At 52.7% G+C, this 69,685-nt stretch overlaps 3 protein-coding genes and 1 long non-coding RNA gene across 12 annotated transcripts in view; 3 read left to right on the top strand and 1 right to left on the bottom strand.

Moving 5' to 3' along the window:
- The window catches only part of LOC125635181 (N-acetyltransferase 8), a 13,153-nt gene extending 6,936 nt beyond the window's left edge, over positions 1–6,217 (top strand). For 2 of the 9 annotated variants that reach the window (XM_075128188.1, XM_075128186.1), the window contains exon 2: positions 3,795–6,217. In XM_075128188.1, the coding sequence (XP_074984289.1) occupies positions 4,413–5,285 (873 nt within the window). In that variant the 5' untranslated portion in view covers positions 3,795–4,412 and the 3' untranslated portion in view covers positions 5,286–6,217. Of the gene's footprint in view, positions 1–571; positions 732–825; positions 2,508–3,791 lie in introns of those variants that run through there. The other 7 variants (XM_075128187.1, XM_075128185.1, XM_048846519.2 and 4 more) reach the window with 6 other exon arrangements.
- A 12,341-nt stretch (positions 6,218–18,558) lies between these two features.
- On the top strand, positions 18,559–20,715 carry LOC142071798 (uncharacterized). The gene is made up of 2 exons (XM_075127348.1): positions 18,559–19,512; positions 20,095–20,715. Exons 1-2 carry the CDS (start codon positions 18,930–18,932, stop codon positions 20,634–20,636), a joined length of 1,125 nt encoding a protein of 374 aa, XP_074983449.1. The 5' UTR covers positions 18,559–18,929; the 3' UTR covers positions 20,637–20,715.
- Positions 20,716–23,360: 2,645 nt separating this feature from the next.
- Positions 23,361–25,502, top strand: LOC142068330 (uncharacterized). Its single transcript, XM_048846529.2, has 2 exons — positions 23,361–24,299; positions 24,882–25,502. Exons 1-2 carry the CDS (start codon positions 23,717–23,719, stop codon positions 25,421–25,423), a joined length of 1,125 nt encoding a protein of 374 aa, XP_048702486.2. The 5' UTR covers positions 23,361–23,716; the 3' UTR covers positions 25,424–25,502.
- Positions 25,503–34,418: 8,916 nt separating this feature from the next.
- On the bottom strand, positions 34,419–42,489 carry LOC142071967 (uncharacterized). The gene is made up of 2 exons (XR_012668257.1): positions 41,616–42,489; positions 34,419–36,905 (listed from the first exon to the last, which is right to left on the bottom strand). It is a non-coding gene; the product is annotated as an uncharacterized LOC142071967 (long non-coding RNA).
- Positions 42,490–69,685: the final 27,196 nt, after the last annotated feature.

Raw genomic sequence — 69,685 nt, 5'->3', positions numbered from 1 at the left:
AGGGGGACAGTCTCTGCCCCCAGCAGCTCCCAGTCCAGCGAGAAGCCCCAGGCAAAGGGGAAACATGCCCAGGCAGGGAAGGGACCGAGCCGACGTCCTGCAACAGGTCAAGGGCAGAGCTGGGGTAGCCCCGATCTCCTGCATGCTAGCCCACCACCCCAGCCACTAGCCCACGCTGCCTGGCTGCGGCTGTCTGCTGCTGCGTGAAATAGCCTAGGCCTGACCCCTAGGGAACGTGCTTCGCCAGGCCGCTGGCGGGGGGCGGGGGAGTCGTGGTGTGAGCCCCTTCCAGAGATGGGGGCTCGCAGCCACAGAGCAGCTCGTTATGCTGCCATGCATAGGCGACCCGACGCTGCTATAATCAGCCTCCACGCCCGGGAATCAGCCTGAGCCTCCGCCAGCAAGGACGGAAGCAGTTAGAGGGGTGGGCTCCGGAGTGGGGGGGGGCGAGCAGCTTATTGCTCGAGTGAGGCTGTCGGGGGGAAGCTGACCTGCTGCAAAGGCCCCGCACTGTCCCCCCCGGCAGAGCTGCCTGTGTCAGGCTCTCTCTAAAGCTTGCTTTCCCTTGAAGCAGCCGGGGCCCTGCCAGCTGGCTGGATTCCCGGGGCGGGCGTGGCTCCATCTTGGCTCTGTGCAGCTAGCAGTTGTATCCTGGTTGCTCTGGAGTGCTTGGCTGGAAGTGGGGGGCCTCCACGCCGGCTGGGAGGCGCCTGGCTGGGGTCTGTGCACAGGTGAGTCCTGCCCCTGGCCAAGCAGCTGGGAGGGGCTGGGGCACTGCGGGGTGTCGCTGCGCCCGGGGGTTTGACAGGCCGCCGAGCGGTGGCTGGCCTGTGCCATGGTGCTAAGTGGCTCTCGGGAGAGGAGCAGGCTTTGCTCCTGGCTGCAGCGGGGAGCGTTTCCTGCTCCGCTGCAAAAGCAGGAACTGAAACTGCCCCCAAGGCCGAGCTGGCCAGCCGCAGGCCCCACGCAGGGCATGGAGAGGGGACTGGCTGCCCAGGCTGCAGCTGCACGGAGCTTTGGAGCCCAGGGTGTTCAGAGAGCAGGGGAGAGAACCCAGGCGTCCTGCCCAGCCGGGCACAGAACAGGCGTGACCGGGTGAGCACTGACGGCTGCGCGCTCTCTCCTGCTGTGCAAAGAGCCTGGCCAGGCCTAACCGAGGGGATCCGGCCCCCGTCAGGCCCTCCCCTGTGCCGGTCTCGGAGCATTTCCCCTGGCGCTCAGCCCCGAGGGCAGCCGTCGAGCAGCAGGAGGGTCCTGTGGTTGGAGCCCGTGGCTGGGAGTCAGGCCATCCGGGGTCTCCCCAGGGAAGTGTTAGATCCACAGAGCTTCGCATCAAAGCGTGCAAGCCCCAGTGTGTAAAGGGAGGCACTGACCAACGTGCCCCCGTCGCCAGCAGTGCCAGGCTCCCGGATTAGTGCCAACCCACCAGCCTGCAGCTGCCTGCTGGCCTCCTCAGGGGGCTGGGGTTATGCCACGCACTCCGCCAATGAGGCTGGGGAGAATTTCCCGATTGTTAGTTGTGTAATCCTTCTGCCCGTCAGAGTTGGCAGCAACAAGGGTTCAGTATCTAGGGGATCTATTCCAAGAACACAATGCCAAACCGGCTTGAGCCCCCACCCAGTGACCTGGGACAAATATATACCACCCTCACTGGGCGCCTCCAAGAGGCAATACTTCCCTCTCGCAAGCACAGAGTCTGAGTGTAGCAAAAATTCTTTTAATAACAGAGGGAAACACCACCAACAGGATTCATAACACAACCCATGAGCAAAAATCCCACCCCAAGCAAATTGGGGCATGTCCTTTGCCTTTGGTTCTTGAGTCCAGCAACCCAAATCACCCAAAGTCCTACAACCCAAAAGTCTCCATCCCTGGTCAGGGCAGCCCCAGAGTTCAAAAGTTTATCTGCAGAGTTTTGGAACCCATGTCCCTTGCCTAGCGAGTGCTATTTAGTTGATGGCGAGTCCCTCCATCACAACAAAGGCCAAGTACAGTTCCACTGTCCTTGATTCCCATAATCAGGGTAATAACAATTTATTCTTCGTGCCCCAATAACAGAGACACTAGGGATCCCACAGCAGCCAAAGTGAGCATTTGGGGCAGCTATGGGCTCAGGCTAGGCGGGGTGGTGTGCCTATGCAAATGAGATCGGCCCCTGAAGTTCTTTTCTACAACTTGCCACACCTCACCACCAGATGTCAGGGTGGAGCTCAGCCTGGCTCTTACCGTTGTGATCACTGGCTGCGGGGAGACAAATCAAACCGCCAGACGCACACTGCGGGGGCCTGGTGAAGTGTCTGTGCAGAGGGTTTATGGCCGTTCGTGCCTTAAAATAATCCCCAAGTCGCCTGCCTGCCGTGGCGCACAGAGCTGGATGCCCTGCGGGCTGTTGGCCATGCCCAGGGAGGACGGGAGGCTGATAGTGGCAGGCAGGGTCAGCGAGTCCGGGCTCCAACCTCTTCCCTGCACAGACGATTCCACCCCTTCGTTCCTCTATGCACTATAAGGTGGGTAGAAAGTTGGCTAGATTGTCGGGCTCAATGGGTAGTGATCAATGGCTCCATGTCTAGTTGGCAGCCAGTGTCAAGTGGAGTGCCCCAGGGGTCGGTCCTGGGGCCGGTTTTGTTCAATATCTTCATAAATGATCTGAAGGATGGTGTGGATTGCACTCTCAGCAAATTTGCGGATGATACTAAACTGGGAGGAGTGGTAGATACGCTGGAGGGCAGGGATAGGATACAGAGGGACCTAGACAAATGGGAGGATTGGGCCAAAAGAAATCTGATGAGGTTCAATAAGGATAAGTGCAGAGTCCTGCACTTAGGACAAAAGAACCCAATGCACAGCTACAGACTAGGGACCGAATGGCTAGGCAGCAGTTCTGCGGAAAAGGACCTAGGGGTGACAGTGGACGAGAAGCTGGATATGAGTCAGCAGTGTGCCCTTGTTGCCAAGAAGGCCAATGGTATTTTGGCATGTATAAGTAGGGGCATAGCGAGCAGATCAAGGGACGTGATCGTTCCCCTCTATTTGACATTGGTGAGGCCTCATCTGGAGTACTGTGTCCAGTTTTGGGCCCCACACTACAAGATGGATGTGGATAAATTGGAGAGAGTCCAGCGAAGGGCAACAAAAATGATTAGGGGTCAGGAACACATGAGTTATGAGGAGAGGCTGAGGGAACTGGGATTGTTTAGTCTGCAGAAGAGAAGAATGAGGGGGGATTTGATAGCTGCTTTCAACTATCTGAGAGGTGGTTCCAGAGAGGATGGTTCTAGACTATTCTCAGTGGTAGAAGAGGACAGGACAAGGAGCAGTGGTCTCAAGTTGCAGTGGGGGAGGTTTAGATTGGATATTAGGAAAAACTTTTTCACTAGGAGGGTGGTGAAACACTGGAATGCGTTACCTAGGGAGGTGGTAAAATCTCCTTCCTTAGAGGTTTTTAAGGTCAGGCTTGACAAAGCCCTGGCTGGGATGATTTAATTGGGGATTGGTCCTGCTTTTGAGCAGGGGGTTGGACTAGATGACCTTCTGGGGTCCCTTCCAACCCTGATATTCTATGATTCTATGATTCTCTCTGTCCCGCTGACACCTGTCCCCTCTTCGGTCTCCCAACCCTTCCTGCTTCCCAGACTTCCCCTCCCAACCCAGGACTGGGCCCCCTGCCCTGCTCCTTGCCTGGGAAGGTGAAAGAGCAGAGGAGGAATAAGGAATCTGGGAAGTGCCCCATGGAGTCAAGGAGCTTCCTGTGGGTTTGGTTCCAGCTGACGGTTATTGTCCTTTGTCCCCAGCAGCGTGGGGCAAAGTCCCCGATGCAGAGCGGCTCTCTTCTCCCCAAGTCCAGGAAGCCTCTTCCGCTCCCAAGTGTGAAATCTCTGGGGACTCGGGATCCAGGGATCTGCTCCCAACACTCCTGCAAGGTCAGCAGGTCTTCCTGAGCAGAGTGAGCCCAAAGGGCCGGCTGTGACCCCGCAGCGCCGCAACCCCGCTGGGTAGGTACCGCTCTGGGCAAGGGGACCGCTGCAGCGCGAGCTGCTCTGGGTGTGGATCTGGGGGAGCGGGAGAGGCTGATCCACGGACACCTGCCGTCCCCTTCCAGGCGGGATCGCAGCCTGGTAGTCTGGGGAGCTGCTTGGAGCACGGGGCAGGGAACCTCCGTGGCCAGCCTGTCGTCAGCTAGGGCTGGCGTTTAAAGGGGCAGCGTCCGCCTAGTGAAGCCTCCTGCCCTGCCCCCCAGCCCCTCTGCCCTGAGCCCTGGGACAGATTGTCTCTCGCAGGGCAGGGCTGCGGGGAGGGGCTGATGGGTGGGTGCGGAGGCAGCTGGGAGGGGGATGGTGAGATGGCAGGGCTGTGGGTGGGTGTTTGCAAGGAGTCGGTGAGCAAGGGGGGAGCCCAGTGCACTTGGCTGGCGCATGAGGGAGCCTCATGCTCGTCCGAGCCCCTCGCTTTGTCCCTGGGCTGCTGCCACCTCCCCCCTCCTGGCTGGGATCTGTCAGGAGGAGCAGCGGGAAGCGGGGGGCACTGCGGGAAGTGGCCGGTGGATCAGCAAGGTCCCACCTGCTCCCCTGGCTTTAAACTCCGTCTGCCCTAGGGTGCCTGGGCTGTGCGGCCCCATGGCCCCGTACCGCATCCGGCAGTACGAGGACGGTGACTACGAGGCGGTGCGCGCCATGTTCGCCCGGGGGATTATGGAGCACGCACCTGCTGCGTACGTCCACACGCTGACCCGTCCCCAGGCCCAGCTGCTCTTCCTGGCCCTATTCCTGGTGGTGCTCGCGGCCTCTGGGTCCCTCCTGGTCTCCGTCGTGGCTGTCCTGCTGGCTCTCGCCGGGAGCTGGTTTTTCATCCGGTCTCTGTGGAACGGTTACATCCAGCAGTCTCTTCGCAGCGACCTCCTGGACATCCGAAGAAGCTACCTGGAGCCAGCAAACTCTTGTCTTTGGGTGGCAGAGGCTGAGGGGGCGGTGGTGGGCATGGTGGGGGCCATCCTGCCAGAGGACCCCTCGGAAAGGGGGTGCGCCCTGGAACTGAAGCGCATGTCCGTGGGGAGGGAGCACCGGGGCCGGGGCATCGCGAGGGCACTCTGCAGGACGGTCATCCGCTTCGCCCAGGAACGCGGGCACAGTGCGGTCGTGCTGTCCACCTCCATGGTTCAGGACTCGGCCCAGCAGCTGTATGAGAGCATGGGCTTCCGGAGGGTCTCAGAGAGGTCCCCATCCCGCCTCGCCAGCTTCCTGCACTTCTCCGTGTTTTATTACCGATACGAGATTCCTGGCTCTCGCTGAAGGCTCGGGGGTGGCTTGTTAATTAACTCCCAGCCAGTGGCTACTTTGTTACCTTTTTCGTTGAGAAATAAACTGAACTTGGAGGAAAAGTCTCACACACATGACATGGTTCTTGTGCTGTCTTCGGATTATTGTTCTCCCAAGGCCTCCCTCTTCGCCACAGCCACCTGGGTCCCGCTGGATCTGAGCTTCACCCCTGGAGCTGAGCCGGCCAGGATCAGCCTCACCCACATTTGCTCAGAGGTTCCTAGATGATCCCTGACCCCTAAAGAACCAGGTGACCCCAGCAAGGAAACCTCTGTGAAGGTTCATTTGAATTTTCACCCACTCTTCTTCGACAGGTTCATGTCTCATTCCCGTCATCCACAGAAATATCCAATCCTTGGATCTTGCCAATTCCTTGACCCCCCACGACATCCAGTAGCAGTGAGTTCCACAGACTGGCTGTGTGTTGTGTGGAAAAGGTAATTTCTTTGCTAGGTGTGAAAGTAGAGTGAATTATATTGAAAGTATAATTCATTAAAGAAATGCTACTTGAAGGGTTTGTTGAAATATAGTTGTCAGGAAGAGAAACATTAAGGAGTATGAGACAATGGGTCCTCAAATTAACTTAGAGCCCCTAATTAACATAGAGCTCCTACTGAGCTAGGAGATTGGTAAACGTTAGTATGCAAAAAGAAAAGGAGTACTTGTGGCACCTTAGAGACTAACCAATTTATTTGAGCATAAGCTTTCCTGAGTTACAGCTCACTTCATGTTAGTATGCAAATAAGATATGTATGTATATTTGTCAGTTTCTGCTTTCTTTTGTCTCTTATGTTAAATTGGCTTTGGCTTAGCTGTATAAATAAGTTATCTTGAGCCTCAGAGAGGGGCTCACATCTGGGTGCATTAGCAAAGCGCTTTGCTAATAAACAGAGTGGTCTGACAAATTATGTGAGTCCTGAATCTGACTTTGACATAGGTTTACAATGTCCCACTTTCCCTTTCGTTGGCTGTCCCCTTGATGGTGGATCCTGAGACAAGGGGAACAGAAGCGCGAGATCTTCCTTCTGTAGCCCATTCGTGCTTTTATTCCTGTGGAGCACGTCACCTTAGAAAGGAGATGGACAAGAGTGAACGAGCCCAGCTTCTTTGATCTCTTCATGGGAGAGTTTTTTCCCGGCCCTTGTTTGTCCCCGTTGCCCTCCTCTGAACCCACTAGTTCTGCGATGTCCTTTCGGAGACGGACCGTATCCGGATCGACCTCCTCTTTGGTGGCCCGTATAGGCCAGGCACTTGGCAGCCCTGGGTGCACATGCTCATTGCTCTTCCTCCTCGCAGCCCAGAGTCCTCGGCATCTCCCCGACACCCTCACCATTTCCAGGCAGCACGAGGTGTCTCGATTGCAGCAGCAGCCGTGGCAGGAGATGAGCGAGGGGTGAATGCCCCGCTTGGCCGGAGCACACAGCTCTGTCTGGGGGTTCGTGTCCTCGGCACTAAGAGGACAGCTGGGCGGCTGGTTCCCAGGGCAGTCGACCGAGATGTGCTGGCTCTGATTCGAGCTAGCAGGCTAAAAATAGGCATGTGGCTGCAGCCGCTCAGGCTAGCCAACTGGGTACGTAGCCAGGGGAGGGCACGTGAGACTGGACGTAGGTGGCTAGCCGGAGCTACGGGTCTCCCAGAGCGGCATGACCCCCATGAGGCCTGCGGCGCCCCCAGAGCCCGGCCCCACACCGCACGGGGCTGGGAGGTGCCAATCTGTTGGGGTCCTTGGCTGGGTGGTGCTGCCCAGGGGGAAAGCCCTGCACCCTTGTCACCAGCCAGCAGCCGGGATTCTGCAGCATCAGCTCCTCCCCGGCCATTCCCAGGGCAGGGACTCCTGCAACCGCTGAGCCAGACCCCAGGGGCTGATGGAGAGCAGGCCCCGCAGCGGGAGGAATGCCTGGTTTTAACCCTTCCCAGCACGAGGCTGGGCGGTGCAGTGGTTAGGGCTCTGGCTTTGGACTGGGGCAACACCAGTGCTATGCCCTACTGCACCCCAGCCTTCCTCGGTGCCCTCGGGCCAGTCACTTCGCCTCTCTGTGCCTCAGTCCCTGGCCTGGCTGGGGCGAGCGGCGGGGTGTGGGGACAGCTGTACTAAAGGGCGGGAGGTGCCCAGACCGCAGCCGAGGATCCTAGGCAGGGCCAGCCCCAAGCAAGCAGCACCACCGTGCCACAAGGGGCTGCCAAGGGAGGGCAAAGGCACTGGGATGGGGGTGGGGGCTGTGGTGGGAACAGCCCAACCCCACCCTGGCTTTGAACCCTGCTTGTGTTTAGGGGGCTGGGGCTGGGGGGGCCCATCCTGCGGAAGGAGGGGGGAGGGGCGCGTGCGCCAGCTCCCTATTTGCCCCCTGGTTTCAAGTCCCCCCTTCACTCCCCACTGAGCCAGCCGTGGCGGGCGTAGCCCCTTGAATCCTGCGCCCATAGCCAGCCCCCAGCCTCTCTCCAGAGCTGCCGTCACACCAGGGCATGTTTACAAAGGTTAAAGCGGTTGAGTGCCTAACTCCCATTGACAGCGATGGGACGCACTGGGGTAAAGCAGAGCCCCCCCCCCGGCCGCCTGTGCCCCGCTCATTGCTGTAGCAGCAGCCAGGGGCGCCCCTGCAGGTCCCTAGCCCCGCGCATGCTGCCAGGAGGCGGGTGAAGTGGCAGGACGTACCCTGCCCCCAGAGGCCCCCGGCCTTGTCTGATTCGGCCCGCAGCATCCAGTTCAATCCCCTCTTTCACTTACTTCACTTCACTTCACTTCGCACCCTTCACCTCAGCCCTGGTCTACACTAGGCCCTGGTCTACACTAGGACTTGAGGTCGAATTTAGCAGCGTTAAATCGATGTAAACCTGCACCCGTCCACACAATGAAGCCCTTTATTTCGACTTAAAGGGCTCTTAAAATCGATTTCCTTACTCCACCCCTGACAAGTGGATTAGCGCTTAAATCGACGTTGCCGGCTCGAATTTGGGGTAATGTGGACACAATTCGATGGTATTGGCCTCCGGGAGCTATCCCAGAGTGCTCCATTATGACCGCTCTGGACAGCACTCTCAACTCAGATGCACTGGCCAGGTAGACAGGAAAAGAACCGTGAACTTTTGAATCTCATTTCCTGTTTGGCCAGCGTGGCAAGCTGCAGGTGACCATGCAGAGCTCATCAGCACAGGTGACCATGATGGAGTCCCAGAATCACAAAAGAGCTCCAGCATGGACCGAACGGGAGGTACGGGATCTGATCGCTGTTTGGGGAGAGGAATCCGTGCTATCAGAACTCCGTTCCAGTTTTCGAAATGCCAAAACCTTTGTCAAAATCTCCCAGGGCATGAAGGACAGAGGCCATAACAGGGACCCGAAGCAGTGCCGCGTGAAACTGAAGGAGCTGAGGCAAACCTACCAGAAAACCAAAGAGGCGAACAGCCGCTCTGGGTCAGAGCCCCAAACATGCCGCTTCTATGATGAGCTGCATGCCATTTTAGGGGGTTCAGCCACCACTACCCCAGCCGTGTTGTTTGACTCCTTCAATGGAGATGGAGGCAATACGGAAGTAGGTTTTGGGGACGAAGAAGATGATGATGAGGAGGAGGTTGTAGATAGCTCACAGCAAGCAAGTGGAGAAACCGGTTTTCCCGACAGCCAGGAACTGTTTCTCACCCTAGACCTGGAGCCAGTACGCCCCGAACCCACCCAAGGCTGCCTCCTGGACCCAGCAGGCGGAGAAGGGACCTCTGGTGAGTGTACCTTTTAAAATGCTATACATGGTTTAAAAGCAAGCATGTGAAAGGATTACTTTGCCCTGGCATTTGCGGTTCTCCTAGATGTAGTCCTAAAGCCTTTGCAAAAGGTTTCTGGAGAGGGCAGCCTTATTTCGTCCTTCATGGTAGGACACTTTACCACTCCAGGCCAGTAACACGTACTGGGGAATCACTGTAGAACAAAGCATTGCAGTGTATGTTTGCTGGCATTCAACCAAAATCCGTTCTTTATCTCTCTGTGTTATCCTCAGGAGAGTGAGATATAATTCATGGTCACCTGGTTGAAATAGAGTGCTTTTCTTCAGGGGACACTCAGAGGAGCCCATTCCTGCTGGGCTGTTTGCCTGTGGCTAAACAGAAATGTTCCCCGCTGTTAGCCACAGGGAGGGGAGAAGGTTGAGGGGGTAGTCACGCGGTGGGAGGAGGCAAAATGCGACCTTGTAACGAAAGCACATGTGCTATGTATGTAATGTTAACAGCAAGGTTTACCCTGAAAGAGTGTAGCCACTGTTTTATAAAATGTGTCTTTTTAAATACCGCTGTCCCTTTTTTTTTCTCCACCAGCTGCATGTGTTTCAATGATCACAGGATCTTCTCCTTCCCAGAGGCTAGTGAAGCTTAGAAAGAAAAAAAAACGCACTCGCGATGAAATGTTCTCCGAGCTCATGCTGTCCTCCCACACTGACAGAGCACAGACGAATGCGTGGAGGCAAATAATGTCAGAGTGCAGGAAAGCACAAAATGACCGGGAGGAGAGGTGGCGGGCTGAAGAGAGTAAGTGGCGGGCTGAAGACAGGGCTGAAGCTCAAATGTGGCGGCAGCGTGATGAGAGGAGGCAGGATTCAATGCTGAGGCTGCTGCAGGACCAAACCAGTATGCTCCAGTGTATGGTTGAGCTGCAGCAAAGGCAGCTGGAGCACAGACTGCCACTGCTGCCCCTCTGTAACCAACCGCCCTCCTCCCCAAGTTCCATAGTCTCCACACCCAGACGCCCAAGAACGCGGTGGGGGGGCCTCCGGCCAACCAGCCACTCCACCACAGAGGATTGCCCAAAAAAAAGAAGGCTGTCATTCAATAAATTTTAAAGTTGTAAACTTTTAAAGTGCTGTGCTTAAAGTGCTGTGTGGCATTTTCCTTCCCTCCTCCACCACCCCTCCTGGGATACCTTGGTAGTCATCCCCCTATTTGTGTGATGAATGAATAACGAATGCATGACTGTGAAGCAGAAATGACTTTATTGCCTCTGCAAGCAATGATTAAAGGGAGGAGGGGCGGGTGGTTAGCTTACAGGGAAGTAGAGTGAACCAAGGGGCGGGGGGTTTCATCAAGGAGAAACAAACAGAACTTTCACACCGTAGCCTGGCCAGTCATGAAACTGGTTTTCAAAGCTTCTCTGATGCGTACCGCGCCCTCCTGTGCTCTTCTAACAGCCCTGGTGTCTGGCTGCGCGTAACCAGCAGCCAGGCGATTTGCCTCAACCTCCCACCCCGCCATAAACGTCTCCCCCTTACTCTCACAGATATTGTGGAGCACTCAGCAAGCAGTAATAACAGTGGGAATATTGGTTTCGCTGAGGTCTAAGCGAGTCAGTAAACTGCGCCAGCGCGCCTTTAAATGTCCAAATGCACATTCTACCACCATTCTGCACTTGCTCAGCCTGTAGTTGAACAGCTCCTGACTACTGTCCAGGCTGCCTGTGTACGGCTTCATGAGCCATGGCATTAAGGGGTAGGCTGGGTCCCCAAGGATACATATAGGCATTTCAACATCCCCAACAGTTATTTTCTGGTCAGGGAATAAAGTCCCTTCCTGCAGCTTTTGAAACAGACCAGAGTTCCTGAAGATGCAAGCATCATGCACCTTTCCCGGCCATCCCACGTTGATGTTGGTGAAACGTCCCTTGTGATCCACCAGTGCTTGCAGCACTATTGAAAAGTACCCCTTGCGGTTTATGTACTCGGCGGCTTGGTGCTCCGGTGCCAAGATAGGGATATGGGTTCGGTCTATGGCCCCACCACAGTTAGGGAATCCCATTGCAGCAAAGCCATCCACTATGACCTGCACATTTCCCAGGGTCACTACCCTTGATATCAGCAGATCTTTGATTGCGTGGGCTACTTGCATCACAGCAGCCCCCACAGTAGATTTGCCCACTCCAAATTGATTCCCAACTGACTGGTAGCTGTCTGGCGTTGCAAGCTTCCACAGGGCTATCACCACTCGCTTCTCAACTGTGAGGGCTGCTCTCATCTTGGTATTCATGCGCCTCAGGGCAGGGGAAAGCAAGTCACAAAGTTCCATGAAAGTGCCCTTACGCATGCGAAAGTTTCGTAGCCACTGGGAATCGTCCCAGACCTGCAACACTATGCGGTCCCACCAGTCTGTGCTTGTTTCCCGAGCCCAGAATCGGCGTTCCACAGCATGAACCTGCCCCATTAGCACCATGATGCATGCATTGTCAGGGCCCATGCTTTCAGAGAAATCTGTGTCCATGTCCTGATCACTCACGGGACCGCGCTGACGTCGCCTCCTCGACCGGTATCGCGTTGCCATGTTCTGGTGCTGCATATACTGCTGGATAATGTGTGTGGTGTTTAATGTGCTCCTAATTGCCAAAGTGAGCTGAGCGGCCTCCATGCTTGCCTTGGTATGGTGTCCGCACAGAAAAAAGGCGCGGAACGATTGTCTGCCGTTGCTCTGACGGAGGGAGGGGCGACTGACGACACGGCTTACAGGGTTGGCTTCAGGGAGCTAAAATCAACAAAGGGGGTGCCTGTACATCAAGGAGTATTTCAGGCAGGACTGCACGGAGGGTTCCAATAAGAAATGGTGCACCTAAGTTATCGTTGTTATTGGAACAAGGAGGTTAGCCTGGCCTCTGATTGATACATGGCTAGATTTACCTCGCTGCACCTTCTCTGTGAGTGACTGCAGTGTGACCTAGAGGAATGAGTCCCCTAGACAGGGGAGGAGGCAAATGAGTACAAAACAAATCTGGTCTATTTCTTGTTTTGATCCATTCCATCTATCTTTTACATCTTTGGCTGGCAGCAGACGGTGCAGAAGGACTGCATGCCATCCACATCTCATGGCTGCTCGGCAGAAGATGGTACAGTACGACTGCTAGCAGTCCGTATCGCCTGCCCGCTCACCATAAGATGGTTCAATAGGACTGACTGCAGGACTAAAGAGAATGACCTGGTCAAGTCACTCCAAATTTAGTCCCTGTGCCCATGTCTGCCCAGGCGCTCCTGATCGACCTCACAGAGGCGACCAGGAGCACCTCAGACATGACGAGGATGGCTACCAGTCGTACTGTACCGTCTGCTGCCACAAGGCAAGGGGTTGCTGCTACTGTGTAGCAATGCCGTACCGCGTCTGCCAGCACCCAGGAGACATAGGGTGACGGTTACCTGAGCGGGCTCCATGCTTGCCATGGTATGGCGTCTGCACAGGTAACTGAGGAAAAAAGGCGCGAAATGATTGTCTGCTCTTGCTTTCACGGAGAGAGGGAGGGAATGGGGGCCTGACGATACGTACCCAGAACCACCCGCGACAATGTTTTAGCCCCATCAGAGTGCTCCATTGTGACTGCTCTGGACAGCACTCTCAGATGCCCGATTGTTTGCCATTGCTCTGACGCTGGGAGGGGCGCTTACAGGGTTGGCTTCAGGGAGCTAAAATCAACAAAGGGGGTGCCTGTACATCAAGGAGTATTTCAGGCAGGACTTCACGGAGGGTTCCAATAAGAAATGGTGCACCTAAGTTATTGTCCTTATTGGAACAAGAAGGTTAGCCTGGCCTCTGATTGATACATGGCTAGATTTACCTCGCTGCACCTTCTCTGTAAGTGACTGCAGTGTGATCTAGAAGAATGAGTCCCCTAGACAGGGGAGGGGGGGAAGCAAATGAGTACAAAACAAATCTGGTCTATTTCTTGTTTTGATCCACTCCATCTATTTTTTACATCTTTGGCTGGCAGCAGACGGTGCAGAAGGACTGCATGCCATCCACATCTCATGGCTGCTCGGCAGAAGATGGTACAGTACGACTGCTAGCAGTCCGTATCGCCTGCCCGCTCACCATAAGATGGTTCAATAGGACTGACTGCAGGACTAAAGAGAATGACCTGGTCAAGTCACTCCAAATTTAGTCCCTGTGCCCATGTCTGCCCAGGCGCTCCTGATCGAGCTCACAGAGGCGACCAGGAGCACCTCAGACACGACGAGGACGGCTACCAGTCGTACTGTACCGTCTGCTGCCACAAGGCAAGGGGTTGCTGCTACTGTGTAGCAATGCCGTACCACGTCTCCCAGCACCCAGGAGACATAGGGTGACGGTTACCTGAGCGGGCTCCATGCTTGCCATGGTATGGCGTCTGCACAGGTAACTCAGGAAAAAAGGCGCGAAATGATTGTCTGCCCTTGCTTTCACGGTGGGAGGGAGGGAACGGGGGGCTGACGATATGTACCCAGAACCACCCGCGACAATGTTTTAGCCCCATCAGGCATTGGGATCTCAACCCAGAATTCCAATGGGCAGCGGAGACTGCGGGAACTGTGGGATAGCTACCCACAGTGCAACGCTCCGGAAGTCGACGCTTGCCTCGGTACTGTGGAAGTGCTCCGCCGAGTTAATGCACTTAATGCACTTAGAGCATTTTCTGTGGGGACACACACACTCGAATATATAAAACCGATTTCTAAAAAACCGACTTCTATAAATTCGACCTAATTTCGTAGTGTAGACATACCCTAGGACTTTAGGTCGAATTTAGCAGCGTTAAATCGATGTAAACCTGCACCCGTCCACACAATGAAGCCCTTTATTTCGACTTAAAGGGCTCTTAAAATCGATTTCCTTACTCCACCCCTGACAAGTGGATTAGCGCTTAAATCGACGTTGCCGGCTCGAATTTGGGGTACTGTGGACACAATTCGATGGTATTGGCCTCCGGGAGCTATCCCAGAGTGCTCCATTATGACCGCTCTGGACAGCACTCTCAACTCAGATGCACTGGCCAGGTAGACAGGAAAAGAACCGTGAACTTTTGAATCTCATTTCCTGTTTGGCCAGCGTGGCAAGCTGCAGGTGACCATGCAGAGCTCATCAGCACAGGTGACCATGATGGAGTCCCAGAATCGCAAAAGAGCTCCAGCATGGACCGAACGGGAGGTACGGGATCTGATCGCTGTTTGGGGAGAGGAATCCGTGCTATCAGAACTCTGTTCCAGTTTTCGAAATGCCAAAACCTTTGTCAAAATCTCCCAGGGCATGAAGGACAGAGGCAATAACAGGGACCCGAAGCAGTGCCGCGTGAAACTGAAGGAGCTGAGGCAAGCCTACCAGAAAACCAGAGAGGCGAACAGCCGCTCTGGGTCAGAGCCCCAAACATGCCGCTTCTATGATGAGCTGCATGCCATTTTAGGGGGTTCAGCCACCACTACCCCAGCCGTGTTGTTTGACTCCTTCAATGGAGATGGAGGCAATACGGAAGCAGGTTTTGGGGACGAAGAAGATGATGAGGAGGAGGAGGTTGTAGATAGCTCACAGCAAGCAAGCGGAGAAACCGGTTTTCCCGACAGCCAGGAACAGTTTCTCACCCTAGACCTGGAGCCAGTACCCCCCGAACCCACCCAAGGCTGCCTCCTAGACCCAGCAGGCGGAGAAGGGACCTCTGGTGAGTGTACCTTTTAAAATACTATACATGGTTTAAAAGCAAGCATGTGAAAGGATTACTTTGCCCTGGCATTTGCGGTTCTCCTAGTCCTAAAGCCTTTGCAAAAGGTTTCTGGAGAGGGCAGCCTTATTGCGTCCTTCATGGTAGGACACTTTACCACTCCAGGCCAGTAACACGTACTTGGGAATCATTGTAGAACAAAGCATTGCAGTGTATGTTTGCTGGCATTCAAACAACATCCGTTCTTTATCTCTCTGTGTTATCCTCAGGAGAGTGAGATATAATTCATGGTCACCTGGTTGAAATAGAGTGCTTTTCTTCAGGGGACACTCAGAGAAGCCCATTCCTGCTGGGCTGTTTGCCTGTGGCTAAACAGAAATGTTCCCCGCTGTTAGCCACAGGGAGGGGGGAAGGTTGAGGGGGTAGTCACGCGGTGGGAGAAGGCAAAATGCAACCTTGTAACGAAAGCACATGTGCTATGTATGTAATGTTAACAGCAAGGTTTACCCTGAAAGAGTGTAGCCACTGTTTTATAAAATGTGTCTTTTTAAATACCGCTGTCCCTTTTTTTTTCTCCACCAGCTGCATGTGTTTCAATGATCACAGGATCTTCTCCTTCCCAGAGGCTAGTGAAGCTTAGAAAGAAAAAAAAATGCACTCGCGATGAAATGTTCTCCGAGCTCATGCTGTCCTCCCACACTGACAGAGCACAGACGAATGCGTGGAGGCAAATAATGTCAGAGTGCAGGAAAGCACAAAATGACCGGGAGGAGAGGTGGCGGGCTGAAGAGAGTAAGTGGCGGGCTGAAGAGAGCAAGTGGCGGGCTGAAGACAGGGCTGAAGCTCAAATGTGGCGGCAGCGTGATGAGAGGAGGCAGGATTCAATGCTGAGGCTGCTGCAGGACCAAACCAGTATGCGCCAGTGTATGGTTGAGCTGCAGCAAAGGCAGCTGGAGCACAGACTGCCACTGCAGCCCCTCTGTAACCAACCGCCCTCCTCCCCAAGTTCCATAGCCTCCACACCCAGACGCCCAAGAACGCGGTGGGGGGGCCTCCGGCCAACCAGCCACTCCACCACAGAGGATTGCCCCAAAAAAAGAAGGCTGGCATTCAATAAATTTTAAAGTTGTAAACTTTTAAAGTGCTGTGCTTAAAGTGCTGTGTGGCATTTTCCTTCCCTCCTCCACCACCCCTCCTGGGATACCTTGGTAGTCATCCCCCTATTTGTGTGATGAATGAATAAAGAATGCATGAATGTGAAGCAACAATGACTTTATTGCCTCTGCAAGCGGTGATTGAAGGGAGGAGGGGCGGGTGGTTAGCTTACAGGGAAGTAGAGTGAACCAAGGGGTGGGGGGTTTCATCAAGGAGAAACAAACAGAACTTTCACACCGTAGCCTGGCCAGTCATGAAACTGGTTTTCAAAGCTTCTCTGATGCGTACCGCGCCCTCCTGTGCTCTCCTAACCGCCCTGGTGTCTGGCTGCGCGTAACCAGCAGCCAGGCGATTTGCCTCAATCTCCCACCCCGCCATAAATGTCTCCCCCTTACTCTCACAGAGATTGTGGAGCACACAGCAAGCAGTAATAACAGTGGGAATATTGGTTTCTCTGAGGTCTAAGCGAGTCAGTAAACTGCGCCAGCGCGCCTTTAAACGTCCAAATGCACATTCTACCACCATTCTGCACTTGCTCAGCCTGTAGTTGAACAGCTCCTGACTACTGTCCAGGCTGCCTGTGTACGGCTTCATGAGCCATGGCATTAAGGGGTAGGCTGGGTCCCCAAGGATACACATAGGCATTTCAACATCCCCAACAGTTATTTTCTGGTCTGGGAATAAAGTCCCTTCCTGCAGCTTTTGAAACAGACCAGAGTTCCTGAAGATGCGAGCATCATGCACCTTTCCCGGCCATCCCACGTTGATGTTGGTGAAACGTCCCTTGTGATCCACCAGAGCTTGCAGCACTATCGAAAAGTACCCCTTGCGGTTCATGTACTCGGCGGCTTGGTGCTCCGGTGCCAAGATAGGGATATGGGTTCCGTCTATGGCCCCACCACAGTTAGGGAATCCCATTGCAGCAAAGCCATCCACTATGACCTGCACGTTTCCCAGGGTCACTACCCTTGATATCAGCAGATCTTTGATTGCGTGGGCTACTTGCATCACAGCAGCCCCCACAGTAGATTTGCCCACTCCAAATTGATTCCCAACTGACCGGTAGCTGTCTGGCGTTGCAAGCTTCCACAGGGCTATCGCCACTCGCTTCTCAACTGTGAGGGCTGCTCTCATCTTGGAATTCATGCGCCTCAGGGCAGGGGAAAGCAAGTCACAAAGTTCCATGAAAGTGCCCTTACGCATGCGAAAGTTTCGCAGCCACTGGGAATCGTCCCAGACCTGCAACACTATGCAGTCCCACCAGTCTGTGCTTGTTTCCCGAGCCCAGAATCGGCGTTCCACAGCATGAACCTGCCCCATTAGCACCATGATGCATGCATTGGCAGGGCCCATGCTTTCAGAGAAATCTGTGTCCATGTCCTGATCACTCACGGGACCGCGCTGACGTCGCCTCCTCGCCCGGTATCGCTTTGCCAGGTTCTGGTGCTGCATATACTGCTGGATAATGCGTGTGGTGTTTAATGTGCTCCTAATTGCCAAAGTGAGCTGAGCGGCCTCCATGCTTGCCTTGGTATGGCGTCCGCACAGAAAAAAGGCGCGGAACGATTGTCTGCCGTTGCTCTGACGGAGGGAGGGGCGACTGACGACACGGCTTACAGGGTTGGCTTCAGGGAGCTAAAATCAACAAAGGGGGTGCCTGTACATCAAGGAGTATTTCAGGCAGGACTGCACGGAGGGTTCTAATAAGAAATGGTGCACCTAAGTTATCGTTGTTATTGGAACAAGGAGGTTAGCCTGGCCTCTGATTGATACATGGCTAGATTTACCTCGCTGCACCTTCTCTGTGAGTGACTGCAGTGTGACCTAGAGGAATGAGTCCCCTAGACAGGGGAGGAGGCAAATGAGTACAAAACAAATCTGGTCTATTTCTTGTTTTGATCCACTCCATCTATCTTTTACATCTTTGGCTGGCAGCAGACGGTGCAGAAGGACTGCATGCCATCCACATCTCATGGCTGCTCGGCAGAAGATGGTACAGTACGACTGCTAGCAGTCCGTATCGCCTGCCCGCTCACCATAAGACGGTTCAATAGGACTGACTGCAGGACTAAAGAGAATGACCTGGTCAAGTCACTCCAAATTTAGTCCCTGTGCCCATGTCTGCCCAGGCACTCCTGATCGACCTCACAGAGGCGACCAGGAGCACCTCAGACACGACGAGGACGGCTACCAGTCGTACTGTACCGTCTGCTGCCACAAGGCAAGGGGTTGCTGCTACTGTGTAGCAATGCCGTACCGCATCTGCCAGCACCCAGGAGACATAGGGTGACGGTTACCTGAGCGGGCTCCATACTTGCCATGGTATGGCATCTGCACAGGTAACTCAGGAAAAAAGGCGCGAAATGATTGTCTGCCCTTGCTTTCACGGGGGGAGGGAGGGAACGGGGGGCTGACGATATGTACCCAGAACCACCCGCGACAATGTTTTAGCCCCATCAGGCATTGGGATCTCAACCCAGAATTCCAATGGGCAGCGGAGACTGCGGGAACTGTGGGATAGCTACCCACTGTGCAACGCTCCGGAAGTCGACGCTTGCCTCGGTGAAGTGCTCCGCCGAGTTAATGCACTTAATGCACTTAGAGCATTTTCTGTGGGGACACACACACTCGAATATATAAAACCGATTTCTAAAAAACCGACTTCTATAAATTCGACCTAATTTCGTAGTGTAGACATACCCTAGGACTTTAGGTCGAATTTAGCAGCGTTAAATCGATGTAAACCTGCACCCGTCCACACAATGAAGCCCTTTATTTCGACTTAAAGGGCTCTTAAAATCGATTTCCTTACTCCACCCCTGACAAGTGGATTAGCGCTTAAATCGACGTTGCCGGCTCGAATTTGGGGTACTGTGGACACAATTCGATGGTATTGGCCTCCGGGAGCTATCCCAGAGTGCTCCATTATGACCGCTCTGGACAGCACTCTCAACTCAGATGCACTGGCCAGGTAGACAGGAAAAGAACCGTGAACTTTTGAATCTCATTTCCTGTTTGGCCAGCGTGGCAAGCTGCAGGTGACCATGCAGAGCTCATCAGCACAGGTGACCATGATGGAGTCCCAGAATCGCAAAAGAGCTCCAGCATGGACCGAACGGGAGGTACGGGATCTGATCGCTGTTTGGGGAGAGGAATCCGTGCTATCAGAACTCTGTTCCAGTTTTCGAAATGCCAAAACCTTTGTCAAAATCTCCCAGGGCATGAAGGACAGAGGCAATAACAGGGACCCGAAGCAGTGCCGCGTGAAACTGAAGGAGCTGAGGCAAGCCTACCAGAAAACCAGAGAGGCGAACAGCCGCTCTGGGTCAGAGCCCCAAACATGCCGCTTCTATGATGAGCTGCATGCCATTTTAGGGGGTTCAGCCACCACTACCCCAGCCGTGTTGTTTGACTCCTTCAATGGAGATGGAGGCAATACGGAAGCAGGTTTTGGGGACGAAGAAGATGATGAGGAGGAGGAGGTTGTAGATAGCTCACAGCAAGCAAGCGGAGAAACCGGTTTTCCCGACAGCCAGGAACAGTTTCTCACCCTAGACCTGGAGCCAGTACCCCCCGAACCCACCCAAGGCTGCCTCCTGGACCCAGCAGGCGGAGAAGGGACCTCTGGTGAGTGTACCTTTTAAAATACTATACATGGTTTAAAAGCAAGCATGTGAAAGGATTACTTTGCCCTGGCATTTGCGGTTCTCCTAGTCCTAAAGCCTTTGCAAAAGGTTTCTGGAGAGGGCAGCCTTATTGCGTCCTTCATGGTAGGACACTTTACCACTCCAGGCCAGTAACACGTACTCGGGAATCATTGTAGAACAAAGCATTGCAGTGTATGTTTGCTGGCATTCAAACAACATCCGTTCTTTATCTCTCTGTGTTATCCTCAGGAGAGTGAGATATAATTCATGGTCACCTGGTTGAAATAGAGTGCTTTTCTTCAGGGGACACTCAGAGAAGCCCATTCCTGCTGGGCTGTTTGCCTGTGGCTAAACAGAAATGTTCCCCGCTGTTAGCCACAGGGAGGGGGGAAGGTTGAGGGGGTAGTCACGCGGTGGGAGAAGGCAAAATGCAACCTTGTAACGAAAGCACATGTGCTATGTATGTAATGTTAACAGCAAGGTTTACCCTGAAAGAGTGTAGCCACTGTTTTATAAAATGTGTCTTTTTAAATACCGCTGTCCCTTTTTTTTTCTCCACCAGCTGCATGTGTTTCAATGATCACAGGATCTTCTCCTTCCCAGAGGCTAGTGAAGCTTAGAAAGAAAAAAAAACGCACTCGCGATGAAATGTTCTCCGAGCTCATGCTGTCCTCCCACACTGACAGAGCACAGACGAATGCGTGGAGGCAAATAATGTCAGAGTGCAGGAAAGCACAAAATGACCGGGAGGAGAGGTGGCGGGCTGAAGAGAGTAAGTGGCGGGCTGAAGAGAGCAAGTGGCGGGCTGAAGACAGGGCTGAAGCTCAAATGTGGCGGCAGCGTGATGAGAGGAGGCAGGATTCAATGCTGAGGCTGCTGCAGGACCAAACCAGTATGCGCCAGTGTATGGTTGAGCTGCAGCAAAGGCAGCTGGAGCACAGACTGCCACTGCAGCCCCTCTGTAACCAACCGCCCTCCTCCCCAAGTTCCATAGCCTCCACACCCAGACGCCCAAGAACGCGGTGGGGGGGCCTCCGGCCAACCAGCCACTCCACCACAGAGGATTGCCCCAAAAAAAGAAGGCTGGCATTCAATAAATTTTAAAGTTGTAAACTTTTAAAGTGCTGTGCTTAAAGTGCTGTGTGGCATTTTCCTTCCCTCCTCCACCACCCCTCCTGGGATACCTTGGTAGTCATCCCCCTATTTGTGTGATGAATGGATAAAGAATGCATGAATGTGAAGCAACAATGACTTTATTGCCTCTGCAAGCGGTGATTGAAGGGAGGAGGGGCGGGTGGTTAGCTTACAGGGAAGTAGAGTGAACCAAGGGGTGGGGGGTTTCATCAAGGAGAAACAAACAGAACTTTCACACCGTAGCCTGGCCAGTCATGAAACTGGTTTTCAAAGCTTCTCTGATGCGTACCGCGCCCTCCTGTGCTCTCCTAACCGCCCTGGTGTCTGGCTGCGCGTAACCAGCAGCCAGGCGATTTGCCTCAATCTCCCACCCCGCCATAAATGTCTCCCCCTTACTCTCACAGAGATTGTGAAGCACACAGCAAGCAGTAATAACAGTGGGAATATTGGTTTCGCTGAGGTCTAAGCGAGTCAGTAAACTGCGCCAGCGCGCCTTTAAACGTCCAGATGCACATTCTACCACCATTCTGCACTTGCTCAGCCTGTAGTTGAACAGCTCCTGACTACTGTCCAGGCTGCCTGTGTACGGCTTCATGAGCCATGGCATTAAGGGGTAGGCTGGGTCCCCAAGGATACATATAGGCATTTCAACATCCCCAACAGTTATTTTCTGGTCTGGGAATAAAGTCCCTTCCTGCAGCTTTTGAAACAGACCAGAGTTCCTGAAGATGCGAGCATCATGCACCTTTCCCGGCCATCCCACGTTGATGTTGGTGAAACGTCCCTTGTGATCCACCAGAGCTTGCAGCACTATCGAAAAGTACCCCTTGCGGTTTATGTACTCGGCGGCTTGGTGCTCTGGTGCCAAGATAGGGATATGGGTTCCGTCTATAGCCCCACCACAGTTAGGGAATCCCATTGCAGCAAAGCCATCCACTATGACCTGCACGTTTCCCAGGGTCACTACACTTGATATCAGCAGATCTTTGATTGCGTGGGCTACTTGCATCACAGCAGCCCCCACAGTAGATTTGCCCACTCCAAATTGATTCCCAACTGACCGGTAGCTGTCTGGCATTGCAAGCTTCCACAGGGCTATCGCCACTCGCTTCTCAACTGTGAGGGCTGCTCTCATCTTGGAATTCATGCGCCTCAGGGCAGGGGAAAGCAAGTCACAAAGTTCCATGAAAGTGCCCTTACGCATGCGAAAGTTTCGCAGCCACTGGGAATCGTCCCAGACCTGCAACACTATGCAGTCCCACCAGTCTGTGCTTGTTTCCCGAGCCCAGAATCGGCGTTCCACAGCATGAACCTGCCCCATTAGCACCATGATGCATGCATTGGCAGGGCCCATGCTTTCAGAGAAATCTGTGTCCATGTCCTGATCACTCACGGGACCGCGCTGACGTCGCCTCCTCGCCCGGTATCACTTTGCCAGGTTCTGGTGCTGCATATACTGCTGGATAATGCGTGTGGTGTTTAATGTGCTCCTAATTGCCAAAGTGAGCTGAGCGGCCTCCATGCTTGCCTTGGTATGGCGTCCGCACAGAAAAAAGGCGCGGAACGATTGTCTGCCGTTGCTCTGACGGAGGGAGGGGCGACTGACGACACGGCTTACAGGGTTGGCTTCAGGGAGCTAAAATCAACAAAGGGGGTGCCTGTACATCAAGGAGTATTTCAGGCAGGACTGCACGGAGGGTTCTAATAAGAAATGGTGCACCTAAGTTATCGTTGTTATTGGAACAAGGAGGTTAGCCTGGCCTCTGATTGATACATGGCTAGATTTACCTCGCTGCACCTTCTCTGTGAGTGACTGCAGTGTGACCTAGAGGAATGAGTCCCCTAGACAGGGGAGGGGGGGAAGCAAATGAGTACAAAACAAATCTGGTCTATTTCTTGTTTTGATCCACTCCATCTATCTTTTACATCTTTGGCTGGCAGCAGACGGTGCAGAAGGACTGCATGCCATCCACATCTCATGGCTGCTCGGCAGAAGATGGTACAGTACGACTGCTAGCAGTCCGTATCGCCTGCCTGCTCACCATAAGACGGTTCAATAGGACTGACTGCAGGACTAAAGAGAATGACCTGGTCAAGTCACTCCAAATTTAGTCCCTGTGCCCATGTCTGCCCAGGCACTCCTGATCGACCTCACAGAGGCGACCAGGAGCACCTCAGACACGACGAGGACGGCTACCAGTCGTACTGTACCGTCTGCTGCCACAAGGCAAGGGGTTGCTGCTACTGTGTAGCAATGCCGTACCGCATCTGCCAGCACCCAGGAGACATAGGGTGACGGTTACCTGAGCGGGCTCCATACTTGCCATGGTATGGCGTCTGCACAGGTAACTCAGGAAAAAAGGCGCGAAATGATTGTCTGCCCTTGCTTTCACGGGGGGAGGGAGGGAACGGGGGGCTGATGATATGTACCCAGAACCACCCGCGACAATGTTTTAGCCCCATCAGGCATTGGGATCTCAACCCAGAATTCCAATGGGCAGCGGAGACTGCAGGAACTGTGGGATAGCTACCCACTGTGCAACGCTCCGGAAGTCGACGCTTGCCTCGGTGAAGTGCTCCGCCGAATTAATGCACTTAATGCACTTAGAGCATTTTCTGTGGGGACACACACACTCGAATATATAAAACCGATTTCTAAAAAACCGACTTCTATAAATTCGACCTAATTTCGTAGTGTAGACATACCCTAGGACTTTAGGTCGAATTTAGCAGCGTTAAATCGATGTAAACCTGCACCCGTCCACACAATGAAGCCCTTTATTTCGACTTAAAGGGCTCTTAAAATCGATTTCCTTACTCCACCCCTGACAAGTGGATTAGCGCTTAAATCGACGTTGCCGGCTCGAATTTGGGGTACTGTGGACACAATTCGATGGTATTGGCCTCCGGGAGCTATCCCAGAGTGCTCCATTATGACCGCTCTGGACAGCACTCTCAACTCAGATGCACTGGCCAGGTAGACAGGAAAAGAACCGTGAACTTTTGAATCTCATTTCCTGTTTGGCCAGCGTGGCAAGCTGCAGGTGACCATGCAGAGCTCATCAGCACAGGTGACCATGATGGAGTCCCAGAATCGCAAAAGAGCTCCAGCATGGACCGAACGGGAGGTACGGGATCTGATCGCTGTTTGGGGAGAGGAATCCGTGCTATCAGAACTCTGTTCCAGTTTTCGAAATGCCAAAACCTTTGTCAAAATCTCCCAGGGCATGAAGGACAGAGGCAATAACAGGGACCCGAAGCAGTGCCGCGTGAAACTGAAGGAGCTGAGGCAAGCCTACCAGAAAACCAGAGAGGCGAACAGCCGCTCTGGGTCAGAGCCCCAAACATGCCGCTTCTATGATGAGCTGCATGCCATTTTAGGGGGTTCAGCCACCACTACCCCAGCCGTGTTGTTTGACTCCTTCAATGGAGATGGAGGCAATACGGAAGCAGGTTTTGGGGACGAAGAAGATGATGAGGAGGAGGAGGTTGTAGATAGCTCACAGCAAGCAAGCGGAGAAACCGGTTTTCCCGACAGCCAGGAACAGTTTCTCACCCTAGACCTGGAGCCAGTACCCCCCGAACCCACCCAAGGCTGCCTCCTGGACCCAGCAGGCGGAGAAGGGACCTCTGGTGAGTGTACCTTTTAAAATACTATACATGGTTTAAAAGCAAGCATGTGAAAGGATTACTTTGCCCTGGCATTTGCGGTTCTCCTAGTCCTAAAGCCTTTGCAAAAGGTTTCTGGAGAGGGCAGCCTTATTGCGTCCTTCATGGTAGGACACTTTACCACTCCAGGCCAGTAACACGTACTCGGGAATCATTGTAGAACAAAGCATTGCAGTGTATGTTTGCTGGCATTCAAACAACATCCGTTCTTTATCTCTCTGTGTTATCCTCAGGAGAGTGAGATATAATTCATGGTCACCTGGTTGAAATAGAGTGCTTTTCTTCAGGGGACACTCAGAGAAGCCCATTCCTGCTGGGCTGTTTGCCTGTGGCTAAACAGAAATGTTCCCCGCTGTTAGCCACAGGGAGGGGGGAAGGTTGAGGGGGTAGTCACGCGGTGGGAGAAGGCAAAATGCAACCTTGTAACGAAAGCACATGTGCTATGTATGTAATGTTAACAGCAAGGTTTACCCTGAAAGAGTGTAGCCACTGTTTTATAAAATGTGTCTTTTTAAATACCGCTGTCCCTTTTTTTTTCTCCACCAGCTGCATGTGTTTCAATGATCACAGGATCTTCTCCTTCCCAGAGGCTAGTGAAGCTTAGAAAGAAAAAAAAACGCACTCGCGATGAAATGTTCTCCGAGCTCATGCTGTCCTCCCACACTGACAGAGCACAGACGAATGCGTGGAGGCAAATAATGTCAGAGTGCAGGAAAGCACAAAATGACCGGGAGGAGAGGTGGCGGGCTGAAGAGAGTAAGTGGCGGGCTGAAGAGAGCAAGTGGCGGGCTGAAGACAGGGCTGAAGCTCAAATGTGGTGGCAGCGTGATGAGAGGAGGCAGGATTCAATGCTGAGGCTGCTGCAGGACCAAACCAGTATGCGCCAGTGTATGGTTGAGCTGCAGCAAAGGCAGCTGGAGCACAGACTGCCACTGCAGCCCCTCTGTAACCAACCGCCCTCCTCCCCAAGTTCCATAGCCTCCACACCCAGACGCCCAAGAACGCGGTGGGGGGGCCTCCGGCCAACCAGCCACTCCACCACAGAGGATTGCCCCAAAAAAAGAAGGCTGGCATTCAATAAATTTTAAAGTTGTAAACTTTTAAAGTGCTGTGCTTAAAGTGCTGTGTGGCATTTTCCTTCCCTCCTCCACCACCCCTCCTGGGATACCTTGGTAGTCATCCCCCTATTTGTGTGATGAATGGATAAAGAATGCATGAATGTGAAGCAACAATGACTTTATTGCCTCTGCAAGCGGTGATTGAAGGGAGGAGGGGCGGGTGGTTAGCTTACAGGGAAGTAGAGTGAACCAAGGGGTGGGGGGTTTCATCAAGGAGAAACAAACAGAACTTTCACACCGTAGCCTGGCCAGTCATGAAACTGGTTTTCAAAGCTTCTCTGATGCGCACCGCGCCCTCCTGTGCTCTTCTAACCGCCCTGGTGTCTGGCTGCGCGTAACCAGCAGCCAGGCGATTTGCCTCAATCTCCCACCCCGCCATAAATGTCTCCCCCTTACTCTCACAGAGATTGTGGAGCACACAGCAAGCAGTAATAACAGTGGGAATATTGGTTTCTCTGAGGTCTAAGCGAGTCAGTAAACTGCGCCAGCGCGCCTTTAAACGTCCAGATGCACATTCTACCACCATTCTGCACTTGCTCAGCCTGTAGTTGAACAGCTCCTGACTACTGTCCAGGCTGCCTGTGTACGGCTTCATGAGCCATGGCATTAAGGGGTAGGCTGGGTCCCCAAGGATACATATAGGCATTTCAACATCCCCAACAGTTATTTTCTGGTCTGGGAATAAAGTCCCTTCCTGCAGCTTTTGAAACAGACCAGAGTTCCTGAAGATGCGAGCATCATGCACCTTTCCCGGCCATCCCACGTTGATGTTGGTGAAACGTCCCTTGTGATCCACCAGAGCTTGCAGCACTATTGAAAAGTACCCCTTGCGGTTTATGTACTCGGCGGCTTGGTGCTCCGGTGCCAAGATAGGGATATGGGTTCCATCTATGGCCCCACCACAGTTAGGGAATCCCATTGCAGCAAAGCCATCCACTATGACCTGCACATTTCCCAGGGTCACTACCCTTGATATCAGCAGATCTTTGATTGCGTGGGCTACTTACATCACAGCAGCCCCCACAGTAGATTTGCCCACGCCAAATTGATTCACGACTGACCGGTAGCTGTCTGGCGTTGCAAGCTTCCACAGGGCTATCGCCACTCGCTTCTCAACTGTGAGGGCTGCTCTCATCTTGGTATTCATGCGCCTCAGGGCAGGGGAAAGCAAGTCACAAAGTTCCATGAAAGTGCCCTTACGCATGCGAAAGTTTCGCAGCCACTGGGAATCGTCCCAGACCTGCAACACTATGCGGTCCCACCAGTCTGTGCTTGTTTCCCGAGCCCAGAATCGGCATTCCACAGCATGAACCTGCCCCATTAGCACCATGATGCATGCATTGGCAGGGCCCATGCTTTCAGAGAAATCTGTGTCCATGTCCTGATCACTCACGTGACCGCGCTGACGTTGCCTCCTCACCCGGTATCGCTTTGCCAGGTTCTGGTGCTGCATATACTGCTGGATAATGCGTGTGGTGTTTAATGTGCTCCTAATTGCCAAAGTGAGCTGAGCGGCCTCCATGCTTGCCTTGGTATGGCGTCCGCACAGAAAAAAGGCGCAGAACGATTGTCTGCCGTTGCTCTGACGGAGGGAGGGGCGACTGACGACACGGCTTACAGGGTTGGCTTCAGGGAGCTAAAATCAACAAAGGGGGTGCCTGTACATCAAGGAGTATTTCAGGCAGGACTGCACGGAGGGTTCCAATAAGAAATGGTGCACCTAAGTTATCGTTGTTATTGGAACAAGGAGGTTAGCCTGGCCTCTGATTGATACATGGCTAGATTTACCTCGCTGCACCTTCTCTGTGAGTGACTGCAGTGTGACCTAGAGGAATGAGTCCCCTAGACAGGGGAGGAGGCAAATGAGTACAAAACAAATCTGGTCTATTTCTTGTTTTGACCCACTCCATCTATCTTTTACATCTTTGGCTGGCAGCAGACGGTGCAGAAGGACTGCATGCCATCCACATCTCATGGCTGCTCGGCAGAAGATGGTACAGTACGACTGCTAGCCATCCTCATCTCTTGCCTGCCTGGCAGAAGATGGTACAATACGACTACTAGCAGTCCTCATCTCTTGCCTGCCTGGCAGAAGATGGTACAGTACGACTGCTAGCAGTCCGTATCGCCTGCCCGCTCACCATAAGACGGTTCAATAGGACTGACTGCAGGACTAAAGAGAATGACCTAGTCAAGTCCCTCCAAATTTAGTCCCTGCGCCCCTGTCTGCCCAGGCGCTCCCAGCCGATGTGGCCAGGAGCACCTCGGACACGACGAGGATGACTACCAGTCATATTGCACCATCTGCTGCCAGAAGGCAATGGGTTGCTGCTACTGTGTAGCAAAGCCGTACCACGTCTGCCAGCACCCAGGAGACATAGGGTGACGGTTACCTGAGCGGGCTCCATGCTTGCCGTGGTATGGCGTCTGCACAGGTAACTCAGGAAAAAAGGCGCGAAACGATTGTCTGCCCTTGCTTTCACGGAGGGAGGGAGGGAACGGGGGCCTGACGATATGTACCCAGAACCACCCGCGACAATGTTTTAGCCCCATCAGGCATTGGGATCTCAACCCAGAATTCCAATGGGCAGCGGAGACTGCGGGAACTGTGGGATAGCTACCTACAGTGCAACGCTCCAGAAGTCGACTCTAGCCTCGGTACTGTGGAAGCGCTCCGCCGAGTTAATGCACTTAATGCACTTAGAGCATTTTCTGTGGGGACACACACACTCGAATATATAAAACCGATTTCTAAAAAACCGACTTCTATAAATTCGACCTTATTCCGTAGTGTAGACATACCCTAGAATCATGGAATATAAGGGTTGGAAGGGACCCCAGAAGGTCATCTAGTCCAACCCCCTGCTCGAAGCAGGACCAAATCCCCGTTAAATCATCCCTGAGTGTAGCAAAAAGAAAAGGAGTACTTGTGGCACCTTTTCTTTTTGCGAATACAGACTAACACGGCTGTTACTCTGAAACCTGAGTGTAGCAAAAACTTTTCATAAAAGGAGGGAAGTAACTCAGCATTAATTTGGGAAAACACTGCAAACAGGGTTCATAAACACAAACCAGGAGCAAAGGACCCACCCCCAAGTAAGCGGGGCAGTGTCCTTTTCCCCTCAGGGTCTTAAGTCCAGCAACCAAAAGTCCCTTTAACAGGCCTGTCCCTTCCCTGTACCCCCCTCCGAGTTGCTGTCCTTGGCAAATGCAGCCCCAGAGTTCAGAGGTTCATCTGCTGAGTTCACCTCGCACCCTGTGTGGAAGGCGGGGAGTGGGGATAAAGAGGCACCTTTCACACCGCGCTGCTCCAGCACGCACCCCAATGCGCTCCGCACCCCAACGGCTGATTGCCACGCCTCTGCGGGGCTCTGCTTTGGACCTCTCTGCCAGCTGGCCGCACCTCTCCACCAGCCTCCCTGCTGGCCACTTGCCACGCCAGTCCACCAGCTGTCTGGCTGGCCACTCACCAAGATGTCTTTAGGGCCCGCACTTAACCCGGCGTGGTCAGAGAGGACGAACGGACACGCAGCTGAATGAAATGATGCATTTAATACAAGGCACCATGAGGCTGACCAAGCGGGCCTGACTGCCGGCCCCTCCTGGCATCAGGCCACAAGTCGCCTGGCAGAAGCTGCTCCTGAAGGTGCAAGACGGGTCACATCGCCCCGTTTAAAGAAGTGTTTAATCCACTGAGCCACTGCCTCATCTCAGGGCACCTCAATAGCCCCTCCAGGTGGGGTACGAGGTGGCAAGAACAAGCTTCAAACACAGCCAGTGGCCCCTTTCACATGACTTCGGTCAGACTCACTCCTGTCACACGATCCGCAGTCATCATTGGGCTTAGTCTCATGTTCGTAAGTGGGGTTTTCTAAAGTCTCCTTTTGCCCTTATTTTAAATGGCTGCCATCACCCATTACTGCCCTGGGGGTTGAAGCCAGAGGATGCCCTCAGTCAGGATGGCCACCTTTTCTTCCATGCCTTTGCAAGAGCCATTGAGATGTCCACCATCTCTCCCCTATTGTCTCTAATGTGTCTGAAGGCAAGCTGCCCTCAAGGAAGACGGCTGCAACCTTGGGGTCTGTGGAGAGGAAGCTGTGGCAGGACAGGGAAATGTGGAAGGGAGACTGAGGGGGGTGGTTCAGGGCAACGTGGGCTGCAAAATGAGACCGAGGGGAGGAGACTACATGGGGAAAGGGAGATGGATGTATGGGGGCAGGTGTGGGAGGGGAGATGGGGGAGCCTGGAGAGCCTGGGAGTGAGGCAGGAAGGGAGATGAGAGTGTAAGCAGAGTCAGGATGAGCTCTACCCTGACATCTGGTGGCGAGTAGCGGTGGGTTGTGGAAAAGAACTTCAGGGGCTGATCTCATTTGCATAGGCACACTCACCCCACCTAGATGGTCACTTTAGCTGCTGTAGGAGCCCCAGTTTCTCTGTTATTGGGGCAGGAATAAACTGCTATTATCCTGATTATGTGACTCAAGGACAGTGGAACTGTACTTGGCCTTTTGTTATGATGGAGAGACTCACCATCAACTAAGCAGCACTTGCTAGGCAAGGGACATGGGTTCCAAAACCCAGTGAAGGGAGAGGTGTTAGGGATAGGTATTAATATTTGGTGGTAGGGGCCCTGTGGTGAGGGGGGCTAATTGTACTTTCTCCTCTCCCTGCTGTGGAATATCAGAGCTAATTTTGATTATATTAGGAGTCTAGTTACAGGCTGCTGAGCTGTATTCACTCTGGGCTAATGGTGCACCAGTCCTGAGGCTCCCCTACTATAAGCTGAAATCAGAAAAGAGCTAAATTTACTAAGAGCTGAAATCACTGAGTGTTGTGTTAAGTAGCGGGGGAGCCGTGTTAGTCTGTATTCACAAAAAGAAAAGGAGGACTTGTGGCAACTTAGAGATTAACAAATTTATTTGAGCCTAAGCTTTTGTGAGCTACAGCTCACTTCATCGGATGCATGAAGATATAGTGCGGAGCAGTTTGTAGGACAGCTGGCAGAGCAGAGTGGCTCGTGGGACAGCTGGCAGAGCCGAGCCCCATGGAGAGCTGGGTGATCGGCTTCGGACCATGTAAGGTGCCCCTTAACCCCCCCCAACTCCACCCAGGTTGGGAGGTAAAACTCTGCAGATAAACTTTCAAACTCTAAGGCTGCCCTGACCAGGGACAGAGACTTTTGGGTCTTTGGACTTTTGGGACTTTGGGTGATTTGGGGTTGCTGGACTCAAGAACCAAAGGGAAAGGGGCATGCCCCGATTTGCTTGCGGTGGGTTTTTGCTCATGGGTTGCGTTATGAATCCTGTTGGTGGTGTTTCCCCAACATAATGCCACATTGTTTCTCTCTGTTATTAAAAGGCTTTTTGCTACACTCAGACTCTGTGCTTGCGAGAGGGGAAGTATTGCCTCTTGGAGGCGCCCAGCGGGGGTGGTATGTATTTGTCCCAGGTCACTGGGCGGGGGCTCAAGCCGGTTTGCATTGTGTTATTGGAATGGATCCCCTAGATACTGAACCTGGCCCTTGTTGCTGCCAACTCTGGCGGGCAGGAGGGTTACGAGAGGAAGGGGATGGACAGGGCTGGTGATGGGTACGTGGAGTCCCCTGAGCGGTGGGGTGGGAGGTTGGCGTTTGCTGCCCGCGTGCTGGGGCGTGGTCAGTCGCACAGGAGCTCGAGCCGTCCCCACGACTCTTTGTGACAGCAGCCCAAGGCAGCCGGGGCAGCGCTGTGCCGTGTCACAATGCCAGCGCTGTGCCACGGCTCAGGAGCAGCGGGGGCAGCTGGCGAGCCGTGCGGGAGTTGCAGGGCCGGAGCAGAGGCAGGGGGAGGGTTGGTCTGAGCGGTGCTGAGCTATTAGCCTTTGGCCCAAGCTGGAGGCAAGTTCTGGTTTCACTGATCTGTTGCCGGTGCCCGAGCTCTCCTGGCTGTTGCATGGGGCTGCTTGCGTCTTCCTGCGCTGGGAATCGCAGACAAGCCGGTGTGGCCATCCCTTCCTAGCCCCCAAAGGCCGACTCCTTTACACAGGGACAATCTGCAGGGGCCCCAGTGGCTCAGTAGGATTTGCCACCCCGGATTAGACCATTGGGCCACCTGGACCCGGAGCCTGCCTCTGGCAATGGCCAAGTCTTACTGCGTCGGAGGAAGGCAAGCTGAGCACTCGGCTGGTTGTACAACAGTATCTGGGTGTCGCGGCTCCTTGCTGGTCCAGCCGCATGAGCAGTTCACAACCTGGAGCAGGACCCTAAGGATGATAGCGGACAGGTGTCTGCACTACGATAGGACAGCAAACGCCGGAGCCATGCTCTCGTGGAGCTGGCTGGTGACTGTCCTGGGGTGACCACACTGCAAATACGATGTTCGGTTCTGGGCACCGTGTTCACAGACAGATAAGGACAAATTGGAGGCGGGGTGTGTGTGGGTCGGAGAAGAGTCGTGTCTGGAGGGCTGGCGTGAGGGCTAAACTGGTACAAAGTGGCTGTGGGACGACTGGGGGGGTGGGGTGGGAGAACATCACATTAATTGGCGGATGCTGGAAGGCCAGGATCACCACCGTGGAGAGGAATGGCTGAGCGTGACTCACAGGGTAGAGGCAGGAGGAACTGAAGGAAAGGAAGGACCTGATTCTCACCTCCCTTACAACCAGTGTGAAGCAGGAGTCACTCCACTGTGGTCCATGGAGTGCCATTGGTGCAAAGGAGATCAGAATTGGGCCCTGAGAAAGGGAAGAGTCTGGCTGAAGCTCAGGAAACCTGCCCTGGCATGAGCTATATCAGGGTGAGGAGCAGTCACTCAGGGGCTGCGATGGGAATTGTAAAGCAGATTGGACACAGCCCTGTGGGTGTCCCATAGGGAACCACCCTGCACTAGCCCCAGGGGAGATGGGCAGGATGGGACCCCTCTCTGGTCTCTGTGGTCCTGTGAAGCAGGAGGTTTGGTGAATGCAGAGCACAGAGGGACTTGTATGGCATCATCTGCTCTCCTCGACCCTTCCTACCATGGGCTGCACATCTGCTTAGCCAGGCAGATCTCTGGGGGAGAGACCTTGGCTGCCTCTGCATTGGCCTTGTGCCCCACCCAGCGGGACCCCAGCTCCGATGGCAATAGAACCAGGAACTCTTAGTTGCGTGCACGAAAGCAGCAGCGTTCTCCCGGGGAACCGTTCGTTTCCCCCATCCCCTGCTCAGGCTTCACCATGGTTTCTTCTCCTTGTGCGCTCACAGGGCGGGCACCGGGTCTGCAGAGAAGCCACAACTCGAGCAGGCACCAGGCCAGAGGCCCTGAGACATGCATCCCGTCGGAAGAGGCATCCTTCATGGCCTCAGGAGCGTGCTGTGCTTCCTTGCTGCCGCAATCATCTTAATCTTCCTGATCCGCATCGGCAGCATCTTTCTCTTCTCCCTTTTCCTGCCCGGGGTCGTCTTAGTCAACAAGGTGGTACCAGCAATCCTCGTCTGCTTCAAAGCCCTGCTGCCCGTCACAGAAGTCTTGCTCAATGAGCTGTTCCGAGCTCTGGTCATCTTCCTCATTTCCCTGTCTCCACCCATCTTCCTCTACCTCTGCTTGCAGAAGATACTGCTGCCCGTTTTCATTAAGTTGCTTCGGCTTACTTGGTGAGCAATACAGGCGCCAGGCCTGGCTATGCCGTGGTGCCGTCTTTGTCAATCCGAGGGCACAGGAAGGAGGAGAGGTGAGCGGGCGAGGGGGCCGGGCCCTCTGATTACCTCTCCCCGCAGGGACTGGGGCTGTGTGCTGCTGTGTTCCTAGTGACTGGGTGGGTGGGTGTTACTGGGGTCACCAGCGGTCTGGGACAGAGAGCCAGCATCCTCTGTTTGCACGTCCTCAGATGGGAGAACTGGGTCTAAACTGGTGTAGTCTGCACGCTGAGGGGATTGGAAGGTTACATTGGCTTTAACTCATTTCGACCCCTTTGAGTTGGTCTGTGTCTGTCAGGACTGGCCAAAGCTGGTCTTCTCTCAGTCCTTAGGTGCAGCCAGGACCAGACGAGTCACATTATTGCGAGTCACTGCAGCCGCTGATCTAGCGTGCTCAGTGAGTCTGAGCGTGGGGAGTTAGCTCTTGCAGAAATGCTTGCTGTTGGCTGTGGTGCAGTGCGGCGGCACCGTCTGTTCTGCTTGGGGGTAGGTCTGCACAGGAGACGGAGGGGTAATCATCTCTGCTCGGGCAGACACACCAGCGCCCGTGCTCCTCGGGCCGCTGTGCTGCACAGCAGAAGGGCCGCGCCCGCAGCCTGAGCAGTGGAACGGGCCGGCCGCCTGGGGACCACGCCTGGGGTTCCAGAGGAGATTGTCCTCGGGCAGCGAGCCGGCCCCGCCGCTGGGGCTGCTGTGGCTTCGCTTCTATTTTGAGCATGCGAGCTCGATCCGAGTGAGTGTGGGTCGTGACGCTCCCGATGGTGACGCGAGCACGGGAGGACCAGCCTCAGGGCAGGCTGTGCAAACCCGGGGAACACACTCCTGATGGGCTGTGAGTTCTACACGTAGATTTCTCCAACCATCTCCACCAAGTGCAAACTCCTCAGGTACCATAACAGCCTCAACATGGAGTCACAGCCAGTCCCCTGGGCACTCCGGGCTGTCTCACCACCCAGCTGAGCATCGCTCTGTGGACCATCGTCCCTTACACCAAGAGTCACAGCAATGTTCAGGTTACTCAGTCCCAAAGGACCAGTCACTTACTTCAGGTCAGTTGTGCTTTAGCTCTCACCCAAAGATGCTTGTAGCCAATCCTGTAATAAACTATATGAAGACGTGTTAAATAGGGAAAGGAAGCTAGAGAGTTATTTACAAGGTTAAAGCAGGTAACATACACACACAAATGAGGTACAGTCTTATATTTCAAATGGCAATAGAGATTTTTATTGTTGCCGGCACCCAGTGCCAAGAGGCTGAACAACAGCTTGAGTTGGTTCGTTACCCGGTGTGCTACACCCAATAATCACAACGGGGTGGAGAAGCAGAAAAGTTTATTAGCAGTTGCCAAAAGGTACAGGGAGAATAAAATCTCAAATCCTGCACAACAGAGCAGGAAGTTACACAGGCTTTTATACATCCTTTTTCCCAGCATACTTATCCAATAGCAAGCTGCTCCAAGTATCCATATAGCCAGCCAATCCAGTTCCCAGCTAGTTCCCTGATTCTCTGTATCATTTGTTAAACTATACATAAAGCTGCTTTATTCAGCATTGTTCTTCCATATCTCCCCTGTTTGGCCTTGCTTAGTTTCAGGCAGTCTGACTCTGCAACATACTGTTGCAGATTCTCAGCATAACTGCTGTGTGTGTGCCTCCAGGCGGGGGGGCCAAGGACACTTGGGCCTAGCACGCAGAGCTGCTGTGAGTGCCTCCAGGCAGGAGGAGGGGGGCCAAGGACACTGGGGCCTAGTGCGAGGGGGCTTCATCGACACTCGTGGTCTTCCATCCCCTCGAGTTACCTAGTGGCCATGCCCCAGTGTTCCCAACAACTCCCCCCTTTGAGAACACTCAACAGCCTTGGCTCTGAGTTTTCTCACTTGGGCTACTTATTTCTTTACAATATGACCTTGCATAAGCACTTTGTGATAGCCCTGAAGAGAATGACTTATTAACTTTTGCAAAAGGGCCCTGACACATGATACCGCACAGCATAATACCAGTAATACAAGCAATACAGGAAAGAGAAATTTCAATAGCAGGCTAAATAAACCACCAAGCCAAGATGACAAACTCCAACCTGAAAACAAGGTTTGCAACCAATCGTTCTCTGGGGCAGTATAGGCAACCTGTGCTCCGGCTCGGGCATGGGCCTCAGCCTGTACCACCTTTTCATAGATCTCATAACTGCTATCATTTACATATACACAACATCGGGGCCCGATGAGGGCACAAACCCCTCCTTGGGATGCCAAGAGATAGTCCAAAGCCAGCCTGTTTTGGAGGGAAAACGTCCTGAGCTGCTGTACCTCTTTATTTAATGTTTTTACTGCTGACCCTAAATCACTAACCGAGTCCTCTAACTCTAAGGCCACTTTCTCAAGTACCATCTGCAGCCTTACAGTATAGCGGCCTATGCATGCCAGGGCTGGCCCGGTAAACAGTGGCGCTATTCCCAGTACAGAGCACCCTACCAGCTTCTCGGTTGTGAGGGGATTCTTCATATTGCCCTCCAATGCCATAGTCAGTCGCCGCAGGGTCTTTTCTCGTGACTCAACAGAGGTGTCTCGGGCATTTCTAATCTTTCCTTTGGGCAGTGTGGCAGTTATGGAAAGATGAGGAACTCCATGAGCTATATAACAGCTACCTGTCCAGTTGGCTGGCAGCACCTTGTAAGCCTTTCGGCCACATACAAAATAGTGACCCTGTAGGGCCCAGTAAGGACTATTTCTTAAGGGGATTCCTGGGATATTTAAGGCTGCTTTTCCAAACAGGTCATATGCCCCTAGGGGGGCATCCCATCCTCCTGATTGGGTACAAGTGGGGGCATTTCTAATTGTCCCGTTCAAATTACACTCGCCATAGGGACCACTACAAACCCACCATTGGCTTGCTACATTGGAGATATTAACTGGACGGCAAGTTACATTTCCAAACCCCTTTTTTGTGGTAGGATTATTTGTAAGTGTCTCCCTAAAAGGGGAGGAACCACTACACCCACACTGTTGGCCTCCCCTGTTGGTTTTTATCCAATACCCATCAGCCCACTGTGTAATAACACAGGAGCTCTTTCCCACAGGATGCCCATAGGGATCAGATTGGTTTCGGGTAAAACATAACACTCCCTCAGTGAGTACTGCAACTGAATACTCCTGGTCCTGATAGGTGGCTTGCTGTAAAGAGGTCTTGTTCCAGAACGGTGAGTTCGTTCTTTCCTGCTCTTTGGTGGTGGCTAATTCTGCTAGGGTCAAGGGCAGCATGTCAAGGGGCATTCCCGTTTTGGGGGACCGTGGAGTTGGAGCACATACCCAGCAATCAGTCTGGTTTGTTAAATTAGCAACATGGTGCGCAAGCAAAACAAAGGAGTTATGCTCCCGATATGCACAGTTTGGAAATACCAATACAAAGAATAACAATGTTACCCAATTAATTATTACCAAAGTCTTCCCAACCCAAGGTCTCCAATACCTGGGTGGGCCCATTTTAGCATTAAGGTGCCCGCTATTTGTGTCTTTTAAACAGCAGCTTTAGCCCGAGATCGTCACTAGATGAGGAGTCAGCAGGTTGGACGGTCCACTGTTCTGCTGACGAGGGGGCAGGTACTGCCTTCAGACGAGAGTGATGGATCCAGTTCTTGTGGCCCTCGATCTTTGCCGCTGTATGGGAGACCAGCAGGACGGTATAGGGTCCTTTCCACTTTTCCTGGAGAGGCTCATCTTTCCAGGTGCGAACAAGCACAGAGTCACCGGGCTGTAAGGAGTGAATAGGAGAATCCAAGGGGAGAGGCTGGGAATCCTTGGTATACCTGTGAAGAGACAAGAGAACAGCAGACAGGGAACACATATACTGTGACAAAAAAACATTACCCAACTCCCATTCCCCTGACAGAACCGGGGTGCCATTCATAGGCCATGCCCTTCCAAACATAATTTCAAAGGGACTGAGCCCTAATCTACCCTTTGGGAGAACGCGGATACGGAGTAGGACGAGGGGCAAAGCATCAGGCCATTGCAGTGAGGCTTCTTGGCACACTTTTGAGAGATGCCGTTTAAGGGTCTGATTGGTACGCTCCACTACCCCACTGGCTTGCGGTCTCCAGGGCGTATGGAGTTTCCAGGGGATCTGTAAAGCATGTGAGATGCTTTGAATGATTTTTGATGAGAAATGTGTCCCATTGTCAGATTCCATCCACTGGGGGAGTCCAAAGCGAGGAATGATCTCCTTAACAAACTTGAGGGCCACTGTCCTGGCAGTGCAGTTACGGCATGGGAAGGCTTCTGGCCATCCGCTGAACCGATCCACTATAACAAGGAGATATTTGAACCCTTGGGTCCGGGGAAACTCAGTAAAGTCTATTTGCCACACTTGTCCGGGGCCCGGAGTGGGTTCTAGGGCAGCTGGTGGCACAGGATGTCCCGGTCGGGGGTTATTCTTTTGGCAGACTAAGCAGTCCGCTTGTACCTGGGCAGCCAGGGGTCGGAGTCTGGAAGTGATAAAGTATTTTCCCATTAGCTGGATAAGTGTTTCCCTGCCAGCATGAGTGGTTTGATGTAGTTTCTGCAGCACTGGCCGGATTAGGCCCTTTGGTAAGAGGACCTTCCCTTCTGGGGAATGGAGCCATCCCTCCTTTTCCCGGAGACTGAGTTTGTCAGTTAGCTGTCTCTCCTCCCCAGAGTACTGAGGGGTTGGAAGCTCCCCTACTGATGGGATAAGGGCATGCATATGGGCGTTCTCAGCCTGAGGGGATGGCAGGGTGGCAGCATGCTTAGCCTCTCTATCTGCCCGGGCGTTACCTCTGGCCACATCTTGATCCTCCCTTTGATGGGCTTTACAGTGTACCACCGCCACTTCCGAGGGGAGTTGTATGGCTTCTAGGAGCCGGAGGATTTGGGGCCCGTACTTGACTGGGGAGCCTTGGGCTGTTAGCATTCCCCTTTGCTTCCATAGGCCAGCATGAGCATGCAGCACACCAAAAGCATACTTTGAATCAGTAAAAATGTTGACCCGCTTTCCTTTTGACAGTTCAAGCGCACGGGTCAGGGCTATTAGTTCGGCAAGCTGGGCAGAGGTCCCAGCAGGCAAACCTTCAGCTTCCACAGTGTCATGGAGCGTCACAACAGCATAACCCGCCCTTCTTTGCCCATCTATTACAGTACTGCTACCATCAGTGTACCACTCATGATCTGCATTTGGGAGAGGTACATCCTTTAAATCCGGACGGCTGGAGTACTGGACATCTATGATCTCTAAACAGTCATGTTTCTGTTCCTCTGTTTCTGGCAAGAGAGTGGCTGGGTTAAGGGAGGGGCAAGGCTGTAGGGTGACTTCAGAGTTCTCTAACAGCTTAGCCTGGTACCGAGCAATGGAGCCTGGGTGAGCCAAAGCCCTCCCTTTGCATCCAATAAGGCTCGGACCATATGGGGAGTATAGATTTGCATAACCCCTCCCAATGTTAGCTTCTCGGCTTCCTCAAGCAATAGGGCAGTAGCTGCGACCGCCCGTAAACATGCCGGCCAACCCTTTGCAACCTGATCCAATTGCTTAGAAAAATAAGCCACAGGACGCTTCCATGCTCCTAACAGCTGTGTAAGCACTCCTAGGGCCACCCCCCTTCGTTCATGTACATACAACTGAAACGGCTTAGAGAGATCTGGCAGGCCCAGAGCCGGGGCTTCCATCAATTTTCTTTTCAGAATTTTAAATGCCCTGTCAGCCTCTGGGGTCCAATAGAAGGGGTCATGATCCGCTCCTTTTACACAGTCATACAGGGGTTTAGCCCACAGTCCAAACTCTGGGATCCATATCCTGCAAAAGCCTGCCATACCCAGAAATGCCCTGAGCCGCTTACGGTTACTTGGGGTAGGAACTTGACAGATAGCTTCCTTTCTTTCGCTTGAAAGCTGACGCTCCCCTTGCCGTATGTGAAACCCGAGGTACCGTACCTCTGGGAGGGCAATTTGAGCCTTACTCCGTGCTACACGATATCCCCGGAGTCCAATAAAATTCAGGAGGCTCACGGTGGCTTTAAGGCAGGGTTTTTGGCCCACAGTGGCAATTAACAAATCATCTACATACTGCAGAAGGAGAGCCTCCTCATTATCCCACTCCTGTAGGTCCCTGGCCAGAGCCTGGCCAAAAAGGGTGGGAGAGTTTTTAAATCCCTGGGCCAACACTGTCCAGCAAAGTTGCTTTTTAACCCTTTTTCGGTCCTCCCACTCGAAGGAGAAGATCTCCTGTGATGGGGTGGCAACTGGGATGGTAAAGAAAGCATCTTTCAGATCAAGGACTGAAAAATGGGTATACTGTCCCCCTATAGAAGCCAATAAGGTGTACGGGTTAGGGACAAGAGGGTGCAGAGTCTTAACCCGTTCATTGACTGCCCTTAGGTCCTGTACCAGCCGATATGTGCCATCAGGCTTCTGTACGGGTAGAATGGGAGTGTTCCAGGCTGACTGACATTCCCGGAGAATACCATACATTAGGAATCGATCTATAGTTTCCTGTAAACCTTCTCTGGCTTCCCTCTTGATTGGATACTGTTTTACTTGCACTGGGCCTTTCCCTGGTATGAGCTGAATAGTAATAGGGGTCTGGTGGGTGGCCTTTCCTGGAATCCCTGATGCCCACATGAGGGGGTACACCTGGTCTTCCCACGGACTCCATTCCGGGGCTTGCATAGCTGAGGGCTCAACTGCAAGGGTCATGATCCAGGCATTCTCAGGGGGTAAGTTAAGGGTTATTTCATCCTCAGTAAAATGCAGGGTGGCACCGAGGCGACAAAGTAGATCCCGTCCCAGCAGAGGTGTTGGACACTCAGGGAGGTATACCAGCTTGTGGGATATAGTCCTGTTTCCCAAAGCACATTCCGCTGGGGCATACACTGGGCACTTGGTGTCCCTGCCTGTGGCTCCCACCACAGTAAGGGAATCTGCTACTGGCAACTGAAGAGGCTGATTTACGGCAGTTCGGGCCGCTCCAGAGTCCACTAAAAAATCTATTTCTGAGCTTCCCACCCGCATCTTTACTCGGGGTTCCGGGGGTAGGGTGGTCCGTCTCCCCTGACACCCCTATTCCTGCTCCACCATCGCCATCATAGGGGCACCTCCCTGTTCTTTCCTCTTTGGGCACTCATTTTTCCAGTGTCCCTCCTGTCGACACAGGGCACACTGGTTGCGACCCAGTCGTCTCTCCTGCAGGCCCGGACGGTCGCGTCCACGGCCCCTTCCTCCCCGGCCACTTCTCTTAGTGCCGGCCTGTACCGCTGTTACCATCAATCTCACTTGCTTTCTCTCCTTCTCTGTCTCTCTCAGACTATAAGCTCGGTTTGCAGTCTCTAAAATTTGTGCCATGGTCATACCCATTAAATCCTCCTTTTTTTGTAACTTTCTCTTAATATCAGGGGCTGCTCTGCTTGTAAAAATTCCCTTAATAATTGACTCAGTTGCCTGATCATCGGGGTCTGCATTAGTGTTCTGTCGAATGGTGTCCCGAATACGCTGTAGAAAGGCCCCTGGGCTTTCTTTTAAATCCTGCATTACTTCATATGGCTTTGCCCAATTATTATGTCGGACAGCCAAGTGACGGAGTCCATGCAAAAGCAACTCCTTATAGGAGGTAAGGCGGGTCATAGCCCCAGGATCATTTGGATCCCACCTGGGGTCTGCTCGGGGGACTTGTGCATCCGGGTCAGGGACATTGATATGATCCCGGTCGTACCGTCTCTGCGCCTCCTCCCTTGCCTTGGACACAACCTGTTGTCTTTCAACCTCAGACAATAGGGTTCGCAGAAGGACGTTACAATCATCCCAGTCCGGCTTGTGACTACTAAGGCACCCCTCAAAGACTGATATAAACCTGCTTGGGTTGGTGGAAAACTCTCCTGCCTGTGCTTTGAAAGCAGCCAAATCCACAGGATTAAAGGGCACATGAGTATAAACCTGCATAGTTGTGGCAGGACGCCTGTCTGATCCAGACCGGGCGACTTTAGTTTCGGTGATTAAGGGGTATAGGCCAACCATGGGGGACTTACAAGGTGTGGGTGTGGGTGTAGGGGCCGAAGGGGACACCGGCTCTGCCATTACAGTGGGGGTGGGGGTCTGGGGACTAACATTAGCTGCTACCGAACCAGTCGGAGTCAGATTACAGCGCTGTAAAATATCTGGTTGAGTACATAAAGTCAGAAACAAATGCGCATACATATGTTCATTCCATTTCCTTGTTCTCTGACAGAACAGGAGTAACTGAAGGATCGTGTTGTAATTAATTGACCCTCCTGGTGGCCACCACTCCTGGTCCTCTAGTTGATATTGAGGCCAGTCAACTGTACAGAATCGTTTTAATTGGCTCTTAGTCATCGGATCCGCACCAAATACCTTCCAGTTTGCTAGAATGCACTCTAGGGGCGTACACCGAGCCCTAACCTCTGAGCTCTGTCCCTGTCCCATACCTACAGGGTAACTCTGGGCGTCCCCAGGTTCCAACAGAGCATACAATCCGGATTTTAATAGGTTCCTACCTTATCCAAGGGTCCGGTTCTTCACCGTGGCCTGCAGCTGCTCCTCCCCCACGTCTAAGGGACCGGTTCTTCACCGCCGTCCACAACAGCTTCTCCACTATATGAGTGCGTTGCACCGTTGTGCCCTCTGGGGTCGATCAAATCGCGTCTCCTCCGAGGCCCCCGATGAACTCACCGGTGCGCGCTGGGCGTCGGTTCTCGCTGCAATCCTCGACCTCCAGGAGGGGTCCGGGCAAGGCTAAATTGCAGCCTCGTCGCCCACCCAGGGACGCCAAAAGCTGTTGCCGGCACCCAGTGCCAAGAGGCTGAACAACAGCTTGAGTTGGTTCGTTACCCGGTGTGCTACACCCAATAATCACAACGGGGTGGAGAAGCAGAAAAGTTTATTAGCAGCTGCCAAAAGGTACAGGGAGAATAAAATCTCAAATCCTGCACAACAGAGCAGGAAGTTACACAGGCTTTTATACATCCTTTTTCCCAGCATACTTATCCAATAGCAAGCTGCTCCAAGTATCCATATAGCCAGCCAATCCAGTTCCCAGCTAGTTCCCTGATTCTCTGTATCATTTGTTAAACTATACATAAAGCTGCTTTATTCAGCATTGTTCTTCCATATCTCCCCTGTTTGGCCTTGCTTAGTTTCAGGCAGTCTGACTCTGCAACATACTGTTGCAGATTCTCAGCATAACTGCTGTGTGTGTGCCTCCAGGCGGGGGGGCCAAGGACACTTGGGCCTAGCACGCAGAGCTGCTGTGAGTGCCTCCAGGCAGGAGGAGGGGGGCCAAGGACACTGGGGCCTAGTGCGAGGGGGCTTCATCGACACTCGTGGTCTTCCATCCCCTCGAGTTACCTAGTGGCCATGCCCCAGTGTTCCCAACATTATAATAAGCAAGCGCTACGTGTCCTTTAGGGCTAGCCCAGGCTAAGCACCGGGGATCTCTTGCTTATGCCCAGAAACCTTGCCCCCCAGAGTCCAAGCAACACAGAGATCTTTAGTTCCTTAATGGTCTGGGGGTTTTATTCCCCCTCCTTCCATTTGTCCTGAGCTGCAGATGGGAGGAGTCCCCTTGCATGTCTCATCTTCACAGGGCGGAAAGTGGGACAATACGAATCTTTAATCCTTTTGCTGACAGTTTCTCACTCCAGATGAGGGGAGGCTCCACTTGTAAGATCCAACCAGAGCCCATCTGGTATGGATGGGTCTCCTCTTTCGGGAGAGGTGTAACAATGTCTGTAGAAGAGTCGCTCTCCCGTGTGGTGATTTATATGGTCACAGAGGCTCACACCCCACCCGCTCAAATATCACCGTGCCGGATGGAACACAGGGATTACTAGTGAGATCAATGCAGGCAGCAACTCACAAGCATTCACCGGAGTCCAGACACTAGACACTTCCTTAGGAGTCTGATCTCTCTCCTGTCAATGTGAGCCCACTAGTGAGCCCAGCTGAGCATCGGTCAGTGTCAAGCTGAGACATGAGGGCCTTGGCATGACCTGGCACCTGGCCTGCCAGTGTCACGTGGGTGTGGGAAATTACACCTCTCGCTCCAGGGTAGATGTGCTGTAAGGGACTGCGGAAGACTTTGTTATGGCCTACCTAGGGAACTTCTGCTTTCTCGAGGCCGCACGGTCACTGTAGGACATGGGGAACCAACTCTAACCAGTTTTAGGCCGGTTCTGTCTGCCCTGCATGGCCCTTTGCCAGGTAGCGGAAAGCCCCTTTAGGGAAGTACCTAATTATATATTCATGAGCTGTTTCTGTGTAATGCTGCTTATCGCTCACTGTTTACCCCTGGGTCGGACTCCGTCCCAGCAAAGCTCCGGTGTGCTGGGTTCTCCGCCTCCGTGACAGCAACGCTTGGAGTCCCCGTTGCGGGTGTGTCACTAACCTTCAATAAAGCCAATAACTCGCTGCTTAGCTGCGTGTGGGTCTCATTTTTCAGATTTCCTCTGCCGGCCTGCGGTGCTTCGAACACCTTGGCCCAGAACATGTGCCCTCCGTCTCTCTCTCTGGGTCAGTTACAGGAGCGGGCGGGTGAGGGTCTGTGGCCTGCGATTCGCAGGAGGTGTAGCCAGACAGCCAGCCCCCCCCCTCAGACCAGCATTGCTGGAAACACAGGAGGAAGCCGGAACAGGGCACTTAACATATATTCCAGCACAGCCTTTGAAGCTGTGAAAGCACAGGTGTGCTGCTACAATGTGCCTCTGGGAACAGATACAACGATTAAGCTCACAGCAGGCAGAGGCCCTGTGACAGACATGGCTCTTAGCCCCTACTAAATAGCGTGATGCACTCACACCAACATCCTAGGTGGGAAAATATTTACCCTGATAAAAGAAATGTCCAGTAGTCGAAACTTATTGTTTCTCTCCTTTGCAAGTGTAAACTACTCTTGCGAAAGCTGGCGTCACCCAGACAGACCAGCCTCAATTTGGCATAAGAAAGGAGAAAGAGAATAAAGGAGTACAGAGGTATAAGTAGGGGACCTACAGCATCATGATTTTGGAGTGCTTTTCACTATCTATCTGCTGGTCAGATAAGTGACAGCCTCCCAAGGCTTCTGCAGCTAAGAGGGTCCCTAAGCATTGTCCCTTATTCGTCTTTCCGCGGAATTGAGTGACCGATCCTGGCTTGGCACCGCTGGAATCGAGAGATGCAAGAAGGGTAAGAAGCACCCACACCTGATCTCCTATCTTTAGTGTACACATATTTTGAAATAGAGCTCTGTACTTTGTTTTCTTTCTTTGGGATTGTGGCTTCAGTTTTGTAACTTGTTTGTGTGTGTAACATCTCTACATTTAAATAAGTAGGCACTAGCAATTTTGTAACCACATGATTAGAATCTAGCTTAATAAATGTTGGTAACCATTTATGCATAAGCCTGACTTGTTTCTCTGGTTTACTGTAAAGCAGCCAACACAATTAACGAACCTCAGCCGTTTTGGCTCTAAAGCCTGGCCATTAGGTGAGAGTACTAAGAGCCTAGCGTTGAGTTGTGCCGCCTCCACGGGGCAAACTCTTGGGGCACCTGTCAGTCAATCCTGGCTGCCCGCTGCGAAGGAGCTCTGAGCTCTAGCAGTTAAAGTCACGGGTGGTTAGGACCTTGGGGCATCCGTCAGCCTCGCCCGGGCTGCCCGCCGCGAAGGGACAGTGCGTCCTAGAGGTTAAAGTCACGGATGGTGTAAACGGGCATAGCTGGCACCTCACCAAACATCCTTGGCCGTCGGCTAACAGGAGGTCAGAGTAGTGATCACGATGGTCCCTTCTGGCCGGAAAGTCTTATCAGTCTATGATTTTCTTCTTGCTGTAACTGCTGCCTACAGGTTCTCTGGGTGAGATCCAGTGACAGGTACGTGGTGCCCCAAACACAGGAGGTCTGGGAGCCAAACTTACTCTAATGGGAGGCCTAGGTTGTGGAGTTCCTTCCGAGGCCAGGCCCGTGCCCCTTGCTAGCTGCCTGTATGGGACACTGAAAGTCTGGTCGGTGTCAGCTGGCCTGTCTGGGATTGTTTGGGGTCTCCCCCAGCTTTGCTTCCTGTGTTATCTGCTGCCCTTTGGTCTTTCCTGGGCCCATGTGATGAAGTGGGACTGTTCTTAATGTTTCCTCTGAATAGTGTGGGGGTGCCTCAGTTTCCCCTAGGCAATTCTTAAGTATCTAGGTAGTGGGATAAGGGTGTATGATCGTTGCAGAGCCCTAACGGGCAGGTGTGTGCAGGGGTCTGGACACAGAGAATGGCTGACACCCTGTTTCCTGGCCACTAATGGCCTGGGCCCTTCCCCCCTGCAAGGTGAGAGCTAAAGGGTTGGAGAACAAAGGAATCCGGTGACCTCCTGGCCCGGGAAACGGACAAAGCCCAGAGGAGGAGGGGCTGGAGGGTGAGTCAGTTGGGGGCTGGCTGGGACATGGAGTGAAGGGCAGATGTGGTTGTCTGGCTCACTGCCCCCCAAAATGGACCCAGCTGAGGGGTCCTGTTCTCTGCACCTACAAGCTCTGTTTTAGACCATGTTCCTGTCATCTAATAAACATCTGTTTTACTGGCTGGCTGAGAGTCACGTCTCACTGCGAAGCTGGGGGGCAGGACCCTCTGGCTTCCCCAGGACTCTGGCTGGGCAGAATCGCTGTGGGAAGTGCACGGAGGCGCAGAGGATGCTGAATGCTCCGAGGTCAGACCCAGGAAGGTGGAAGCCAGGTGAGCTGTGTGTCCTGCAGACATGCTGCTCACAGAGAGGAGACTTCCCCAGAGTCCTGCCTGGCTTCATGGGGAGCAGTTCCAGAGCATCGCCCGGGGACTCTGTGACAACTGGTGGTAGCCGTGGGATGTATTGCACCCTGTGGATGGCGCTTCCTGCAGTAAGGAAAGCAGGGAGCTCGCTGCCTACCCCCACTGGGACAGCAAGGGCAGCGCTGAGCACAGTGGGAGCTGAGACCCCAGCTGAGTGGGGGGAGACACAAGCAGGGCAGGGGATCTGTGGGGAGTGGCAAGGGGCTGGGTAAGGAAAGTCTGGATGAGCCTAGGCAGCCTTGTGAGCTGATGGCTGTGTCTAGTCAGCAGGGTGGGAAGGCGAGGAGAGTGGAAGATGAGTGTCCCTGGACCTTACCTGTTACCTGTGTGGAGAAGTGTGACAGGGAAGGAAATGTGCCTGTGTCTGTCAGGGGTATTGACTTGCCTATGGAGGGAACTACCCTGATCTCCAAGCAGTTGTCTGTGACCAGCCCTGTGTGCTGGGACCAGGGGAATGAGATCCCAAGCTGTGTGTCTGGGAAAGGAGAAAGTGTCTCTGGCTCTTCTTTGTCTGTGGAGCAGACAGAAGGGGCCTTTCAGCCTGTGATGGTTGAGGGTCGTGCAGTTGTCTCAGAGCTGGTTCTGGATTCAGCTAACGCCCAGGAAGGGAACGGTCCTAAGTTTGTGTCTGCTCGGGAGAATGGCCCTGTTACTAGGTCGCATCCAGTTAGTGTCTATGTAAAATCCCAGAGCCCAGACAATTCTGGTGCTTGTATTTTGCCTGTTGCTAGTGTGTTGTTGGAAAGGGTGGAGCAACTCTTGTCTAATCAGGGTGAGATGCTAGCCAGGGCACAAGGAGAGCATGAAGGTGATGGGATTGTGCTACCTACTGAGAGTCTGGAAACCTGTCACAAGAAGGAAAAGATTCCTGAACTTGTGTGTGGCAAAGGGAAGGAGAATGCTTCTGACCTTTTATCTAGGAAGTCTGTCAGTTTGCCTGAAAGGGGATTGTGTAGGAATCCGCCGGATTGGCCAGAGATAATTCTGGATGTACGGGAGACCCAGAAAGAGTCTGTTGTTGCTCAGGAAAGTGTCCCCTAGAGCAAGCCCTAGGTAAAGAGGGTAAGGGCAGAATTTCTGTGAGGGGTGAATTGTTGCATAGAAAAGCCCTAGGGAAAGGAATCCTCATGGAGTCTTTGCAAGCAGTTTACTGCCACTGAAGGGTGTGAAAGTGATTTAATCAAGAAAGTTTCAGTTCCTAACAGCCAGAAATTTTCTGTTGTGAATGGATCCACTGACTTTCCTGTTGAAAGACCCAGTGTGGATAGCTTTGAGAAGGTCTCAGGTGGAGTGAAAGCTGTTAAGAAAGTTAAATAGTCCTCTAACCAAGTGGCTGTGTTTGGCCAGCTTGTTGGGGAGAAGACCCAATCCCAGTTTGACCCGCTGGGGTTTTGGGGGTGGCCAAAGGGCACAGTCCTGTCACGGAGTCCCTGGGCGATGCTCTGGAACTGCTCCCCATGAAGCCAGTCAGGACTCTGGGGCAGTTGCCTTTCTGTGAGCAGACTGTCTTCAGGACACAAAGCTCAGACAGCTTCCACCTTCCTGGGTCTGACCTCGGAGCATTCAGCATCCTCTGCCCCTCCGTGCGCTTCCCACAGCGAGTCCGCTCAGGTGGAGTCCTGGGGAAGCCAGAGGGTCCTGCACCCCAACTCCGCAGTCAGACGTGACTCTCAGCCAGCCAGTAAATCAGAGGTTTATTAGACGACAGGAATATGATCTAAAACAGAGCTTGTAGATGCAGAGAACGGGACCCCTCAGCTGGGTCCATTTTGGGGGCAGTGAGCCAGACAACCACATCTGCCCTTCACTCCATGTCCCAGCCAGCCCCAAACTGAAACTCCCTCCAGCCCCTCCTCCCCTGGGCTTTGTCCCTTTCCCCGGGCCAGGAGGTCACCTGATTCCTTTGTTCTCCAACCCTTTAGCTCTCACCTTGCAGGGGGGGAAGGGCCCAGGCCATCAGTGGCCAGGAAACAGGGTGTTGGCCATTCTCTGTGTCCAGACCCCTGCACACACCTGCCCGTTAGGGCTCTGCAATGACCACACACCCTTACCCCACCCCCTAGAGACTTAAGAACTGCCTACGGGAAACTGAGGCACCCCTACACTATTCAGAGGAAACATTAAGAACAGTCCCGCTTTGTCACATCTCTCCCCCCTTCGAGACCGAACTGAGCGGGGTCACTTTAGCCAGTGACCTGGGGAAGTTTGAAGCCACCAATGTTCCCATGGATGCCCCAGCATCTCTCCCATTCCTTGGTGGGAGTTACACCAGGCCCTTCCAGTTTCACGCCCTCCCTTAGGTCGGGGGTGGTCGATAGCACTTGCAGGCCGCATGTGGGAAGGTTTATGTGGCCCTGTGACGAAGTGGGACTGTTCTTAATGATTCCTCTGAATAGTGTGTGGGGTGCCTCAGTTTCCCCTATGCAGTTCTTAAGTATCTAGGTGGTGGGGTAAGGGTGTATGATCATTGCAGAGCCCTAGAGGGCAGGTGTGTGCAGGGGTCTGGACACAGAGAATGGCCGACACCCTGTTTCCTGGCAACTGATGGCCTGGGCCCTTCCCCCCTGCAAGGTGAGAGCTAAAGAGTTGGAGAACAAAGGAATCTGGTGCCCTCCTGGCCTGGGAAAGGGACAAAGCCCAGAGGAGGAGGAGCTGGAGGGTGAGTCAGTTGGGGGCTGGCTGGGACATGGAGTGAAGGGCAGATGTGGTTGTCTGGCTCACTGCCCCCAAAATGGACCCAGCTGAGGGGTCCCGTTCTCCGCACCTACAAGCTGTGTTAGACCATGTTCCTGTCGTCTAATAAACCTTCTGTTTTACTGGCTGGCTGAGAGTCACGTCTGACTGCGAAGTTGGGGTGCAGGATCCTCTGGCTTCCCCAGGAGCCCCACCTGAGTGGACTCGCTGTGGGAAGCGCACGGAGGGGCAGAGGAGGCTGAAGGCTCCAAGGTCAGACCCAGGAAGGTGGCAGCTGTGTGAGCTGTGTGTCCTGCAGACAGGCAGCTCACAGAAAGGAGACTTCCCCAGAGTCCTGACTGGCTTCATGGGGAGCAGTTCCAGAGCATCGCCCGGGGACTCTGTGACAACCATTATTCAGGGCTAGGTTGAGCAAGGGCCTGAGCTGCACAGAGCCGGGACAGCCCCGGCAGGTACTGTGCCCTAGAGCGACTCCTTGGAGTCACGATTCCTCCCTGTGCTGTTGGGCTGGTTCGTTCCTTTATGTCTTGGAATTGGTGCCTTAGAAGGGAAGAAATCCAAGGGCTGCTGTGCCCCGGTGTCCAACAGCAGCTGCTAAGCTGCCATCCAGACCGCAAGCCCCACACCCCGTTTGTGACGTCACAAGTGGAGCCACCAGCTTGCGGGGTCGCAGGCACAGGGCTGCCGAGCTCCGGCCACCGGGCTCCGCGTAGCTGGCCTCATTTCCGTCGTATGTGAGCACCTTGCAGGCTTTGGTGTATTTCTCTACCCAGCGCCCTGGGAGACCAGGCAGGGCTGAGTGGCTGGCCCAAGGTCACACAGGGAGTCTGGGACAGAGCAGGGAACAGAACTGGGGATTCCCGAGGAACCATCCTTTTCCCCAAACTTCTGGATGTAGAGAGGCATTGGCCTGTAGAGGAACCTCCCAAGGGAAAGGTGAGACTTTAAACCCAGCCTGGACCAGAGCCCAGGAACAACGCTGCCATGGCCCCGGGAGCTGGCTGGAGGGGATCTAGCCAGTGTCCTCCATCTCTTACAGCTTTGATCATGTGCAGCCTGGTTTGGGGACCCTGGTTCCTTTCAGGCTGGAATCTCATGCTCTTCTGCACACTGTCTAGCTTGTTACTCCTCATTTGGCTCCTGTGACTTCAGTGGCAGGCCCTGCCTTGCGTGCAGGGGACTGGGCCAGGCAACCTATCATGTCCCTTCCAGGCCCCCATGTCTCCGATTCTGTGACTTCCGTGTGGAACAAGGCGCTGCTCAGCGTGAGGAAGGGGCTCAGCATCTGGCCCTTAGGATGCAGAAGTACAAGGGGACTTGTGATCCCGCCGCCCCCCCTTACCACATGTCACTCATCCTCTCCAATTATCAGCTTTTGGGGGCAGGGATTGTGTCTGTAACTCACTCAGCCCTGGCTCGAATCAGATCCTTTTGCATTCATGCCCATATGCACATCAGATCATCTGAAATTATCCATGGCCGTGAAATCAGTTGTTTTCTCCCCAGCTGATCACACTGATCTGTTCTGACTCCTGGTTTCCTTGTACTCCTCCATCTGCCTGTATCTGTTCTCAGCTTGTGAGTTCTTTGGGGCAGCGACTGTCTGGTCTGGTTGTACATACTCAGTGCAAGGGGGGTCTGGCTCATGACCGGCGCTCCTAGGCGCTATGATAATAAATCATCATAATAGAGGGATTGTTAATTTCCCTCTCTCACTGCTCAGGTCTCACCCCAGCTCAGCTTTCCTGTCTCCTTCATGGGCTGGGTACAATAGCCGAAGAGACGCTGCAGCCAACAGCCAGCTGGACTGAGCGCAAAGCGAGAGTCCCTGCGACATGCAGCCAGTTCTCAGAGGTCTCCTTTCCGCTCTCAGGAGGCTGCTGGCATTCCTTGCCCTTGTTCTGTGTTACGATCTTATTCTCCGCATTGCCTTCATCTTTCTAATGCTCCTCTGGCTCCCAGGAATCGTCTTCTCCCAGCAGGTGTTCCCGGCCGTGCTCATCTTCTGCCAAACCCTGATGCCATGTGTCGACGTTATGGCCAATCACCTGCTCCCGGCACTGGGCATCTTCCTGGCCTCCCTGTCACTCCCCGTGTTCCTCTTCTTCTGCTTCAAGCTCGTTCTGCTGCCCTTCTACTTCAAGCTGTTCCAGCTTGTCTTCCTAGCACCTTGATCAGCTCCCTCTCAATAGAACTGTCTGGCGCTTGCATGTCGTGGTGTAAACCTTTTCATTGGGCATGTCCTGCGCGGCGGGCATGTGGGGAGTGGGGGAGATGGCTGCATCCCTTGTTTTATTGTCCCACCTCAAGAAGTGTGAAGGGGCTGATCGTTATGAAGAGAGAATTTGGAATCATCTCCCAAGAGAAGGGGTGGAACCCCCCAGTTCTCGGGATTTTTAAAACCAGGCTGGACCCAACACTGGAATGAATCCCAGGGTGGTGTTTGTTCCCTTAGCTACAGCATGGCACCTGGAACTCCCGTTCCCCTGGTTATCGACTGAGGTGCCCAAGTCCTGTTCAGAATCGCTGCTTTCCAGGCTACAATCCCCCACCGTGTAAGTGTGACCTACAGTCACTCCTCGCTTAACACTGTAGTTCTGTTTCTGAAAAATGCGACTTTAAGTGAAACGATGTTAAGTGAATCCAATTTCCCCATAACAACTAATGTAAATGGGGGGGTTAGATTCCAGGGAAATTTTTTTCGCCAGACAAAAGACTGTATTTTTTTATATACACACACACACACACACACACACAGTGTAAGTTTTAAACAAACGGTTTAATACTGTGCACAGCAGTGATGATTGTGAAGCTTGGTTGAGGTGGTGGGGTCAGAGGGGGGGATATTTCCCAGGGAATGCCTGGCTGCTAAATGACGAACTAGCACTCGGCTGAGCCCACAAGGGTTAACACATTGTTGTTAATGTAGCCTCACACTCTACAAGGCAGCAGGAACAGAGGGAGGGGAGACAGCGTGGCAGAAAGAGAGAGAGACACACCGTGTGTGTGTGTGTGAGAGAGAGACGCGCGTTGCCCCTTTAAGTACACTGACGCCACTCTAAGTACATTGCCTTTTTAAGTAGATCAACAGGTTGAGACAGCAGCTGCTGCCAGCAAGCTCCCTCTGTCTGGAGCCCTGTCCTGTCTCCCCCGCTCTGTGGAGATGGGGTACCGGAGATGCGGGTACAGGAGCAGGGGGGAGGGGGACACCCTGACATTAGCCCCCCTTCCCCCCCCCCCAGCAAGCAGGAGGCGTGGGGAGCAGCTCCAAGGCAGGGGGCAGGAGCAGCACATGGCAGTGGGGGGCGGATGGGACAGCTGAACTGCCGGCAATTGATAGCCTGCTGGACAGGTGCCACACAGGGAACTTAGGGGAGCGGGGAGCTGATGGGGGGCTGCCGGCCCACCCTGGCTCCAAGCCCCCACCAGCTCGCTGCACCGGGCTGCTCCTCCTGCAAGCAGTGGACAAAGCAGGCGGCTGCCAAACGACGTTAGAAGGGAGCACTGCGCAACTTAAACGAGCATGTTCCCTAACGGATCAGCAACGTAACAACGAAACAGGGTTAACCGGGACGACGTTAGGTGAGGAGTTCCTGTACAGTCTTTCCCTCCTTGCAATTGGCTGGGTTAAAACACATGTTGATCAGATGGGCCCACCTGACCAAGTGACCCATGTCAGCCTGCATAGCTGACCTGTCCTCATCGTCATTTTCTTCCAGATCCCTGATAAAGATATTGACCAGCCCGGGGCCGAGAACAGATCCCTGCAGGCCCCACTGGAAACACCCCCATCGACTGGGGGCCCTAGGCTAGAGCTTGGGAGAACCAGGGTCAGTTCTCAGCTCCCTTGGGTGACCTCATGTAAGTCTGTGGGCATCAGTTCCCACCTGCCCAACGAGGATAGCACCTACCTGCCTCACAGGGGTTGGGAGGAGAAATGTTACAGATTGGTAGGTGCTCAGATCAGGGACGGGGCCCTATAAGTACCTAAGAGAGATGCTGATTCCCCATTTACAATTCTTTGCTTCCCATGTGTCTGATAACCAGCTTTTAGTCCATCTGACGTGGGCTGCGTTGATTTTTCACAGCTCTTGTTTTTTATTTAACCAGAATGTCACACGGGACAAATGCCTTACAGAGTTTGTGATGTCTGCACAGTTACTTTTAAGAACCAAGCATGTGATCTCATCCAAAAATGATAACGTTTATTTGATGAGACCTATTTTCCATAAAACTATGAACTGATGTAATGGGCCTAAATTCAAATATACTTGACTGACACAAGAAGTTTCACTCTATAAGCTAGTCAGGTCAGGTTGGTCCCCGGTAGAGGGTGGTGCCAAGGATCAGTTAGGGGATGCAAGGAGGGCTGTGTGCAGCAGTCTTCCCTCTGCTGGACCCCCTCGCCACACCAGCAGAAAAAAAATCACACTCCAGAAAATGATCATAGCATGGGGGAAAGAAAGCACAGGGCTGACACCAATGTAGCGAGACAATTCTAGTTACTCTGCTACTTGGAAGATGCTCAGAACATCATGGCGGAGAAGGACCGGAGCCTGATGTGAGATGGTCACATAACACAAGAATCAGGGGTCACCAAATGAAAATAATAGGCAGCAGGTTTAAAACAAGCAAAAGGAAGTATTTCTTCACACAATGCACAGTCAACCTGTGGAACTCCTTGCCAGAGGATGTTGTGAAGGTCAAAGCTATAACTAGGGTTCAAAAAAGACCTAGGTAAGTTCCTGGAGGATAGATCCATCAATGACTATTAGCCAGGATGGTCAGGGATGCAAAAACATATTCTACATGTCCCTAGCCTTTGTTTGTCTAAGCCAGGAGTGGGCGACAGGGGATGGATCACTTGATGATTGCCAGCTCTGTTCATTCCCTCGGGGGCACCTGGCACTGATCACTGTTGGAAGACAGGATATTGGGCTAGATGGACCTTTGGTCTGACCCAGTCTGGCTGTTCTTATATTATGACGGGAGGAATGTTAAGGAAAGTCGTGTGCTGGGCTGTGTTGCTGGATGACAACCAAATGAACACATGCCCCTGGGTGCACAAGACACAGGGGTGTGGACTCCTGGGTGGAAATTTCACCAACCTGCTTGTTTGGAACTTTGGGGATTGAATTTGAAGGGTCACCGGCTGGCTCCAGAGGAGAGAAGAAGCCAGGTCATGGAGAGGGCTGGGGAGCTAGACTGTAATCAGGAAGGGAGGCACTTCTCAGGTTAGATTTCCCCTCTGGGAGTCAGGAGGGGACGGTTACTGAGTGCCATCTATGCTCCTGTTGCTCTGGTTAAACAAAAATTCAGTGGTGGTCCAAGCACGGCTCACCCGATCCCCAATATGCAGGTGTCCGGAGAGAGTGACCCAGCAGCACCGGTGTGGAACAAGCTATGCGTCCTGGAAGGGCCAGGCCCTGACGGTCATCAACCCTGAAGTGTAATTCATAAAGCAAGCAGCAGGGCAGGTAATTGTGGTTGCTCAGCAATCGCCCAACTCTGCTTCATCGTTGGACACTAGTGGTAATTGCCCAAGTTCCATTAACAATCACAGGAATATTTCACAGCACCATCTATCCCCAGCTTGCCCCAAGCCTAGCACCCTGATCTATCCTCTCGACAGGGGTCTCTTCCCCCACCACTGAAGGGCATCTGTGTGTCTATAGTGAAAAACAACAGGGATCACACAGAGAGAATGTAATTAACCAGGTCAGAATCTGGCCAGGAGTCCACTGACAAACTCTTAGGTCCCCGTCCTGTACTGTGACCTCTGGGGCTCTGCAGATTTGGGTCTCGCTCTTGTGAAAAGTGGGAGGAGTCCTGTAGTCAGATGGTCACAACCCCGCTTTTATGGAGCACCTCCTTCCAAAGTCATCGCCTCCCATGCAGCTGCCCACACGAGTGCTGCGTGTGACCTTAATACCCAGTTCATTGGTCTCATACGCTCAGGGAAACAGCTACCGTTATTTCTTCTGTGTATTGGGCAAAGATTTTGGAGTTTTTTCCATCTATGATCATTTCTATCACTAGTGCGGTTTGATGGTCGGACATGATCCAACGTTTCCCTTATGTGGTCACTTCAGTAGATGGGGTTTTTTTGGTGGCCATGCATGGTCAAAACTTCAGGGTTCTCTCTATATGGTCACTTCAGCTGAGAGACACCATGCAGAACACAGTATGGTCCCTCGAAGGCGAGTGATGGGGCACTATCCGACACACGAATCCACCTCTTTATATACAGTTCAGAATGGCCAGTTCAGCTCAGAGACTCCAGCACTCTCACCGAAGACAGGTTGCCTCTCTCCACCGAGAAGGGTGGTGGGGGACGCTCCAGGTGCTGGGAGCTTGGAAGCCAAAACCATGCCAGGAAATGGCAAGCATGAGATGCAGCTGCAGTGCACGGGGCCGTGGTGAGGCCAGGGAGTGGGAGGAATGAAGTCGATGAGGAAGGACAATGTCCTTTCTTCTCAGATGTTTGTCCCAGCCCCAGACTGTTTCATGTTTCCAAACAGACTCCACAGCCAAATGAACAGATTGTGACAAACCATGCTAATATTGCTTGGGCAGGGTTTTCATACTAGCCCTCCAACAGACATAGGTGCTGAGGAAGTTCTGGTCAAGTTGCGTATACAGAATCGGCCCAAGGCTCAAATAAACATTTTCAAAATGAAGCGGTGACCCAGGGGGACCTCTACTCACCTCTGGATGGCGCCTCCTCCTGGCCATGCTGTGGATTAGCTCTGCCAGGCCGACGTCCCTTCCAGCAGTTACACTCCACCACCCTCTCAGCCTGTGGCCCCTTCCTGGCTCCAGGAACCACAGCCTACCTTTTGTGACCCCAGCCAACTCGCTGGGCGGGTCCCCCTCCTGGGGGGATGTGTATCAAAGTCCCTGCTCACCAGCGACCCCAGATAGTCCTCCTGTTGACTTCCCCAGGCGCCACTCCCTCAGTGGCTGGCAGGGGAACCCGGGCCCGCCCTTCAAACAGCAGCCAAGGTCTGGTTCCCTTCCACACCCTGCTGCCTTTCCCTGAGCCTCTTCCTTTCCTCCTGGCCCTCCCCACACCTCTGGGTCTGCTGAACTCTCAACTCTCTCCCTCTAGGGAGTAACCATGGGCTACTTGTCTCTATAGCCCCCAAACACACCTCCCTCCTCCCAGAGAGTGACTGCAGGCTACCTCCCTGCAGCCTCTCGGCTTCCAATTTCCCGTCTTTATAGAAGCCCTGCTTGTCCACACAGTGCTGAGCTTCCCCTAATCAGGGCTTTCCTTCCAGGCTTAATTCTCCCAGATTGTAGCCTAACTGGCTGATTGGCTCACTTGGCCCAGTTCAGCTCTTGCAGGGCCAGCATGGGGAGCACACCCCATCCCAGGGCATGTCACAGCTGCTACCTCAAGAGGACACATATTTAATAGGGGAAAACTTTTTTGAAGACAAACAGTTTCCCCATTTATGACTGGTTTGGCAAGTCAAAGGGTGAAGCCCAATCCGGTGCCATTCACCACAGGGCAACGTGCACTGCCATTCCCGCAGACCTGCTGCCTCTGGTAGTGATCGTCAGCCAGAAGCCGTGCGTTTTAGTTTCCTCTGTGGCACCTGCTGCTGAACAGCAGCCCCGTCAGCTAAGCGAGTTTGTTATACTCCTCACCCTTGTGACCAGGGAAAGCCATTTGTCCCTGGGAAAACTCCCCCGGGGTGGCACAACCCCTAGTTGGCAGATGGAGCTCAATTTGCCCGTGGCGGAAGGGCTGTGTCCATTCCCCTGTAGATCTTCATCCAAAAATCCGATGGGGCCCTGGGGTTTTGCATGTTCTCGAGGTCCATTAGTGGCTGGGGCAAAGAGGAGGAGGATTAGTGGGCTAGGAGCATGGCTGATGTGCTGGGGTGTTCTTACCTGCTGATGATGATCAGCTGGTGTAAGAGCCCCAGGATCCAGAGAGCAGCCAGGGGACCTATGAACCATGCAAGATTCAAGGTTCCAGAAAAAGGGACATTACCCCATGGCTAATCTCAATGTTGTTCCCAGTCCATCCCACTTGGATTTCATTAACGTAAATTCCATGGAGCAGAGCCCATCTCTACCCATATTTTTAGTGTTACTAACAAATGAGTAATAAATACAATCATTGGGCTTCATTAGAAGATACAAATCTTGGCTGAATTTTATAAAGGTATTTGTCGTTCCATTCCTAGGTCTAGGCCATTTCCAAGGTAGCCTGTCCCAAGTGGGGTCCGCATTCAGTCTTTGCTGTCGGAGGAGGGTGTTCCTTGTTATATATTTATGAACTGGCCCACTGGCTGATGTCCTTGGCTGGGTCACTGATGAACAGAGCCAGCTGTGCCACATGGTGACCCATCCTTGGGAACTGTGCTGAGTTCTAATGGAAGGGAGAGGAAAGGGGACTCCATCAGCATTTTCCTGGCAGCTCCCAGTCCCCCCTGGGCCAGGAGTCTCCTTCCCCTCAGCCCCTCTGCAGGAGATAGAGCTAGACCCTTCATTTTTCTAGAGCTGCTCCAGGATGTCAAGAAGGGACCCAAGGCCAGGCATGAACCTGGTTGGAGCAGGGGCTGGAGCATGGTCCCCTTAAAGGCCCAGGGTCACCATGGAACCAGGAAAAGAAGAACTTGACTCAAGCCAAGCTCATTCCTAGAGCATGCAGGGGTGTAATCAGGAAGGCCAAGGTGCAATTGGAGTTGCAGCTAGCAGGGGATGTGAAGGGTAACAAGAAGGGTTTCTACAGGTATGTTAACAACAAGAAAAAGGTCAGGGAAAGTGCGGGCCCCTTACTGAATGGGGGAGGCAACCTAGTGACAGAGGATGTGGAAAAAGCTGAAATACTCATGTTACTCTGAAAAATGTTTTTTTTTGCCTCTGTCTTCACAGACAAGGTCAGCTCCCAGACTGCTGCACTGGGCAGCACAGTATGGGGAGGAGGTGACCAGCCCTCCGTGGTGAAAGAACAGGTTAAGGACTATTGAGAAAAGATGGACATGCACAAATCCATGGGACCGGATCTAATGCATCTGTAAGCAGAGTCAGGATGAGCTCCACCCTGGCATCTGGTGGTGAGTTGTGGCAAGTTGTGGAAAAGAACTTCAGGGGCCGATCTCATTTGCATAAGCACACCCACCCCGCCTAGAATGAGCCCATAGCTGCCAAATGGTCACTTTGGCTGCTGTGGGATCCCCAGTGTCTCTGTTATTGGGGCAGGAAGAATAAATGGTTATTACCCTGATTATGGGAATCAAGGACAGTGGAACTGTACTTGGCCTTTGTTATGATGGAGGGACTCTCCATCAACTAAGTAGCACTCGCTAGGCAAGGGTCATGGGTTCCAAAACTCTGTGAAGGGAGAGAGGCTGGGGACAGGTATTAATGCTTGGTGGCATGGGCCCCCTGGTAAGGACCTTACATGCTAATTGCACTTCCTCCTCTCTCCACTGTGGAATATCAGAGCTAATTTTGATTCCATTAGGAGTCTAGTTACAGGCTGCTGAGCTGTATTCACTCTGGGCTAATGGTGCACCGGCCTTGAGGCTCCTCTACTACAAGCTGAAATCACAAAAGAGCTAAACTTAGTAAGAGCTGAAAGCACTGAGTGTTGTGTTAAGTAGTGGGGGAGCCTGAAGATATAGTGTGGAGCAGTTTGTGGGATGGCGAGCAGAGCGGTCTGTGGAGCAGAGCAGTTTGTTGGATGACTAGAGTGGCTCATGGGGTGGCTGGCAGAGTGGAGCCCCATGGAGAGGTGGGGCCATCAGCTTTGGACCATGAAAGGTGCCCCTTAACCCCCCCTCCCCAAATCACCTAGGTTGGGAGGTAAAACTGCAGGTGAACTTTTGAACTCTGGGGCTGCCCTAACCAGGGACAGAGACTTTTGGGTGTTGGACTTTTGGGACTTTGGGTGATTTGGGGTTGCTGGACTCAAGAACCAAAGGCAAAGGACATGCCCCAGTTTGCTTGGGGTGGGTTTTTTGCTGATGGGTTGTGTTATGAATCCTGTTGGTGGTGTTTCCCCAACATAATGCCACATTGTTTCTCTCTGTTATTAAAAGGCTTTTTGCCACACTCAGACTCTGTGCTTGCGAGAGGGGAAGTATTGCCTCTTGGAGGCGCCCAGTGGGGGTGGTATATATTTGCCCCAGGTCACTGGGTGGGGGCTTGAGCCGGTTTTGCATTGTGTTATTGGAATGGATCCCCTAGGTACTGAACCCGGCCCTTGTTGCTGCCAACTCTGACGGGCAGAAGGGTTACATATCCGAGGGTGCTGAGGGATGTTAGGATATAGATATTCAGGCCTGTCTGTAAAGGCCTGTACTTTAAGAATTTAGGTGTATTCTTATCACTTGGCTAGTTAGAGGTATAAAAGAAAGAATCAAAATCACTGTCTGCCAGTGTAAGGGCCTTCTCTTACTGTGACAGTCTGAGGCCCTGTTCTTAGGCTTAGGCTAAACGACAGAGGCAGCCATAAGCTGGGAAGCGACCGGTCACCTCCTCACATTCCAAAGTAGTCACATTGAAAGAAGGTGCTATTGGGCTGTTAGGATACAACCCTGTCCTGATAGTGCCTATCGCCTCCAGAGAAAGGGAAGTGCCTAGAAGATGTAAAAGGAAATTGAGGTTGATAGTTTTCTGTCTGGTAAGAACTCACTTATCAATAGACACAGCTGGGAAACTCTTATGTCTTTATAGATGTAGTTGTGAAATCCTCACTTCTGTATTGTTTTGTCATTATAGTTCCCACTTTGCTATTGTTTATTGGCATGGTCTCTGTCTGGTTCTGTGATTGTTTCTGTCTGCTGTATAATTAATTTTGCTGGGTGTAAACTAATTAAGGTGGTGGGATATAATTGGTTAGCTAATCATGTTACAATATGTTAGGATTGGTTAGTTAAATTTCAGTAGAATGATTGGTTAAGGTATAGCTAAGAATATTACTATATAAATTAGGGGCAAACAGGAAGTAAGTTGGGATTCGAAAATAAGGAAAAAGGAACTTGTATTTAAGCTTGCTGGAAGTTCACCCCAATAAACATCGAATTGTTTACACCTTCGGACTTCGGGTATTGTTGCTCTCTGTTCGTGCGAGAAGGACCAGGGAAGTGGGAGAGTGAAGGAATAAGCTCTCTAACAAGGGAGTTGGCTGATGTGATTGCAGACCCATTGACCATTATCTTTGAAAATTCTTGGCGATCGGGGGAGGTCCTGGACGACTGGAAAAAGGCTAATGTAGTGCCCATCTTTAAAAAAGGGAAGAAGGAGAATCTGGGGAACTACAGACCGGGCAGCCTCACTTCGGTCCCAGGAAAATCATAGAGCCGGTCCTCAAGGAATCCATTTTGAAGCACTTGGAGAAGAGGAAGGTGATGAGGAACAGTCAGCATGGATTCACCAAGGGCAAATCATGCTTGACCAACCTGATTGCCTTCTATGATGAGGTAACTGGCTCTGTGGGTATGGGGAAAGCGGTGGATGTGATATATCTTGACTTTAGCAAAGCTTTTGATACGGTCTTCCACAGTCTTTTTGCCAGCAAGTTAAAAAAGTATGGATTGGATGAAAGGACTATAAAGTGGATAGAAAGCTGGCTAGATTGTCTGGCTCAAAGGGTAGTGATCAACGGCTTGATGTCTACTTGGCAACCGGTATCAAGCGGAATGCCCCAAGGGTCAGTCCAGGGGCTGGTTTTGTTCAACATCTTTATCAATACTCTGGATGATGGGATTAATTGCACCCTTAGCAAGTTTGCAGATGACGCTAAGCTTGCGGGAGAGGTAGATTCTCTGGAGGGTAGGGATAGGGTCCAGAGTGACCTAGACAAATTGGAGGATTGGGCCAAAAAAATCTGATGAGGTTCATCAAGGACAAGTGCAGAGTCCTGCACTTACGAAGGAAGAATCTCATACACCGCTACAGACTGGGGACCAACTGGCTAAGCAGCAGTTCTACAGCAAAGGACCTGGGGATTACAGTGGATGAGAAGCTGGAGACGAGTCAGCAGTGTGCCCTTGTGGCCAAGAAGGCCAACGGCATATTGGGCTGTATTAGAAGGAGCATTGCCAGCAGATCAAGATAAGTGATTATTCCCCTCTATTCAGCGCTGGTGAGGCCATATCTGGAGTATTGCATCCAGTTTTGGGCCCCCCAGTACAGAAGGGATGTGGACAAATTGTAGAGAGTCCAGCAGAGGGTAACGAAAATGATTAGGGGGCTGGGGCACGTGACTTATGAGGAGAGGCTGAGGGAACTGGGGTTATTTGAATTAGCATTAGAAGAGTGAGGGGGGATTTGATAGCAGCCTTCAACTACCTGAAGGGGGGTTTCAAAGGGGCTGGAGCTTGGCTGTTCTCAGTGGTGGCAGATGACAGAACAAGGAGCAATGGTCTCAAGTTGCAGTGGGGGAGGTTTAGGTTGGATATTAGGAAAAACTTTTTCACTAGGAGGGTGGTGAAACACTGGAATGGGTTCCCTAGGGATGGAATCTCCTTCCTTAGAAGTTTTTAAGGTCAGGCTTGACAAAGCCCTGGCTGGGATGATTTAGTTGGGGTTGGTCCTACTTTGAGCAGGGGGTTAGACTAGATGACCTCCTGAGGTCTCTTCCAGCCCTGGTATTCTAGGTTTCAATGATTCCCTGCTCTGACTCTGCCTCTCCAAGGGGAACACTCCCAACCCACAGTCCCTGCCCAGCAGATCCTACAGCCTGCCGGAGCCAGCCTGCCTATGCCTGGGATCAGGAAGCTGGGGTCAGAGGTTACTGGTTAAATATGAGGGCCCCAAAGTGGCCTCTAATTTTGGGGTGTCCAACTTTAGTTTCTAAGAACTGATTCACAGGAGGGCTTGGCACTTAGCTCTCCAGTTGAAATCCGAGCCTGGAGCTACCCAACATTCCCGGCCACTTTTACAAGGGCAGGGCCTCAGCACTGAGACCTGGTGGCGGTTAGGGTTCGTTTCATGTCCATGTATTGTCATTGCCATATATGGAAGATGCTAATTCAAACCTATTGTGATGCACAAGGAGTCCTTCTTGTCAGTCTCTCTAGTCACAGGCCAGCTCGGTCAGAAGAGCCTCATCGAATGTAAAAGGCTGACAGGCTCAACCCAGCGGCTCTCCCTGCCACTGAGAGCCTGAAAAGGGACAATGTCCAGATACGCACGCCATGTCAGCTCATGCAGACGAAGGAGGCCTCGGAGAAGAGCCAGGCCTAGCAGGAGGAGGAGACCCAGGAGGATGAGAAGGAGACGCACGAGGAGAGGTAAATACACGTGCTTCACGTTCCTGTTTGAAGTGATTGCGAATGAACCGGGGAAAGGCGTGTATGTTGCAGGTGCTGAACAAGAGCAATTTGTTCCAAGCCCCTGGTGCAGGGTTCTGGCCAGGAGTATTCGGGCTGGCCTGCACTCATCCCCTTCTCTCTTCTCTCCCCAGGCAGACGGGTTCATCACTACCGGAGGAGTATGGTTTTCTGAAGCCATAGCTGCGTCCATTCTTCCTGCTCCTGAGAACGAGCAGCCCCCCCATCACAAAACCAAACCAATGGGAGAACTGGGCAACCTGGCAAGACCCAAGAGAACCTGCAGTGGGAGCCGCTGATCAATAAATCAGCTCAGTGCAATTCTGGCTGTGACTTTTCCTTGTTGCCCATCTACAGACTTCCCCCCTAGGGTTCTTTATTAAACCCATTTAGTCTTAGCATGGCACTTTTGTAGCCAGCATTACAAGGTATTTACATGCCAGATATGCTAAACATTCGTAAGCCCCTTCATGCTTCGGCCACCATTCCAGAGGACATGCTTCCATGCTGATGACACTCGTTAAAAAATAATGCGTTAATTAAATTTGTGATTGAACTCTTTGGGGGAGAATTGTATGTCCCCTGCTCTGTTTTACCCTCATTTTGGCATATATCTCATGTAATAGCAGTCTCGGATGCTGACCCAGTACATGTTGTTCATTTCAAGAACACTTTCACTGCAGATTTGACAAAACGCAAAAAAGCTACCAACGTGAGCTTTCTAAAGATAGGTACAGCACTCGACCCAAGGTTTAAGAATCTGAGAGGGATGAGGTAGGGAGCATCAGCATGGACGCATTTCCACGGGAATGGTGGTTGAAGCATGAAGGGACATACGAATCTTTTGCGCATCTGGCATGTAAATATCTTGCGATGCCAGCTACAATAATGCCATGAGAACACCTGTTCTCACTTTCAGGTGACATTGCAAACAAGAGGCGGGCAGCATTATCTCCTGCAAATATAAACAACTTGTTTGTCTGAGCGATTGGCTGAACAAGAAGTAGGACTGAGTGGACTTGCAGCCTCTAAAGTTTTACATTGTTTTATTTTTGAATGCAGTTTTTTTGTACATTATTCTACATTTATAAGTTCAACTTTCATGATAAAGAGATTGCACTACAGTACTTGTATTAGGTGAATTGAAATATATTATTTCTTTTGGTTTTTTTAAAGGACAAATACCTGTAATCAAAAATAAATATAAAGCGAGCACTGTACTTGTATTCTGTGTCGTAATTGAAATCAATATATCTGAAAATACAGAAAACATCCAAAAATATTTAAATAAATTGTATTCTATTGTTGTTTAATAGTGTGATTAATCACGATTATTTTTTTTAATCGCTTGACAGACCTAATTTATGTCTTCCATGGGATGATATCTTGAGCTCATTAGTGATTTTAGCCTCACAACTCCCATGTGGGGCAAGTAAAGAATCTAGTAACCATTACCTTGATCCTGCAAACACTGAGTCGTTGTCACTGGGTTCGGGCCTATCTGGTCCCCATGGATTATGATGGACCCCAAAGGGGATCCATTTCGTAACCCAGAAGGGCCTCAGCAGCTTCAGAAGGGAAGGAGCAGAAAACAACCTGTCACGGAGTGTGCGGGAGTCCGGGCCCTGCACCCCTTTTCCTGGGATTCACTGAGACTCTCAGCCAGCCAGTAAAACAGAAGGTTTATTGGACAACAGGAACACAGTCCAAAACAGAGCTTGTGGGTACACCCAGGACCCCTCAGTCAAGTCCTTCTGGGGGAGCAGGGAGCTTAGACCCCAGCCCTGGGGTACCCTGCGTTTCTCCACCCAGCCCCAAACTGAAACTAACCCCCCCCAGCAGGCTCCCTTCTGCAGCCTCTGTTCACATTCCCAGGCAGAGGTGTCACCTCCCCCTCCCCCTCCTGGCTCAGGTGACAGGCTCTCAGGTCTCCCATCCCCAAGGCACATTCCCAGGTCAACACTCCCCCCTCCCTGCTGCGTCACATCCTCACACAACCCCAATGAGATCAACTAAGTCCAGGGGATGATAATGTTTAGAATCATGGTTCCAAGGGCGATAGTGAGCAGAGAGCCCCAGTCAGCCCCCACTGATTCTTGAAAGAGTCAAAGGAGCTAGTGGGTGCTGGCCAGAGGAACTCTACCCAGAGACACAAGTGGACAAATGCACAAAATTGAGTCCCACAATCACGGATGCAGGGAACATCCCAATCCAACTGCTTTCTCCTTGACCGATATATCACCAGCTTGGGCCGCTGCGCTCAGTACTGGGGCCTCAGGGGCAAATCCAGTAAAGACTGTGAGGTGCTCAGGTACCTGTCTTAGGTACTTCGCAGGCCCCCATTCCCACAGTGGGTACCTGGGAGGGAGAATGAGAAGGGACTGGTAGGGAGCCAGTCTGCAGCAGCCGGAGATGGAATGATTGAACTGGACTTCACGCACTGGCCCCTGGGGAACTCAAAATATTCAGTTCATTTAAATGAACAGAATCGTGTTCCTGGCGGATCTTTGCACTAAGAACTGGGAGCAACACGAAGGACAAATTCATTCCAAGCTTCCCTGTTTGCTTTCAAGTATTATTTTGAACCACCAGATTGTGTCACTTGGACATTTGAGCAGGTTCTGTGTGGGCCCAAGGAAGGCGAGAAACTAACACGGCACCGAGAGCAGGGAATGCAGCTGCAGGTTTAACGAGGGGTCGGGCCTTGCTCCTTTGCGAGGAGGGCTGCTGGATCCTGGAAAGTCAGTCCATTGCCTTGGTGGGGACGCCTCAGGGCCCGCTGCCAAGTTCCAGGGCCGGAGAAGAGGAGGAGCCGCGGGTTATCTCTTTTTCCGGTAGTAGTACACAGTGCGAGTGGTGAACCCTAGCAAGAGAAGACGGAAGGACGGAGGACCGGGTCTTTTAGGAAACGGACCTCTTTCCCGCTCCCGAGTTTCCAGTTCTAACTGAAACCAGGAAGGGGACAAACCAGGGGAATTAAACCAGGTCGCTAGGAACTGTTTTCTCAGTCAAGGGTTTGGCAAGTAGCCCGCTGTGATCTAGAATAGCTTCGGCCCCGCCCTCTCCCAGCGCACACAGCTACAAGCAACCACGTCGGCATGTTCCCATCCCTCTTACCTCTCCTCTGCCTCCTCCTCCTCCCCCCACGCTTGGCTCGCCTTCTCCTCCCCCCGTACCCCCTTCTTTTGTTCCTCCTGGTAAGAGGCACGCAGGGGCATCTTGCCATTGTCTTGTGCCTGGGGTGGTATTAAAACTGCGGGGGAAGGAGCATGCCTTGTAGGCTCAACCAGGCCGGTTCTTGTCTGGTGCTGACCCTGAGCCCAGAAGAGGCCCTTTAGCTGGCCTGTATTTAAAGGGGCAGCTGTGACATCAACAATGTCTCCAGCGTCCCCTGTCATTTCAACATGCCCATATAAGGCAGACACAACCTCTGGGATCCCAAGCCAGCAGGGCACAGTCGAGCCTCAGATTTTACTTTAGGAAGTGGCCTGGATGAGGTGAGGAATGGGGACTTCACCCTTCCCACAGGCTTTCAAACAAAGATGCCTGAGTCTGGCATCTGCACACCGTGTGTCTGTCTACTTCGGGTATTTACCTGGCCCCAGTATCGGAGCGTCTCACAACCTGTAATGTATTTACCCTCACAAGACCCGTGTGAGGCAGGGCCGGGCTACTTGTATCTGGGGCCAAGAGAGGTGAAGGGCCAGATCTAGAAGGCTTTTAGACACCTAAAGAGGCAGAAAGAGCCCGGGTGAAGTTTTCAAAATCCCCTAGGTAAGAACACAAGAAGAGCTAGACTGGGTCAGACCAAAGGTCCATCTAGCCCAGTGTCCTGCCTTCCCCCAAGGAAGACACTCTGTCCCCTCTGTCGGCTGGGCCCCTAACCGTCCTGGAGCTCACTGATACCCAGCTTAGGCGCTTTGGAAAGTCCCACGTGATGCCCCTCTGCACATTTAGGCACCTAAACACCTTTGCAAATCTGGCCCTGAGGGTCTGTCTACACTAGCAGACAAAGGCAGAACGAGATCCAGTGGCTGGAAGCTGAAGCGAGAGAAATTCAGACTAGAAAAAGGCACTCATTTTTAACCATGAGAGGAATTTCCCTTTGGAACTTACCGAGGCAGACGGGGAGTTCTCAGAGTTGTGCTCTAGCTCAGGCAGAAGTTACGGGCCTAACGCAGAAACAATTGAGTGAGGATAATGTCAGTTCCTTCTGGCCTGATGAAATATTTGTAGTTCTAATTTTCAGTCATCAAAATTCAGTAATGACAAAATCCCCCTCCGCCCCCACCCTTCTAGCAAGACGTTTAAAACAATAGCATTCGTTGTTTGTCAGTGAGCCTAAACTTCAGAAGAAATACCTCCAATGCACTTTGCTGGTCATCAGCAAGTTTCTGAAGCAAACTAATATAAGGGGGCTCTAGGTAAAGCATTATTTAAAAGAACTTTAATTACTCCGTAATCGCTTTGGGACATAGCTTCGGGAAAGAAATGCATTTTTCTTGCCCTCCTGTGAGGTCCCCTGTAAAAACGATGGAAAGGGGCTGAGAACACCCATCATGAATGTGTGAAAGGGAAAAGTGTGTTGTTATGGGAGATGTCAGTCTGGGAGGCATATGCTGGAGGCCACATGCAGTCAGTAAAAAAATATCGGAGGGAAGATCATTTTCTTACACAAAAGGGATTGCATCCAACACGAGGTGACTCTATTTTGTAGCTCATTGGGAAGGATAAAACTGAACTGATCTTTGGACTGAAAGTTGGTGGTTTTGCCGAGGGACCAATGATTATGACCTGATTAAATTCATTGTGGGCAAACAGAAGACCAGGGATATCCATATTTGGTGCTTCAAGAGGGCTAATTCCCCAAAGATGAGGGAAAGTATGAATGAAATTGATTAGGAGGAAACATTTAGAGAAAAAATGTGAATGAAAATTGGGAGTTGTTTAAGAAGAGTTTACTAAATAGCCAAAAACACACCATTCCACCATCTGAAAGAGGACACAATTTTGGTTAAAAGCACATCCTGGGAATGAAGGGAAATGAAGATAGCTATTAGAAACATCTATCTATCTACCTGTGACGAAGCGGGACTGTTCTTAATGTTTCCTCTGAATAGTGTGGGGATGCCTCAGTTTCCCCTATGCAGTTCTTAAGTCTCTAGGGGGTGGGATAAGGGTGTATGATCATTGCAGAGCCTAGAGGGCAGGTGTATGCAGGGGTCTGGACACAGAGAATGGCCGACACTCTGTTTCCTGGCAACTTGTGGCCTGGCCCTTCCCCACTGCAAGGTGAGAGCTAAAGGGTTGGAGAACAAAGGAATCAGGTGACCTCCTGGCCCGGGAAAGGGACAAAGCCCAGAGGAGGGGGGTGCTGGAGGGAGTTTCAGTTTGGGGCTGGCTGGGGGCAAGGAGTGAAGGGCAGATGTGGTGGTCTGGCTCACTGCCCCCCAAAATGGACACGGCTGAGGGATCCTGTTCTCTGCACCTACAAGCTCTGTGTTAGACCATGTTCCTGTCGTATAATAAACCTTCTGTTTCCCCGGCTGGCTGAGAGTCCCGTCTGACTGCGGAGTTGGGGGGCAGGATCCTCTGGCTTCCCCAGGACCCTGCCTGGGCTGACTCGCTGTGGGAAGTGCACGGAGGGGCAGAGGATGCCGACTGCTCCGAGGTCAGACCCAGGAAGGTGGAAGCTGTGTGAGCCTGTTTCCTGAAGACAGTCTGCTCACAGAAAGGAGACTTCCCCAGAGTCCTGCTTGGCTTCGTAGGGAGCAGTTCCAGAGCATCGCCCAGGGACTCCGTGACAACTGGTAGGAGCGGTGGGATGTACTGCACCCCATGGATGGCGCTTCCTGCAGTAAGTGACTGGGGAGCAGTAAAACAAAGGGGGATTGACGAGGACCAGGCGTGCCGAAGGCTCAGAGAGGAGCGGTTTCGGGGAGCGGTTAACCCCTGGGAGTGTGTGACCAGCGAGAAGGACTGTGCAGTAATGGGGTCCCCCTGGGGACTGTGGTGAGCAGTCTCAGGGGTGGAGGAGCCTGCGGCTTGGCCCTGGGAGAGAGAAGGACTTTTGCAGTAACAGGGTCCCCTGGGGGATTGCAGCGAGCGGTCCCAGGGGCGGAGGAGTCTGCAGCTCGACCCTGGCAAAGAGGTGGTGACCTCGAGAAGGGCTGGCACACTAGGGGTTCTCCCTGGAAACCGTGGGGAGCTGAGAGCACATAGGCCTGTGAGTCCACAACAACTTGGGAAGAGCGGAGTGACGGCCTGTCCCCGTCTCCTTAAGAAGGACATTGTAACCCTGTGCAGAAAGAGAGGGTTGAGCATTGGAAAGTTCACCAAAGCACAGTTAATCGTACAGCTGGAGGAGGATGACCGCTCTAAGGGACAGATTCCTGACCCCAAATGGGGCTATAGCAGGATCTGGGAGCAGCTGGAGTGGGAGCCAGGCATCGCCAAGACTCCTGTCCCCGACAGACAAGGGTCTTCACGATCGGGTTCCCCATCGGGGGATCGGAGACGGACGGGATTGGAGCTGAGTCCGAGAGAGCAAGAGGACCGTGGGAGACAGCGAGAGCCCGAGAAAGAGCTGCAGAAGCAGCATGAACTGGCGATGGGGGAGCGGAGAGGCCTAGGGGATCTCCCCGGGGTGCGTGGGGATAGACCCCAGGGGGCCAGTTCTGCAGGGAACCTCGAGATTAAATTGCTGCCCCTGGTTAAGGAGCGGGGGGATGTGGATGCCACCTCACTGCCTTTGAGCAGGCTGGAGATTTGAACCAGGGGGACCCTGCAGAAAAGCCCCGGTGTCTAGCTCCCTTGCTGGGTCCCCAGGCCATAGACTCTGTCAGCCAGATGGGTGGGGAGGTGGACGGGCTCCCACTCCTGACCCCAACCTATATGTCTGTGTGGAGTCTCTTGGGGTCGAGCCCCTTGGGCCCCCAGTGGGAGCGGAAGGTGATGGTCAATGGGGAGACATTCCTGGGGTGGTGAGATCCTGGGACAGAGAGAACTGTTTTCAGGCCCTGGGTGGTGCAGCCTCAGAGGCTGAGGGGCTGTGTGAGCTGGGTGAGGGTCCCAGGGACGAAGCCCCTCACCCTGCCTATGGCCCAGATCCCTGTGCAGACCCAGGAGGGGTGGGGCTGGCTGGTTGTGGGTGTTCTCCAGGATATTGGCTGCGAGACCCTGTTGGGGAGTGACTGTCTCTTTGGGACAGGATCCAGGCCCTGCTCCGGTAACTGCCGAGGGTTTGAATTTGAATCCAGGGAACCAATCGGCGGAGAGGGAAATGGTCAGTGAAAATGCAGATGACCTGGCTGGCAGAGAGGAGGAGCTACCTGCCATGCTGGAGCTGGAAAGCAACGAACTCTTTAGGGCCATTTCATTGCATGACCTGTGTTACAACAGGGAAATGCTCAGAGGGTGTGTTTCTTCCTATTGCTCACTATCCCGTACTGGGGACGGCAAAACTCATTTCAAACATGAATGTAAGAGAAGTGCAGCCAATCAAATTCAAAGCAAATACCTATAACTGAGCAAGAATTCAGGTTACATAAGCCCCCTATCCTTGGCAGCAAAATGCTAATTAGGAAAATAGGTATAATTAAAAAGAATCAGTGCAACTGCCAATGTACATTGTAAAGAACATTATACCTTCATCCAAAATTGTTAACTTTGCCTTTAAAACCCACCAACATTATCCTGCTTCAAGTATCTCATTAAAAAGTGAAATTCCCTGTGCTCCGACCCTGCTCTCTGGCCGGAGCGCTGGGGGTGGCGGGAGGGAGGACAGGGAGGGAC

Source organism: Caretta caretta, chromosome 4 (assembly GCF_965140235.1).
Source record: "Caretta caretta isolate rCarCar2 chromosome 4, rCarCar1.hap1, whole genome shotgun sequence".
Lineage (NCBI taxonomy): Eukaryota > Metazoa > Chordata > Testudines > Cheloniidae > Caretta > Caretta caretta.
This window is presented reverse-complemented; position numbering and strand designations above follow the sequence as displayed.

Coding starts and splice junctions, on each gene's coding strand:
- LOC142071798 (XM_075127348.1), top strand. CDS start 18,930: ATGCAGAGCTCATCAGCACAGGTGACCATGATGGAGTCCCAGAATCGC. Junction 19,513..20,094: donor AGGCGGAGAAGGGACCTCTG/GTGAGTGTACCT, acceptor TTTCTCCACCAG/CTGCATGTGTTTCAATGATC.
- LOC142068330 (XM_048846529.2), top strand. CDS start 23,717: ATGCAGAGCTCATCAGCACAGGTGACCATGATGGAGTCCCAGAATCGC. Junction 24,300..24,881: donor AGGCGGAGAAGGGACCTCTG/GTGAGTGTACCT, acceptor TTTCTCCACCAG/CTGCATGTGTTTCAATGATC.